Source organism: Sander lucioperca, chromosome 23 (assembly GCF_008315115.2).
Source record: "Sander lucioperca isolate FBNREF2018 chromosome 23, SLUC_FBN_1.2, whole genome shotgun sequence".
In the NCBI taxonomy this organism is placed as follows: domain Eukaryota; kingdom Metazoa; phylum Chordata; class Actinopteri; order Perciformes; family Percidae; genus Sander; species Sander lucioperca.
This window is the reverse complement of record NC_050195.1, coordinates 14,852,296-14,924,384: the sequence shown is the minus strand read 5'-3', so window position 1 is coordinate 14,924,384 and position 72,089 is coordinate 14,852,296. Positions and strand designations below refer to the sequence as shown.

The 72,089-nt window shown below is 41.0% G+C and overlaps 2 protein-coding genes across 4 annotated transcripts in view; both read left to right on the top strand.

The window, feature by feature from the left end:
• Positions 1–29,342, top strand: part of LOC116055780 (glycogen debranching enzyme-like) — a 75,101-nt gene extending 45,759 nt beyond the window's left edge. For both annotated transcript variants that reach the window (XM_031307801.2, XM_031307800.2), the window contains exons 19-33: positions 76–210; positions 3,612–3,742; positions 3,861–3,997; positions 5,293–5,426; positions 5,778–5,953; positions 18,898–19,000; positions 22,531–22,756; positions 24,160–24,271; positions 26,149–26,284; positions 26,568–26,680; positions 26,995–27,206; positions 27,900–27,997; positions 28,449–28,536; positions 28,623–28,756; positions 28,956–29,342. In XM_031307801.2, the coding sequence (XP_031163661.1) occupies positions 76–210; positions 3,612–3,742; positions 3,861–3,997; positions 5,293–5,426; positions 5,778–5,953; positions 18,898–19,000; positions 22,531–22,756; positions 24,160–24,271; positions 26,149–26,284; positions 26,568–26,680; positions 26,995–27,206; positions 27,900–27,997; positions 28,449–28,536; positions 28,623–28,756; positions 28,956–29,073 (2,053 nt within the window). In that variant the 3' untranslated portion in view covers positions 29,074–29,342. The remainder of the gene's footprint in view (positions 1–75; positions 211–3,611; positions 3,743–3,860; positions 3,998–5,292; positions 5,427–5,777; positions 5,954–18,897; positions 19,001–22,530; positions 22,757–24,159; positions 24,272–26,148; positions 26,285–26,567; positions 26,681–26,994; positions 27,207–27,899; positions 27,998–28,448; positions 28,537–28,622; positions 28,757–28,955) is intronic.
• Positions 29,343–43,673: 14,331 nt separating this feature from the next.
• Positions 43,674–70,582, top strand: LOC116055783 (putative ferric-chelate reductase 1). Of its 2 annotated transcripts, none has more exons than XM_031307806.2 (15): positions 43,674–44,000; positions 51,397–51,530; positions 54,057–54,151; positions 54,274–54,409; positions 55,486–55,671; positions 56,740–56,841; positions 57,003–57,147; positions 59,563–59,670; positions 63,612–63,727; positions 64,577–64,663; positions 66,528–66,619; positions 67,560–67,618; positions 67,749–67,892; positions 70,333–70,352; positions 70,433–70,582. In XM_031307806.2, the coding sequence occupies exons 1-15, from the start codon at positions 43,805–43,807 to the stop codon at positions 70,520–70,522; spliced, it is 1,710 nt and encodes a 569-aa protein (XP_031163666.1). In that variant the 5' UTR covers positions 43,674–43,804; the 3' UTR covers positions 70,523–70,582. The 2 variants fall into 2 exon arrangements, with proteins under 2 accessions (XP_031163666.1, XP_031163664.1); XM_031307804.2 differs by having other exon boundaries at positions 55,468–55,671.
• The last annotated feature ends 1,507 nt before the right edge of the window (positions 70,583–72,089 follow it).

Below are 72,089 nucleotides of genomic sequence, written 5' to 3'. Positions count from 1 at the left end.
ATCAGAATCATTTGATCCGCTTTATGTCATGAAATGCCTGGCTTGGATCTACTTGTGTTCTGTGTTCTTCTACAGGGTGACTCCGGAGCCCAGGTGCCAGGAGCAGCTGGGGGCTCTGAGACACCACCTGATCCAGTTTAGTCCTCAGTACCAGACTGGCTCACTGGCTGAACACAGTACACCATCCATTCTCACCGAGCCGCTGAGGATGTTCGTATGCCTCAACAACTAACATCTAAGTAGTAGTCATCATAATAATAATAATAATACTAATAATAATAATAATAATAATAACTTGGATTTATATAGCACCTTTCAAGGTACCCAAGGTCGCTTAACAAATAGGGGGGAGGGGGGGTTAGGAGTCAAAGGACTTAATGAAAATAAATGTTTTGAGGTGCTTTTTGAACATGGGCAGGGATGGGGCATAGCGGACGTGGAGTGGTAGACTGTTACAGAGTGTGGGAGCATTGGCAGAGAAAGCCCTGTCCCCAAAAGTCTGCAACCTGGTATCCAGCAGGTCCTTGTCAGAGGACCGCAGGGAACGTGACTGAGTGTAGGGGTGGAGGAGATCTGTGAGGTATAGTGGTGAGAGTCCATGGAGAGATTTGTAGGTGAGCAGGAGGATCTTGTAGGTGATGCGTGACTTGACTGGCAACCAGTGGAGCTGTTGGACGATGGGAGTGATATGCTGCCAGGGCTTGGTGTGGGTTAGAATCTGGGCAGCAGAGTTCTGGACATACTGGAGTCTGCTAAGGGTCTTGGTGGGCAGTCTGGACAGGACACCATTGCAGTAGTCCAGACAGGAGGTGATGAAGGCATGGATGAGTATCTCATCATGACTGTGCAACAAGTAGTCATCATCATGACTGTGCAGTATTGATGATGATGCATGACTTGGCAGTTGACGAAACATGCAGGCACCCTTCACAATAGGAAAAATGTTTAGCGTACCGTTGATGACAATGACATTTTTGTGGATGACTGCAGAATGCAAAACACGTAGTCTCAACAAAGTTCCTTATGTGTGTTAGCAACAGGGTAAATGCAGCTGTGCAACAGTGTTGATTCCTACACGACTATTGTCATGAATCAAACTCTTAACTAGTGCCAATAATCGATTAGTTGTCGGTTTGAGTTGTTTTTATGAAAAAACTAAAAAAAAGTCTTTGAGCTTCTAAAGTGTGAATATGTTCTAGTTTCTTCTCTCCTCTGTGACAGTAAACTGAAGATCTTTGAGTTGTGGACAAAACAAGACATTTGAGGCCGTAATCTTGGGCTTTGGGAAACACTGATCCACATGTTTCACCATTTTCTGACATTTATAGACCAAACAACTAATCGATTACTTGGAAAATAATCAACAGTGAAAATAATTGTTAATTGCAGCCCTACTCTAGGAACAGATTCATTAATATCCCCATCAGTTAAGGCAAGGTCATTGAAAAACAAGCTGCAAAAGGTGTTTATTCTGTTGCTGTGTTTACCAATGTATCAAGATGCAGCACTTTTATATATTTGTGGCTGAGAGTGTTGTATACCAGCAACATCTCACTGTCTCCCAAGAGTCCTGCTGTAATAGTGCTTTCAATAATCATTTGTCATTCCCGCATTCACTTCATCAGGTGATCGGAGGATAAATATGAAAACACAATCATGTGTTTCAATGATGTCAATGGACTTGTTGCACAACTGAAACACACACACCATCAGTGTTTCCTTGAAGGGATTCTAAGAAATATGTTAAATACGGAGCCTGATTAATACTTCTGTTGTTGACAGAATGTGACATTTTCTGAGCTAGAGGACATAGGCTTTCCGACAGTCTGAGTCACTAGTGTAACAATAAGCTACCGCTAACCCGTGCTTGTTGATAACAAAACACAGCCACTGAAAGTTAGCCTCAACAAAAACATCATACAATTTTAGAAATATGTATTCAACAATAACACCAGTAAATAAAATGTAGCCTACATACGGTCATAAATATGTAAACAGTCTACACAAGACGCAGTATGTGCAAAATGTGTCGTGTTCCAGGAAAAAACTAAATAGCCAACAGACTAAAGAAGACATGAACAGGTGTTTTTAACTTTGTTTTGAGTAAAGTGGCAAACTTTTTGAAGTCAATCGAGTCACACAGTTGTGTAGACATCCTAGTATTAATCCACATATTAACCCACGCTTCCTCCCGCTTCTGGTGTTCCTGCGTTATGTACTAACCAGCAGCTGTCAGGTCGCCGGTGAAAGCCCTCCTGTAGTGTTCTCTGTCCTGCTGTTGTCTCTGTCATACTGCCGGGCCCTGTATCCATACATCCATGCCTGTAACGTTACCGGGATTAGCTTCTGTTTCGGGGAAAGGGAGCTTTGCGTTCTTCTGTACCTTGTTAAGGTAAGCTAGGTTAGCATCCTAGCTTGTGTGTGCTTCTCAAATGTACTTTCAAATTCGTGGGATTTTTCCCTGTAATAAATTGACAACATATTTTACCACCTTCCACTGCAAGGCACTTTTATCTGACACAGTCATAATCAAATAGGGCTGCCGCTTTCTTCCGACTCTCGGTACCGCTATGATGCCAGGTGAGAGGCACGGAGCCACGGACATGTTGTGTTCAATTTGACGTGGAATGTCGGAATTTCTGGGTTCCCAGTCGGAAACTATACATGTCTACGGGAAATGTCATGGTCGGAAAGATATAACGTTTTTTGCTCTATGAAAGATCGACAAAGACGAAAACTAAGGACATTTACTCGATAATTTTATTTTATTTTAGTTAGTTTTGCAAACAGACATTACAGTTTTAGTTTAGTTATCATTTTTTTGTAATGCCTCATTTTTATTTTTATTTCAGTTAACGACAATGTTTTTTCCCACCTAGTTTTCGTTATTTCGTTCTTTTTCGTTAACGATTATAACCTTGTGCTCTGGATGAGTGTATATCTTTTCTAACTCTAGAGGGGTTTGTGTTATGTTGTTGCCCCCCGCCCCCCTCAGAATTGGTATGGTTTGGCGATGGAAGACGACCGCTAACCCGACCCTCCGGTGCTTTGGCCCTGCTCCCCTGGGTAGCCTTGTCGGGCCAGCCCCGTTCTTCCTTGTTGTTATAGTTCTGATTTTAAAAGTTGGGTAGCTCATTCTGTCAGGTGGGAAATATCTATCAGAATGGACTACCTCCTCTATAAATGTAGTTAAAAAGGTGTATATACAAAAGTTTGTGTTGTGGGAAACGCTATTGTTCAGTCATCGTGCTCAGTCGTGTGCTCTGTCATGAGTCCTGGCATTAATCTTTTTACAAGTTATCAATTAGTTGTTTGCTCTATAAAATGTGAGAAAATGGTGAAAAAGGTTTTCAAAGACCGAGATGACATCCTCAAATGTCTTGTTTTGTCCATAACTCAAAGATATTCAGTTTACTGTCACAGAGAAATGATGAAACTAGACACATTTAAGAAGCTGGAATCAGAGAACATAAAACAATGACTCAAACCGATCAGCCGATTTTCAAAATAGTTTGCGATTAATTCAATAGTTGACAACTAAGGGATATAGCTTTGCATCTCTACTGTCTACCTGTCAGTTTGTCACCACTGACATGCTCTTACTTCCTCAGCATCATGTCAAAGCTGACTCTGGCTGACATGAACATACTGCTGTACCGCTGTGATGCAGAGGAGAGAGAGGATGGGGGAGGATGCTACAACATCCCTTCATGGTTACCTCTCAACTATGGAGGCTTGCAAGGTATTTAAAAACACTAAACAAAAGCCACACAAGTTCAAGTTATGCACCAATATAATAATCATCATTTATCCCAGAATGTATGTAGTGTGAATATTCATGCAGAGGTTGTGGTTCTTAGGGCTGATGTCAGTGATGGCAGAGATTCGTCCCAAGAATTATCTTGGTCATCCGCTCTGTGATAACCTGAGGCAGGGAGACTGGTTGATGGACTATGTCTCCGAAAGACTGTTGGCCAAAGGTGGAGCCGTGGGAGAGGTGAGCAACAGTCAGCTTACCAATCAGGGTCAGACTTTATCTTGATAATGTTATGTCAAGTGTATCCTATGAAGGAAACTCCTGCACTTAAGTTACATGGAGATTCCGCTCTTCAACTCTCCAACAGGGATATCCAATGAAATCAGCCAAACCAGTAAACCCTTGAGCATGGAGCTTTATTCTTGATCTTGGAAACAGTAATGTGGCAAAATAACTTCAACAACAAAGGGGTTAGGATATTAGCTTATCCTTACTTGTACACTAATCTGACAACAAGCAAAATGTCAGTCTGTCACCAGTCCCCCAAGGATGTGCGCCGGGCTTTAAAGAAAATTGAACATAGCGGCTAAACAGTGGAATTGCAACTCCCGGCCCGTCACGTGATGCCTTTTGGCCAGAAAGACTATATACACTTACAAAAAAGAAAGACACGTCTGTAAATCAGTGGATTTTTTTTTTTTTTGGAGCGCCACAACCCCCGGGAAATGACTCTAAGGAATTTGATCCATTCGGTCCGATAACATTTGGAAAGTCTAGAAGAGCTGCACGAAAAAAATCATTTTATCCCCATTCAAGTTAGCGGCGCGCTAAACTGGAAGAAGCCGGCTCTACTGTACCTGCTCTATGGGCCACACAGTGCGGAAGCAATGCCGATCATCCAGGTCATATTTGGCTCCATGAAGGCTTATGGCGCCACTGACCCTAACTCTCATAGGAATGAATGGGGCTCAGACTTGAACACTGTATCCAGGTCTTATTATACATCCATTGGCTAAGCCCTACTTACCTACGTAAAGTGTTCTGACAAACATGTCACTGACAACACCTGTATCATATGATCAATTGCACTGAAATACAAAAAGAGGTGATCAACGTCAAAGGTGACAGGACGGAGCTTTACTTACAGATCAAACCCTGAGTCTGACTACCAATGACTTCTTTGTGATATAGGAATATCTGATTTGACAATGCAAATTGAAAGGATATAAAACAGAAGACAGGGCTGACAGAGCAATGAGTCACGCTTGTCAAACTGCTTTGTTGATCCAACCAGATTTCACAATATACATCGATGCAATACTTCACAGTTAAGCTGTTTTACCGGGTACAACTGAACTATTGAGATTTATAGTCATTTCATTGTGAAGAGCATTAATTTAAAAAAAAAAAAGTCTAAGAACTTGTTTGCATTAGTGTGGGTTTGGGCCTTGGAGCTGCTAAGTCATTTGTGGTCTTTATGCAGTGGAATGCAGAAGAGAATCTGTGCACTGTTGATGTTGACCTTTGACCTACAGGTGGGCCAATGGTTCCAGGCCATGTTTGGCTACCTGAAGAACATCCCCCGCTACCTGGTGCCTTGCTACTTTGACTCCATCATCCAGGGAGCCTACACCAGCGCTCTAGAAGCCGTTTTCAAATACATGTCAAGGTGTTTTTTTTCATTTCTCTTTCCTTTCTCTAATGCTTTTTGATGCAGGGCTTACTAAGGCTACATCTACAGTACTCTACTATACGTTTTGGTTTAAAAAACGAATATCTATTGCTACGTCTAGGCTTCTAGTGGAATGGTCATACGATATACAACACGGACAGAGATTAGTTCTGCTACTGGAGCTAAAACTCTTGTGTGGACGGAGATCGTTTTTGTCTCAAAATGCCATCCGCCATTCCCTCAGCCACTTATCTATTCATTAATTTGACTTTAAAATGAAAAATAATACTCATGACACACTGTGACAACTCTGTGTCCCTTTCTATTGTGTCCCTCTGGCTACATTAGCTTTGTGCAGAATGGTTCCAGCCTGGTCAAACAGCTGGCGCTGGGTTCAGTGCAGATGTGTGGTGCGGGTCACAGTTGGGCTTTTCCCACACTCTCTCCTCACCTTAAAGATGTCCCATACCACCTCAGTGACGTCACTAACCAGGTGGAGCAGTGCTGTGTGACACTGGCAGCAGGTATGACCTTTCCTTTTCTCTTTCTCATTTCATTAGATAAGATGAGGTGAGATAGGTGCGTTTTAATCCTGAAACATTCTTGTAACCCATGCCACCCAAATAACATAGTGAAATAAATACATACATTACATTGTATACTAAATACATATGGTATTAAATTACTATACTTTATGAATTTTCATAGTCAAATCAGAATTGTTAGTCGAATCACATGGGTGGAGACGGGGGCAACCGTCGGTCATGGATCATAGAAAGTGAAACTTTAATCTGTCGTGGGGCAGTTGGATTTATTTACCCACTTTAAAAAACATATATTAAAAGCTTCAAAATTTCTCGACGAGACGAAACTGATTTAGAACGTTGCAGGGAAAAGTTGCAGCGGTCTGAACTGGTATATACTGCTATATGGTCTTGCAACCTAGAGAGCAACCAAAGAGAGTGAGCGTCGTTAAAACAAAGCCGTGAATCAGAGAAATAAAACATTTTCGCCATTTCATCACTAGAACTGTAACTGTAGCAAGCATCTGACTATCACTAACGTTATCCACATTCATATTTAGACGCAACACATGTTATCCAGCTACAATAAAAGCCTGAAAGTCGGAAGTTAGGACAGAAGTACAAAGAGTCGTTGTGCTGCAAGTGGGTGCAAGTTTACACTTGTCTTGTCCAGAATCTCTGGTCTGAACTGGACTTGATGGCACTGAGAAGATTCGACTGTGAGGCTGGCAGTCCAATCATTCCTTCGAGGCATCGAATATTCGACTATTCGGGGTCACCCCTAATACACATACTAAAATAAAATAGAGAAAAGCCTTCAGTGCTCTTCTTTCAATGAAGCAATCCTCTCCAGTTCTGATATAATGGATGCTATTACAACATCTACGCTAGCAGCCATTGTTGTTTTGAACAAACATTCTCTCTGTGTCTTTACACACACCTAAACCACACCCAGAGCTGCTAGTAGCTCCTCACAGGATGCTGATTGGTCAGTCAAAGTCGCTAAAACACTAACCGTGGATTTCCACAGGATGCAGTACGTCTGCGGACCGGCTCCGCTGCGGAACGGCTGCGTGCTCTGCCGTCCATCAATACCCACCAGGTCCGGATTTGTTGCGTAACGGCTGCGGCCAGCTGACCACGAGATCTCGCGAGTTCACGTATGTTCGCGCGATATAACAGGATGTAGTTTCTATAAACAGAACCACAAAACCACCAACAGTTAGTTTCCATCCAGAGGAGTAGAGGGGAAACAACTCTGTGCTGTGTTTTCAAGGTGTAGTGCAGGGAAATATGACCTGCCGTGAGCACGGTGGATTTTATTTTGAAAAGTAACCGGATGTTTTATTTTGTTTCTGTGCTTGACTTCCTGTCCCGCACAATCTGAATTGTGCTGAATTGCTGCGGAGCTCTCCGGCGTCCGTCAAAAATAGAAGCTCTGCGTATCTGCTCCGGAGGGCTGCGGACTGACGGAACTGGGACGGCGTAGGGACGCAGACGTTCTGCAGTCAGTGGAAATACACACACTGACTTTAATGGAAACCTAATGACTCCGTCGACGTTCCGGAGACGTTCCGCATCCAGTGGAAATTGCCGGTTACACATTACAAAGCCTGACATGATGGATTCTCGTGTAATCTCGTGATAGTGCAAGAATCCAGCTGCTGTGTAATTTTAACAGTGTACACCAGTCTATTATTTTTATGTTATTTTATTTAACCCTTCATTTAACCAGGTAGGCCGATTGATAACAAATTCTAATTTGCAACGACGACCTGGCCAAGACAGAGCATAAACATGCGAGACACATAAAGTTTAACATTAAATACGCGAAATATAAACATACATTATAAGTAGTATATACTGCACAGGTTTGGGGGGCAGGGGGGTAGGGGGTGTGCGTGCATCTCTTTCTAGCGTTCTGATTGGTCGAAAAAAACAACAACAACAAAAAAAAAAAAAACATAATAAATGAAATCGATGGTTTGTTGTACCCGCTGAGGGGAAGGGAAGCCCGTGAGAACCAGAACCATGACTGCCCGGAGTGGCCTGTTACAGTGTGGTGAAGTTTTAAAATCATGTATTCCTAAAAGGGAGTCTGGCGTGGGTTAGCTTGTTAGTTCATTAGCTTCTGAGTGGTCTTATTTAGATTTTTGTAGTTAAAACGTATGTTTATACCAATGGTTAACGGTTAAAAAGTTAGGGGGGTAGGGAAAGGGTGTCCAACTGTCATACATGGTGTGGTTTGTAGTGTTTTAAAAAGCAGTGTCTCAGCCTGTCTGTCTGCTTTTCCCTGCTATTTTTAGCTAGCATTGCTAGCTATCTTGTTAGCTCGTTTTTTCGCTATTTTTCCTCCACAACACTGCTCTTCTCAACAATCAACGGTGCTTTTTCTTTAATTCTTTTGGGGAAAGCAAGAGGAAAACGTCTTCCAGCCATGCCTACACAGGGTAAGTAAATTAAAAAGCAAAATGTAATGTTTAAGCCTATTCTAAGATATTTCATTCATTCATTCATGAATTAAAACGTTTTTGTGGCATATATGTTTATCTAGATAGTCTGCATCATTAGGTCCTTATCCATGTGTTTTTAGCTAACTTAATATATAGACTGATGTGTGTGTGTGTGTGTGTGTGTGTGTGTGTGTGTGTGTGTGTGTGTGTGTAACAATAAGTTACGGGAGTGAGAGATACAAGGCATTGTGGCCGTTTAACTAATTTATATCAGTTTTAAGACTAAAAGATCATGTTGTAGGGGCATTTATTGGTTTCAATAGGTAATGTACAGTAGATTTAAGACGAAGCTACAGCTATAACATTATCTAAATGGTTGGTTTGTGACTAAACCTTTATCACAAGCTGCTTTAACACATAAGCTCTCGCCATATGATCCATTTCTATCATGATCAGGTTTAACAAAATCTTAATGTAGCTTAATGTAAAATTTTCACTTTCTTTAGTGTTAACCTTATAAACTAATATAGGAGATAGTTTTACTGTTAGCTGACATAGTCTGTCCATGTTATAGCATCGACTGCCTATATTACCTTTCAACAGATGTATTCTCAGTAATCTGGCAATCTACTAGAAACAGGGTGCTTTTAAATCACCAAAATACTGGGGACAACCCCGTTTGGTGTGCTCCTCAATGCTTTTAGCATTGGGGGCTAACACTAATGTTACTTTTACTTTATGACAAGTGTGTTCTGACTGACCTGTCACCTAACGTTCTCTGTCAGTCATTTCTAACTAGCATGTTATATGGCTAGCTAACTAGCTTGTTAGCTGTCCATTGTCCTTCTATTTACTTCACTAAAACAATAAGATTGACATCCACTGAACCAGAGTGCCAATGTTATCAGTAGTTAGCTTGTACTGGTTTCCTATCTGCGTCGCAAGTTATAGCAGCTTAGCTGGGAGCTTCACCCACCTACAGTTAATGTTAGCGCCCATAAGGCTGTCCTTTTTATAGTGTCAACTTCCTATATTACCATCTAACAGATGTATTCACAGTAACGGGCCAATATGCTAGAAACAGGGTGCTTTTAAATCACTAAATTAGTCGTGACAGCCCCGTTTGGCCTACTTCTCAATTCTGTTAGCATCATTGCTGTTAACTGTAAACATCTTAGGTTAGCTAATGTTGTATTTTGGTTTCTCCCTTGTAACTAGGGCTGAACGATTTTTGAAAATAATCTAATTGCGATTTTTTCAAAAATATTGCGATTCAATATGCGATTATTTTTTAAGCTCTTTGTCTTCTGTATTATTCAACAAAGACAAACAATAAATCATTGTATAGTATGAACCATACAAGATTCTTGTTCTTTCCTGGAGGCCTGTATGTGATGATGATGAAATTAGGTGATGCAGGAATTTATATGAATGACATCTTTTATTTAACTACTTCAGTCCCAGTAGTATACTGAGCACTGACCAAGCCTGGTGTAAACATTCATTTGAAAGTCAGAAACAAATCACACAAACTAAAGGGCAGATTGCAGAAATATAAAAACAAATATGTGGCTTTACCACACTTAGTAGTATTCACATTCAATTATCATTTACTGTAATAAACATAAGTAAATATGTGGATTGCACTTTTTAAACACTGTCTTTGAACTCTACTAGACAGTTAAATAAGTAAAAATATAGTATATACAGTATATACAATGGTATAGCTATTATTTACAGAGCACACAGAGGAGCTGCCTCCAGCCCCTCTCTCCCCTCATGAAGTGGCGTGCCGCGTGCATGACAGCGTCAACATTGCACTCACACTCAAAGACAGAGAGGCTATCGTTACGTTAGCAGTAGCATGCTGCTGCTGGTCTTGCCGTGGGATTAACTGTACTAATAAAACCGTTGAAACAACGCAGCCACGCTGCTGTGAAAGCTCCCCGAACGGCATTTATCAGTCTGGTTGTTACCCCTCGTTAACGACAATGTTTTTTCCCACCTAGTTTTCGTTATTTCGATCGTTTGATAAAAGAGAGAACAAACTATTGTGTTCTCTGCTTGCATGAATAGGTGCCTGTAATGTCTGCCCACATATACAATCAATTCAATAAATATTTATAAGCATCACTGATATTTCTTAAATCATTGTAGTTTTTCAGAGCAATAAGAGATTATTAAAGCCATGGTCATATTTGCAACAAATTAAAAACCCTTATCAAGGCATTTAGGTTTTTCATGTTCTGTAATCTTTATAAAAAACAGTCCAATTAAATTTACCAGAGTGGACACTTGCAGGTTGTTTAACAGATTTAATTTACCTTGTCAAAACCAATGACTAATTCATAACAAACTGCACAATATTTGAGACAAAACCTAAAAAGCATATGGTTCATACTCCTGTGAAGCAGTACACTTTGCCTGTAGGATTTACTGTAGCAGGAACATTGATATTGGCAAACAGATGACCCATGTACATGTGAGTTTGTGAGCAGGGTTATGATATGAACTAAAATAAAAGATAAGTTTAGGGTTCACAATAGGGATAATTCAGGTATTGCAACACAAGTTAAGAATAATTGAATTAAATGAGGTAGTAGCAAAGCTAAAGTGACGTGTAATCAATAGCCATGAGTCAAGTCAACAGTGTACACCAGAAATAATATATACTGTGATTAAGTAATGATTTTTAGTGTTGTCTGTAGCCTACTAATATAACAAAACAGAAAAATAATATAGCACCTGATGCAGTATGGAAGAGCAACAGCGTGACTTCTAGCTTTCATGGGTTGGTGATAAGACACTGTGCTGCTATGTTGTAGCATTGGTCGAGCCCTTCAGCCACAACTGAAAGAAAAGAAAATACTTGTTTTTTTCTGTTCAGTTTGCTTTGTATTCATTAAAAAAAACAAAAAAACAAAAAAAAACAACTACTATTTAAGGATCATATCATTTCTAGATCTGTTTTTATTATAGGAGTGAAATTGTACTTACGTTTTATACAGACTGATATGATTCCATCATTTTTAGACTTATGTTATATGGAAGAATGAAGACTAAATTCTGATGAACAACACATAACATGACGCCTAAACTGACACAAACAATCCAGTTTCTTGTGTTCTTTCAGTTATATTACAGTTTTAGGTTTTACTATTGCCCCATACACCTAGCAAATCAGCAATGAAGGTAAAGAGCTGATTATCTGCAGTCATGATACATTACTAAATAGACCGTGTTGATGTTTTCACACGAGTTATCAAGATCTTACAATAAAAGTCCCTGGTAGGTGTAATTTCAAGAAGAACTACTATAAACATAGCAGTCACCTCTAGATAGTTAAACACATGTTAGAACAGTGATCTGTTTTAGTAAGGATTCAGTTCCAATATTACTTTTAACTAGCTAGAAGTAAACAACCAAGTAGTGAATTTGCGAAATAGCATCCGCTTACGATCAGAAGTAATCTATTTGTCAAAAACAAACTAGTTAAACTATCTTAACACAATCAATAATAATAATAATAATAATAATAATAATAATAATAATAAAAAAATTAAATTGAACCCCCCCCCCCCAGATATTGGTTACCTCAGAGTACAACTACTTTTATTTTTATGCGTTGGTAACTTTCAAACTATTCATGCCATTAGCAGCTCATCAGCTAATGCCTTGTTTAAACAGCGACAGTGCTTGTATAAACATACCTGAGGTGAAGGAATGACAAACTTTACAGGTGACCTAAAAACATAAATGGGTACAGTTTAAAAAAACAAACAAAAAAAACCATGAACGTCACCGTCTAAAATACAACATCCTAACACACAACAAAACCGATAACCAAATGTCTTATTTTATAAACAGTCCTACAACCCTTTACACATGTAATGGTTGGGATTTTCCTCTGTGAAGTGCTAATATACCATACAGGTATCAATTCCTTATAAGCACTAAAATGTACATGTACTTGACTTCATCTGTTACTGTTTTTGGCATATGTTACACGGGTAGAGAACTAATACAATATTAGTTAACCTAGGATGTTTACACGTAACTATCTACCGTATTGGTTTATAAGGCTAGAATAAAAAGAAAATATAATTAATTTCTCTCCATATACCCAAATCAGTCAACATGTCAACATGGAGAATCACATCAAAACATGCCCATTACTGAGAATACAGAAGGTAATAGATAATAGAAGGTAATATAGGAAGTCAACACTGTAGCAGTGACAGACGATGGCATCTAATAATAAAAACTATCCCCCTATTGGTTTATAAGGTTAGCACAAAAGAAAGTAATCATGTGCTATCATAAAATACTGAAGAATGTGCCCTGGAAAAGGGGTACTGCTCTGAGTTTAAACTGGTCTATACCAGACTTAGATTAGGTCACACACGATTGAATGCTACTTTACTGTTCACACACCCTTGTGCTTGTGATCACCCATACCCAGTCACCCCCACAAAAAAAATAAAAAAATAAATAAAAAAATAAGTTATTTCATAGAAAAAGCTAAAACCAATAGTCTTATACAGTCGCTCTGCAATACACCCTATACCTACATGAAGGTTTTAATGTCCAGGTCTTGTTCAAACCCCTTTAAAGATGTGTTAATTCAAACTTTATTTAACTTTAAGTTGGATTAATGTTAATACATAAATATGTGTACTAGAAGAAGAAAAAATAGCACATCACAAACATGATTTGTACAATGTAGAACACAGGATAAATAGTGCAAATCATGCGTTGTGAGATTACGGTGCTCTGTGAGAAACATCTAGATAAAGAGCAAGGGGAAAAGAAGAGCATTGATTTACCTCCACATGTTGGAAAGGAGTCACTCCATTGACCGCCTGCTAAACAGTCATCCACTGCTTTCACGCTTAGTCTGCAGGCCGGGGGGCAATTAAATGTCAACTTTTCTCCTCTTGTAAGTTGATCACCTGGTTCAGAGGTGGCAAGTTGTAAGCCATCTGATAGCCTTGGGACTTTACATTTTCTGTTTTTAAGAAGAGAATCTGTTTAATCCAGAGGTTTAAACAGTATAAACAGAAGTAAATTACAATTGCAGTTTTTTGGGGTTTTTTTTTTTCTTCTTCTTCTTTTTTTCGATTGCTTAAGTACTATTTTAAAAACAAGGACCAGTTCTTTCAAAATGCTACATATCATTAGCACAAACACACACCCAATTATCAGAAAACATATGTCTTAATTCTGTTTGAACCAGTTATCCACTGCTGTTGCTATCTAAAACACTTTTAGCAATTCTACTTCTCGTGATTATAGTACTGTAAATGAAGTACACAGAGAAAGTGCAAATATACAATAAGTTCCCTACACTATACAAGCACAATGCTGCAGACTGAGGAAAATAGAATTAATTTCTCTCCATATAGCCAAATCAGTCAACATGTCAACATGGAGAATCGCCACAAAACATGACCCAGTTTTCATACAGCTACAGTAGTGTGTATAACACTGTTAGCTCAGCAAACAGACAAACATAAAATACTGTATCCAGTACAGGTTACAATTACAGTACACTATATGTACATGTACTTGACTTCATGTTACTTCATCTGTTACTGTTTTTGGCATATGTTACAAGTAGGGCTGAACGATTAATTGCATTTGCAATAATATTGCGATATGTTAAGGCTGCGATTTGGTCACGTGACTCGCAAGAGCAAATCAGTCTGTACCCACAGAGAAAGCACCAACTTAGCACACTAACGCTACGCCGTACCTTAAGCAGATTTCTGTCATTCAAACAACTCTGAGTTGTAGTTTAAAACTTTTACAGCCATTTTAATAAAATGAAGGGTTTTATTCAGGCTCGAGTCCATACATGCAGTTAATGGATACAGGCACTCAGAACTGAAGGCTCGGTTAGCAATGATTAGCTCCGATTAGCGGTTAGATCCAGTTAGCTAGCTCCGTTATAAAGATATGGAGTGGTTGAGACTACCACGGTGAGGGGTAACAACCAGACTGATAAATGCCGTTCGGGGAGCTTTCACAGCAGCGTGGCTGCGTTGTTTCAACGGTTTTATTAGTACAGTTAATCCCACGGCAAGACCAGCAGCAGCATGCTACTGCTAACGTAACGATAGCCTCTCTGTCTTTGAGTGTGAGTGCAATGTTGACGCTGTCATGCACGCGGCACGCCACTTCATGAGGGGAGAGAGGGGCTGGAGGCAGCTCCTCTGTGTGCTCTGTAAATAATAGCTATACCATTGTATATACTGTATATACTATATTTTTACTTATTTAACTGTCTAGTAGAGTTCAAAGACAGTGTTTAAAAAGTGCAATCCACATATTTACTTATGTTTATTACAGTAAATGATAATTGAATGTGAATACTACTAAGTGTGGTAAAGCCACATATTTGTTTTTATATTTCTGCAATCTGCCCTTTAGTTTGTGTGATTTGTTTCTGACTTTCAAATGAATGTTTACACCAGGCTTGGTCAGTGCTCAGTATACTACTGGGACTGAAGTAGTTAAATAAAAGATGTCATTCATATAAATTCCTGCATCACCTAATTTCATCATCATCACATACAGGCCTCCAGGAAAGAACAAGAATCTTGTATGGTTCATACTATACAATGATTTATTGTTTGTCTTTGTTGAATAATACAGAAGACAAAGAGCTTAAAAAATAATCGCATATTGAATCGCAATATTTTTGAAAGAATCGCAATTAGATTATTTTCAAAAATCGTTCAGCCCTAGTTACAAGGGAGAAACCAAAATACAACATTAGCTAACCTAAGATGTTTACAGTTAACAGCAATGATGCTAACAGAATTGAGAAGTAGGCCAAACGGGGCTGTCACGACTAATTTAGTGATTTAAAAGCACCCTGTTTCTAGCATATTGGCCCGTTACTGTGAATACATCTGTTAGATGGTAATATAGGAAGTTGACACTATAAAAAGGACAGCCTTATGGGCGCTAACATTAACTGTAGGTGGGTGAAGCTCCCAGCTAAGCTGCTATAACTTGCGACGCAGATAGGAAACCAGTACAAGCTAACTACTGATAACATTGGCACTCTGGTTCAGTGGATGTCAATCTTATTGTTTTAGTGAAGTAAATAGAAGGACAATGGACAGCTAACAAGCTAGTTAGCTAGCCATATAACATGCTAGTTAGAAATGACTGACAGAGAACGTTAGGTGACAGGTCAGTCAGAACACACTTGTCATAAAGTAAAAGTAACATTAGTGTTAGCCCCCAATGCTAAAAGCATTGAGGAGCACACCAAACGGGGTTGTCCCCAGTATTTTGGTGATTTAAAAGCACCCTGTTTCTAGTAGATTGCCAGATTACTGAGAATACATCTGTTGAAAGGTAATATAGGCAGTCGATGCTATAACATGGACAGACTATGTCAGCTAACAGTAAAACTATCTCCTATATTAGTTTATAAGGTTAACACTAAAGAAAGTGAAAATTTTACATTAAGCTACATTAAGATTTTGTTAAACCTGATCATGATAGAAATGGATCATATGGCGAGAGCTTATGTGTTAAAGCAGCTTGTGATAAAGGTTTAGTCACAAACCAACCATTTAGATAATGTTATAGCTGTAGCTTCGTCTTAAATCTACTGTACATTACCTATTGAAACCAATAAATGCCCCTACAACATGATCTTTTAGTCTTAAAACTGATATAAATTAGTTAAACGGCCACAATGCCTTGCATCTCTCACTCCCGTAACTTATTGTTACACACACACACACACATACACACACACACACACACACACACACACACACACACACACACACACACACACATCAGTCTATATATTAAGTTAGCTAAAAACACATGGATAAGGACCTAATGATGCAGACTATCTAGATAAACATATATGCCACAAAAACGTTTTAATTCATGAATGAATGAATGAAATATCTTAGAATAGGCTTAAACATTACATTTTGCTTTTTAATTTACTTACCCTGTGTAGGCATGGCTGGAAGACGTTTTCCTCTTGCTTTCCCCAAAAGAATTAAAGAAAAAGCACCGTTGATTGTTGAGAAGAGCAGTGTTGTGGAGGAAAAATAGCGAAAAAACGAGCTAACAAGATAGTTAGCAATGCTAGCTAAAAATAGCAGGGAAAAGCAGACAGACAGGCTGAGACACTGCTTTTTAAAACACTACAAACCACACCATGTATGACAGTTGGACACCCTTTCCCTACCCCCCTAACTTTTTAACCGTTAACCATTGGTATAAACATACGTTTTAACTACAAAAATCTAAATAAGACCACTCAGAAGCTAATGAACTAACAAGCTAACCCACGCCAGACTCCCTTTTAGGAATACATGATTTTAAAACTTCACCACACTGTAACAGGCCACTCCGGGCAGTCATGGTTCTGGTTCTCACGGGCTTCCCTTCCCCTCAGCGGGTACAACAAACCATCGATTTCATTTATTATGGTTTTTTTTTTTTTGTTGTTGTTGTTTTTTTTCGACCAATCAGAACGCCAGAAAGAGATGCACGCACACCCCCTACCCCCCTGCCCCCCAAACAGTATATACTACTATTACACAGTAAAGAATCTACCAAAAATGCAGGTCTAATATAGAGTCAATAAACAGTTTTTGCAATGTAATGTCTAAGTAGTATGGCAGTAACGCAATACAATACAATAGTCCTAGTAAAAATGCTGAGTGTAGTACAGATATATGGTATGATTTAGTTATGGCACTTAGTGTTGCATCTATGTTACATTACTATGTAAATCTCATGTCAGTGTTTATATAGTATATATAGTATATAGTAACTTGGAAGTGCTTACTTCCAAACCACTGTGAGACCTCATAGTGACAAATATTAACTTCAAATACAAATTCAAGTTTATATGTCCCACACTCAACATATGGGCAGTGAAATACAATACAGAACAGGACCAAGTGAAGCACACGTTCCTTTTGATCCCCTTGCATCTCTAAACTGAGCATTTAAAGGATTCTAGTGTGTTCTATTTGTACTCGGAAGACAGACTTTCCGAGGTCTAAGTCTAAAACACACCACCTGTGCATCAACAGTAGTGAAAGCTGTAGTAACATACAGTTATTAGCACTTCTGTCTTATTTGTGTCTCACTAAATCAGTTGTACACACAGTCCTGTCCATATTCTATAAGTGGACATGTTGTTACGCTGTTTGTATGCACAAAAAACAGCGTCATGGATTGTTATCAACTGGTATTGCTAACAACAGCTAACCTGGCTAGAGCTAGAGACCCCATAAGGAAAAATCTGACTTGTAAATGGTACGCATTCAACTCGGGTGTGACGTCATTCCCAGCTCCGGCCTCCGAGTTCCGAGGTAAATGGAACGCATTAGTCTGGTGATATGCTATAGTTGTGTTAGAGTCAACCAATCCCATGAACAGACTCAAATCAACAATACATGTCCTCTAAAAGGTATTGTGTGTATCAAAAGCCCGACATATCTTATTCCTCTGTGCCTTAGAGCTCCATTGTTGTTAAATGCCACACCTTTGACCTGAGTGACATGTCCATTCATTACCATGAACACACATATAGTTTAGACTGAATCCCACACACACTGTCCTGCTACCACAAATACTCACTACAGCACCAAATGTGGATAAATCTGCCAATGCAAATAATCCCCAACAAATGCATCATGTTCTCCTCTTTGAGTCCCAATTGCTAGAAATGTCAGCCGTTTTAGAATATCACTGAGCCTTTTACTATACAAATTAAACCATGTATTTGTAAACTGTATTTAAAGATCTAAGTCTTCAGTAGACAGAGTAGAGAAGTCAGAAAGTATTAAGAGATGGACTTACACGTAAGAAACAAATCTAAACACCAGCATTATATTTTAATAGTATTGATATAAACTTTGCAAGGCACAGCATGTAGGTTCTATTTAACATTTGGTTTGTAAAATAAATATTACATAGGCCATACATACACTCCAAGAAATAAGTCTGTAAAATAACAGAAAAAGTTCTGGCAGCTATTACTCAGACTTTGCACTTTGTGTGTAGCTACAGTAAATATAAATTATTATTAAGTTATTCAAAATTATTATTAAGTTATTCAAAATTCTCTCATACAAAGCTGCCCAGTTAGTAAACTTCTGAAAACTTCCGTAATGCCAAAAAAGGGACAAACGTCGAAAAAAGCAACAAAAAAACACCAGGAAAAGCTTTGAAAAAACGACAAAAACATCATTAAAGTCATCACAAAAGTCATCAAATCTCACTAAAATGTCAGTAACTTCTTTATTCTCCCAAAACCAGCCACCGTAGCAAGACAAAAGCTATCGGAGCACAAATTATGCAAAAACTGTGAATCACGTTCTACGGACAATTCCTGTTAAAATATAAAGTCATGCAACCGTTAATACACAGATATTTCTTAGATTGTACCCAGACCGACTTTTTCCCTCAGGTGGTTGTTTGTCTTTCCTTCAGGTCTACCTCACTTTTGTGCTGGGGTGTTACGTTGTTGGGGGCGTGACACCTTCATTTCCCTGAGAGGCCTGCTGTTGCTGACTGGCAGACACCTGGAGGCTCGGTGAGTCCACCACACAGCTCCACCAGAGAGGAGAATATGGGCTTCATGATCTTTAGGGCTTCGAGGCCTTTAGGGCTTCGAGGCCTTCAGGGCTTCGAGGCCTTCAGGGCTTCGAGGCCTTCAGGGCTCCGAGGCCTTCAGGGCTCCGAGACCTTCAGGGCTTCGGCTTTGAGACCTTCAGGGCTTCGAGACCTTTAGGGCTTCGGCTTCGAGACCTTTAGGGCTTCAAGACCTTTAGCGCTACCAGACCTTTGGGGCTTCAAGACCTTAAGCGCTTCGAGACATTTAGCGCTTCGAGACCTTTAGGGCTTTGAGTCTTTTTAGACTGAAGCTACTGTGGTCTTTATTTTCATAGCAAATCAAAGTAATTCAAATAGATCAATTCAAAGTAAACTTTGGGTTCAACATGGGGGAGGGGGGGGGGGGGGGATCTCCACCTATTTTGTGAGTCTGTTTGCTTCATCAATGACAAATTATAAATGGGGGTTCTTGGGGTAACGCCCAGGAAATCTTGAGCATCAACCACTTCACTTCCTGCATTGCGGTGAATCTTTCTGTAACAATTTGGGCATTTTCTGCATCAAGTTATGGTGCAAATGTAAATAGTATTATTATGAATTAATTAATCTCCTTTATTGTTCAAAACTTTCTGCATATTAAAAAAAATCACACGTTTTGGGATGTTTTTTAAACAGTTAATATTTTATTATTATTATTATGATAAGATATTTGGGGTTCACTGGCCAGTTTTGATTATTGGGGGGTGGGGGGGTTGTAACCCCCTGTTCCCCCCGTAAAAAATGGATAATTTACGTAATTAGGTGCCATTTTAGGAATTGTTTAATTCTGATGGTCAACCTGCTCTCACGTGACCAGACTGTATTATTGACTGTACTGGCTCCCAAAGAGTCTACTGGATTGGTGATAGAATCACTTCAAAAATTCTATAACTACAAATGTGATTTTTTTTGTTGAACTTTACATCACCTGATTGCTGAGTATCAATACTGGAGCATCCACAACGTGTTATCTACATATGCACGTCACACAATAAATCATGTGAGGCCCTGTTGTCACCTGGTTTTAACACCTGTCCGGTGTTATCTGATCACAAAGGGGACAGCTCTAAGTCTAAATGTCTCAGTGTTTATGTTCCAGTGCTCTGCAGACATCTGAAACCTGTCTGCCTGCTCTTTTCTCGGGCTCTTTGGAGCTCTGTTTCCCACGGTAGCCTGGAAAATATTTTGCAACGTCTGTTGTTGCTATTTAGAAGCCGACAAGCCCTGAGTGACCGGCCAAAGCAGCTGATCTCATTTACATTCGTCAGTGTCTTTGTAAATAACCCTCTGAAATTTAAAACTTGCAACAAGTCCCCTTTTTTCTACTGGACTCTTTTTTAAAAGCCGTTTTAATTTAGCATTGCCCCTTTCATATGCTATTCATACTAAAATGGACTTTGCCTAAACACATACAATATTATGTGTTGTAAGCACTGTTGATAAAAGGTCAATAGCAGATATCAACAAACCAGTGTTATGTGATAACAGCAGATACTAAAGCTTGAACTGATGGATGTTTCTACTATGGTCCAGCACTGGTATCTTTAGATTAGATTAGATTGGATAGATTTTATTGATCCCAAACTGGTAAATGTCAGTGCTACAGCAGCAAAATAACATGCACACACAGCACACAAACAAAAAATAAAAATACAAAATGCAAAGGAAAGAATGTACAAACGTATATACAAATTGGGAATAAAAAGTGTACAACTACTTCAATATTATTTATAAAGATGTAAGTAAAACCTATGTTTGTGCAAGTTGCACTTAGTGCAACGTTGTGATGTATATGAGTTGTATGTAACACTCAGTGAAAAAGTGTTAAAACTAGGGCTGTCAAAATAACGTGTTCATTTTGATTAATTAATCTGAGAAAAAATAACGCGTTTAAAAAAATAACGCAGATTAATCTATTCCATATTGAGGTTTGACCCGGAGCCGTTCTAGCCACCATTGGACTGTAAAATGAAGGAGGGAGACGAGAATGTGCTGCCTGGATCATTGATTGGAACATTTACTTGTAAAAATCTTCTTCCTGCCAACCCTGGCTACCGAAATCTGGAGCCACTGATATGTCTGCTCTTCTCTCTGATGTTCTGAAACAGATACAGGAAACACAAACACCGCTGCATGTGACGCTAGTTAACACTATACTCAACAGCAGCTAACGTTAGCCTACCGCTAGCTAGTTAACACTATACTCAACAGCAGCTAACGTTAGCCTACCGCTAGCTAGTTAACACTATACTCGACAGCAGCTAACGTTAGCCTACCGCTAGCTAATTAACACTATACTCGACAGCAGCTAACGTTAGCCTACCGCTAGCTAGTTAACACTATACTCGACAGCAGCTAACGTTAGCCTACCGCTAGCTACTTAACACTATACTCGACAGCAGCTAACGTTAGCCTACCGCTAGCTAGTTAACACTATACTCGACAGCAGCTAACGTTAGCCTACCGCTAGCTAGTTAACACTATACTCGACAGCAGCTAACGTTAGCCTACCGCTAGCTAGTAGCTGGATTAAACACGGTTACAATGCTGACAGCTAACGCTAAACGTTGTAAAGTTTGACTGTGTTTTACTGTAGAGGATTCAACACCGGGATGTAACAACAGAAAAACTACAGCCTCGTGGTGCATTTTAAGTTATTGTAAATGTCCTTTTCCCATCTGGTGGTTGTTTTTGTCGTTCAACACCAATTTACTAGTGAAATAAGTTATTGTTATTGTTATTGTAATACATTATTATTAAATCATTTAATTTTGACCATATGGCCTTAGCAATAAACAAGCCGTTCTTTAATGTCACCGACTGTTGTTTAGTACCCTTTTTTTTTTCTTTTCTTTTTTTACTTTCTTAAAAAGTATCGGTTCAGGCACCGTAAATTATGTATGCAATTAATTTTGATTAATTAATCACAGAGTATGTAATTAATTAGATTACATTTTTTAATCGATTGACAGCCCTAGTTAAAAGGTTTTATTGCCTGTGGTAGGAATGATTTCTTGTAGAGGTCAGTGCAACATTATTTATTTAATGTTTATTTGTATAGGGACAAGTTTGTAGCATAATCTGTTACCTTCCTCTTTCTTTGTGTTGGCATTTTAAACTGGATATATGAGGACTATGGTTAACTGCTCCTCAGATCTCTGCAGGGTAAATCCAGACAGCTAGCTAGACTATCTGTCCAATCAGAGTTTTCTGTTGTTGTGCAACTAAAAGAATGAGAAAGACCCTCCTCCACAGCGCTGTGGAGGAGGGTCTGCCAAAGACAATTTATAGCCTGAACTAATTTGTAATGCCCGTCCCTGGATGGGTCTTTAAAATACATAAAACTCAACAACAAACACATAAAAGACAGTATAAAACACAAACTCAACAATAGATGCATACATTAAAATTCAAAACTCAGAACTCATCAATAAAATACCGATTATTAAACCACTGTCCTGATTGTCACAGGAGCATCATCCTGGCCTTTGCGGGCACACTGCATCACGGCCTGATCCCCAGCCTGCTGGGCCAGGGCAGCATTGTGCGCTACAACTGCAGGGATGCTGTGTGGTGGTGGCTGCAGTCTATCCAGGAATACTGCACACTAGTACCAAACGGTGTCTCCATCCTCAAGTGTCCTGTCCGAAGGATGTACCCCACCGACGTGTCTGGGCCTCAGCCTACTGAAGCCTGGGTAGGACTGTGTGCTGTGTTCTAATTGGTTCTTGACGTGAGCAAGAGCCACTGCTAATCAAATCCATACGAGCCTAAGCACTGAAATTACTCTTTTCTAATATATTAGCATCTCTCCTGACTCTGTGCATATTTCAAATAGGGCTGAACGATTTGGGGAAAAAAATCGTTGATAGTTGTGATTTTCCTTTTTTGATTTTTTTGCGATAATATTTGGGCTACATATTGCTCCTTCAACGATCATGTTATAAGTAATAAAATTAAAAAATAAAACAATCTGTGATATATAGCATTATTCCAGCATTTATCTTGTGAAAAAAAACTATAATAATATAATAATAAATCAAATCTTACACCAAAACATTCAATTACATTTGCATTCTTTTAAATCGCCATTTCAGTTTGAAAACGATTAATCGTTCAGCCCTAATTTATACTATGAATATCAGCTTTTGCCTTCTAACAGGTAACTTACAGTCCCTTTGTTTTAGACACAACAGCCTCAATAGCTCTTTTATCCATTAGTCTATCCTGTTGCTAAACCAAAATCACTGTGCTGGCAATAACAATCTGGATCCGAGGACATCATGACACATGTTTCCCTTTCATGGCTGTTGCTGTGTTTTCATCTTTTGTATTGTATGTGTAATTGTCTAACCTTGTGTGTACTTTTCCTTTTTTTGCGCAGGAACGCAAAATTAATTTCAGTCTAAACTGATAATCAGAGGGGAGCGAATGAAGCTTGAAAGTCACGCCCCGAAACACACACAGACTAGACAGAACATGACAAACAATGACAGACAGAAACAGCAGGGAGGGGATCCAGAGGAAACAAGAGGGATGAGAGAGAAACACAGCCAGACCATGACATGTGTGTTAACATGGACATGAAGATTGCGGTTATGAGCTTATACCGTTTTGAATCAAATTTGAGATATGATGTTGACATGGCACACAGAGGAATCATGTTCATATCTCCGTACAGGCTCGCTGACAGCTGTCTATTCGGAGCGCCTCCACCCCTCTCTCTCTCTCTCTCTCTCTCTCTCTCTCTCTCTCTCTCTCTCTCTCTCTCTCTCTCTCTCTCTCTCTCGCTCAGTCTCTCTCGCTCGCTCAGTCTCTGTCTCTGTCTCTGTGTCTCTCTCTCTCTGTCTCTCTCTCTCTCTCTCTCTCTCTCTCTCTCTCGCTCAGTCTCTCTCTCTCTGTCTCTCTCTATCTCTCTCTCTCTCTGTCTCTCTCTCTCTCTCTAATTTTCAGTTGCCATTATGTCTCATAACAAACATAAATAGTCAATAAAATCCCTACGCAGTATTGTAAGTCCTTTGGATCCTGCCCACACACAGATGTTTTTGTTTGTAATAATCATATCACACAGCCAATTTGAACTGTGTGTTTTTTCTTCAGGATCAGCCGCTGTATGATGTGATCCAGGAGGCCATGCAGAGTCACATGCAGGGTATCTCGTTCAGAGAGACCAACGCTGGGCCACAGTTGGATAACAGTATGAATGATGAAGGTATTTCCATGCACTCATTAACAATACTGATTACTGATTCTTACAAGAAGATCTAGCTAACTCACGTCAGAACAGGCTTTGTCCAGGAACTTTAGTATTTGCGCAGTCAGCGGAATGAGGGATTTGTACACACTTCTTTCCACACATAATACAATCTGCAGGGTCTGCATACACAGATGCGCACCAGACTCATAATGCCAGCTAACTTCCAGGATGGCGCTATCAACACATTCTCACTCTCCCATTGCATAAAATATGGACACTTTTGGCGTTAGTTATTCCAACACAGTCTCACGGCAGTTTGTGTAATTGTCACTTTATTTTTAATCTATTGATTCGTGTACAACAACACGTTTATCTCGTTTTTTTCGTGGTGGCCAGCATGAAATGGGAACCATCTATACGGAGGTTGGGTTTAGGAAAAGATGAACGGGGAAAGCAAACGTCACGCCCCGGGACATGATCTGCAGTCTCTGGGGGACGGGCGACAACAACAACGGGACGGGGGAGGTTGGGTTTAGGAAAAGAAGAACGGGGAAATGACACCTCACATGGCGGGAGACGGCCGCGACAATAACGGGACGGTTGTGATTAGGAAAACAACAACGGGGAAACAAAATGCCACACGTGGGACGTGATCCCCGGTCTCCTGGGTGAAAGTCCTGTATTGTTTGACACATCCACCACCCCAATCAACCTCCTTTCGCGGATTTTCGGCATTCCATACTACTTGCTACCATAGTTGTGCTGTGATCACCACATACGCTTCCCATTGAAATACATTAGTTTACATTTTCGTTCTGGCCACCACAAAAAAAAGGAGACAGACGTCCCTGTGAACACGAATCAATAGATTAAATAACGTGACCATTTCACGCTAAAAGTCTCCTTTAGTGTCAGGGCTCTTAACATCGTATCTGACGCTGAGTCTGAGAGCCACTGACCAAGTGTCAGTATTTTACAAGTTGGGAGCGAGAACAGGTTGGCCCTATTAGGGCTGTCACAATATCAGATTTTCACTACACAATTATAATAGCCAAAAGAATTCACAACAGAAATATCGTTTTCATATCTATAGAAGATTTGTAAAAAAAATAAAAAGGATTCTGAAGGATTCCCCTGCTAAGAAAGAGGAGGGTGAAGCCAGAACAGAATCAACAAAAACCATAGGCGTAGATTTTGGGGAGGATGCAAATATTAAGAAGCGGTAGATTTGTCCCCCCTTTGAAAGACAACACACTCCCCAAAAGAGGTAAACATAACTGTTCAGGGGCTCAAACTTGTAGAGAAAACAGGAACTATGTCTACTTTGTTGTATTCTTTAACCCCATGAACATCATGGGGTTAAAGAATACAACAGGAAGTGAAAAATAAAGATAGATTGATGTAGATTTAAACTTTGGAGTTTCCGGCTTTAACAATGTCTCATTCTCTAACAGATCTGCTGTTGAGATGTACATGATTCCTAAAAAAAAACAAAAAAGACATCCCCAAACACTTTTTGAATATGCAGAAAGTTTTTAAGTAAACAGGAGAATAATTATTTCCTTTATATAAATAAAGACCTTTGCACCATACATTGATGCAGAAAAGGCCAAAATTGTTGCATAAAAATCAGCAGAATGCAATGAAGTATTTGATGCACAACATTTTCTAGGGGAGGACCCCCCCCCAATTTTGAACAAAAAAACCTACACCCTTGAAAACCATACCTTTACAGCCAAGCTGATGGAGGCAGAAAGACCAGACCATACATAGTGTGAGTGGCTGTCTTAGATAGTCCAGACACAGTTTGTATGTTTCATTTGTGAGTAAATGTCCCCTGACATGCTGCTGACTGTGACTCTGCTAATAGCAGCCCATCTCACTCCCACCAGGATTCAACGTAGAGGCCGGAGTGGACCAGACCACTGGCTTCACCTACGGAGGAAATCGCTTCAACTGTGGAACTTGGATGAACAAGATGGGTGAGAGTGAGAAGGCGCACAACAAGGGAATACCTGCTACACCCAGGTACAGTTTCTCCATCTTTGTTTGTTTAGCAAACATCCATCATTATGTATGCAAGCAGCATCGGTACAATGAGTAAAACCTACAACTTGCATGTTACAGTAGGTTCATGATATCAGTAAGATGGCCGGTAGAGGAACAACCACAGCACAGCTCAATATTTTTACTTAGTTACAACTTTTTCAGCCTTGTTACTGCTAGCTTGTACCAACTCTTTGTATCCCTGTTTGTGTGTGTGTGTGTGTGTGTGTGTGTGTGTGTGTGTGTGTGTGTGTGTGTGATCCAGGGATGGCTCTGCAGTGGAGATAGTGGGCCTCTGTAAATCTACTGTACGCTGGATTGTGAAGCTCCACAACGATGGGCACTTCCCCTATGCAGCAGTCAACATTCCCAGAGAAGGTACAGTCACATATCACATGCACTCCGTTGTGCAGAAAAAAGACTGGCTATAGTTTTTGTAGTATTTACCATAGCAGTTCCAAATGGGCTTTCAGTGGTTGAAAGAAGCTTCAAATGATCCCCTCCTGCTTAAACTATTGGTAATGACACTAAATCACATCTCAGTAAGTAAGCAGTTGAAGGAAGCATCTCCAGTTTACAGCCTTTCTTCCTACTAGTGTTTGTGGCAATTTAACTTTACAGATGAAGGGATTTTACAGTCTCTACAACCATCTTTAAACCACGCCTTGTTCATCCTAAATGTTTAATTTCAGGACAGACATATTCTGTGTCGTATGTGGAGTGGGATCTTAAGATCCAAGAGAACTTTGAGAAGAAGTTCTACATTTCCCGTGATCCCCAGGACCCTGAGGAGAAACAACCCGAGCTGGTCCACAAAAGAGGCATCTACAAGGACAGTTTAGGGGCTTCCAGCCCCTGGTGTGACTACCAGCTCCGGCCTAACTTCCTCATTGCCATGATGGTGGTAAGTAGCTACAGTCACTGTGCCAGAGTTTACATTTATCATTTCATATCTCATTTTCAACTTGGGTTATATATATATATATATATATATATATATATATATATATATCAACATTTATATATATATATAATATAAAAATATAAATATATATAAATGTTGAATCTTAATGAATGTGATAATGGCTTCAAAAGAATTTGGATTAGATAAGCAGATTTGAAACTGGATTCACATTTGATAAAATCATAATAGGCACCAGCGCAAGTCTTTCAGCCTGAGCTGGGATTTGGTGAATGTGTTGCACTCACGTGTCACACTAATTAATGGGAGCAAATGATACATTAATACCATGAGACTTATTGTTAAATGTTACACCTTTGATTCCAAATGTAGTTTCCAATGCATATACTGTACCTGTGCCAAAAACAATAATAAAGTATAGTATAGTAATAAAGTCTAGTTAATCCAGTCAATGCTATTTGAAGTTACAGTAATAGTGTAGTTTTAGGTGAAAATGTGTCATATTTTTCATGAATAAATATAAATATTTTATAATTATACATCAATAAAAATATTCAGTTTAGTTTGTGTAATGTTATATTATGAGTATGTACATGATTTGTGTGTGTGTGTGTGTGTGTGTGTGTGTGTGTGTGTGTGTGTGTGTATATGTGTGTGTTTGTGTGTGTGTTGCAGGCTCCTGAGCTGTTTACTGTGGAAAAAGCCTGGGAGGCTCTGGCTGTGGCTGAGAAGAAGCTGCTGGGGCCCTTGGGGATGAAGACCTTGGACCCTGAGTTAGTTTTAGCTCCAGCCTCTTGTTGACTCCTGCGAGTCCGCGCTCTATCTAGTAGTTCAGGTTTTAAAAGATGTACTTACACAAGTTTGTGTGATGGGAAAACAAGAAAGGCAAAGTCTTTTCTGTCAGAAAGATAAGATAAGAAAAACTTTATTGTCTGTTACATGAGATGGACATTCCTCTGAGCTGAAGGTGCAAAAACACCCATCGTCAGAGAATCCAGTCCAGTCATCCTACAGAACAGTGTTAATGCGTCAAAAACAGGAGTGGTGTTAAAACGAATTTGGATTCACGTTAACACTTTCTGCTCATGTTCAAAATCAGCGTTTAAGAGCAAGATCATTGTCAAAGAACATGCTGTGCGCTTCAATACAAGATGCGATTGTAGGCGATTGATCTATGACCTATGATCTATGGTGATGTTCTCCTTCTACCTTGTTTTTCTGCAGTGACATGGTGTACTGTGGAGTCTACGACAATAACCTGGATAATGATAACTTCAACCGAGCCAAGGGCTTTAACTATCATCAAGGGCCAGTAAGCAAGTGTACAGTAACCCCCTCCACAACAGCAGTAAGTCAAGCTGCCATTTAGTAGCACTGACACTTTTTTCCCTCTTCCAGGAATGGTTGTGGCCCGTCGGCTACTTCCTGCGAGCCAAACTGTACTTTGCCAAGAAAATGGGAAAGCAGACGTATGACAAAACTGTTAACCTGGTGAAAAACATTCTGTCTCGTCACGCTGTGCACTTGGAGAGGTATTCACACTCAACATGTTATTGCTGTGACTGATCTTCTAACCTGGCAGTAGCATGTTTAACTTAGTGTATCGTGAAGAACCACTGGTAGGACCCAGAAAGGTAGAAAATCAATGAAAAGTATTGATTCCCCTTAATGAATCTGTTTCAACCATGTTTGTGATAAATGGCCACTTTGCTCTTCACCGTCTTCCTCTAGGTCACTTTGGAAGGGTCTTCCTGAGCTGACCAATGAGAATGGCCAGCACTGCCTGTTCAGCTGTGAGTGCCAAGCCTCATCCATGGCTACCATCCTGGAGGTTCTGTATGACCTTTGACCCCAACAACCTTAACAGCACCATCAAAAGTGACCTCCACCAGCCGACACCAACACAACGCCTACTCTAAATCCTAAACGAGCCGCAAAGTGTATGAAAAGCTCACTGACAACCAATCATATGCTATTTGTCATTTCCTACTGCATAACTATGCACCATGTTTCCCTGAGAGCAGGGTGTAGAGTTGGGTATCAAACACCACTTATGCATCTGAAATTAACACTTTCATAAGAATTCAAGGATTCCTGAATAAACAGCATTTTCACTTGTGCATATTGATTCCTGAAAGTAATTCTAGACCGACTTTGCCTCCTTTTACTGTATCAGTAATTAATGTGCTTAACTACTCTGCATAATTTGTGTGTACCCAGAGGATTAAAAGGTTTATCATCTCAGGGTTAGAGGAGTGCTGAAGCATTCCTGGAAAACGTGGGAAATTCATCTATGAGAACTCAGTCTCCTGCTGACCTTACACACTGACGTATTGCCCCAACGTTCATGGACTTCCTTGCATCTTAATACGCTAAGAATCAGAACCTAAAATCAACAAGAACTGGAATCAATAAGCAGAATCAAAGTTACTAAATTATAACTTATATCCAACAAAAAAAAAAAAAAAATGTGGTACCTGCATAGCCATTGTGTTTTACCATGGCATTAATTCAATTCAATTCAATTTTATTTATAGTATCAAATCATAACAAGAGTTATCTCGAGACACTTTACAGATAGAGTAGGTCTAGACCACACTCTGTAGTTTACGAAGCCCCAACTATTACAGTGGTTGCCTCAAGAACAAGCATTAGCAGTAGCTATTGCGACAGTGGCAAGGAAAAACTCCCTTTTTTGTTAGGAAGAAACCTCGGACAGACCCAGACTCTTGGTAGGCGGTGTCTGACGGCACCGGTTGGGGGAGTGGTGAATGGTGGCAATAATAGTCAAAGATAGTGAAACAGTGATCACAATGGTAGTCATAGTAGTTCATGTCATAGTAGGGTGCAGCAGGGCGTTACGGGGTGTAGTGTGGCACTGCAGCCTGGGTGGACGCGGTTGGACGCGGCAGGACGCAGTCGGACACTGCGGGGAAACGCAGAGCATAGCAGAGTGTAGTAAGTCCATAGCGTCAGCTGCACCCAGGACCCCGGTGTAGGTGCCACCCAATTCCAAGGCGATGTTCTGGGTGAAGAAGAAGCAAAGGGACTCCGGGGAGAAAACTCCCCAGAGCTAGGTTAGTAACAGGCATTTCTGGGACTAAGATGCACACAAAAGGAGACAAGTGAAAAGAGAGAAGAGGGAGCGGCTCATTGTGTCCTTGGAAGGAGCTTCCCACAGCAGTCTAGAGTTATAATAGCATAACTAAGAGAGGCAGGCTAAAGAGAGGGGCCCTGGACTGGGCTCGTACTCTCTCCTGCCGGAACGGGCTTGTACTTCCTGCCTCCCTCTACTCTACTCTACTATGCTGCAACTCCTCACTCCCTAACTATAAGCTTTATCAAAGATGATGGTTTTCAGTTTATTCTTAAATGTGGCGATGGTGTCAGCCCCCCGAACCCAAGTTGGGAGCTGGTTCCACAGGAGAGGAGCCTGGTAGCTGAAGGCTCTGGCTCCCATTCTACTTTTAGAGACTCTAGGAACCACAAATAGCTCTGAGTTCTGGGAGCGCAGTGCTCTAGTGGGACAATAAGGTACTAAGAGCTCTTCTAGATATGATGGTGCTTGACCATTTAGTGCTTTGTAGGTCAGGAGAAGGATTTTAAATTCAATCCTGGATTTTACAGGAAGCCAATGCAGAGAAGCTAATACAGGAGAAATGTGATCTCTTTTGTTAGTTCTTGTCAGAACACGTGCTGCAGCATTCTGGATCAGCTGGAGGGTCTTGAGGGACTTATTTGAGCAGCCTGATAGTAAAGAATTACAGTAGTCCAGCCGGGAAGTTACGAATGCATGGACTAGTTTTTCAGCATCGTTTTGAGACAGGATGTTCCTGATTTTGGCAATGTTACGAAGATGGAAAAAGGCTGTTCTTGAGGTTTGTTTTAAGTGGGCGTTAAAGGATAGATCCTGGTCAAAAATGACTCCTAGATTTCTGACAGTAGTGCTGGAGGCCAGGGCAATACCATCTAGGGTAGCTATATATTTAGATAATGAAGTTCGGTGGTGCTTGGGTCCCAGCACAATAACTTCCATTTTGTTTGAGTTTAACATCAGAAAATTGTGGGTCATCCAGGATTTTATATCTTTAATGCACGCTTGAAGTTTAGCTAACTGACCGCTTTCGTCTGGCTTGATTGACAGATATAATTGGGTGTCGTCTGCGTAACAGTGAAAGTTAATTGAGTGTTTCCTAATAATATTGCCTAGAGGAAGCATATATAAAGAGAATAGAATTGGTCCAAGCACTGAGCCTTGAGGAACGCCATGGCTAACTTTAGCGTATTTGGATGGTTTATCGTTAATATTAACAAATTGGGATCGCTCAGAAAAATAGGACTTAAACCAGCTTAGTGCGATTCCTTTAATGCCAACTAAATGTTCCAGTCTCTGTAAGAGGATGGTATGGTCAATAGTGTCGAATGCAGCACTAAGATCTAATAAGACAAGTACGGAGACAAGTCCTTTGTCAGCAGCAGTTAGAAGGTCGTTAGTGATTTTCACCAGTGCCGTCTCTGTGCTATGATGCATTCTAAATCCTGACTGAAAGTCTTCAAATAGACTATTTCTATGCAGAAAGTCACACAATTGATTAGCGACTACCTTCTCAAGGATTTTGGAGAGAAACGGGAGGTTAGATATAGGTCTATAGTTGGCTAAGACCTCAGGGTCGAGGGTGGGTTTTTTCAGAATAGGTTTTATCACAGCTACTTTAAAAGACTGCGGTACGTGACCCGTTAATAAGGACATATTGATCGTATCTAGTAATGTGGTATTGACCACGGGTAGTGCTTCTTTAAGTAGCCTCGTTGGAATGGGGTCTAAGAGACAGGTAGTTGGCTTAGCTGAAGAGACCCTTAACATTAGTTGTTGGAGGTCTAAAGGATAAAAGCCGTCTAAATAAGTATCAGGTCTTATTGTTCTCTCTAGCCCTCCTGCGCCCAATGGTGAGCCGTTAGAAGCTGTGGGCAGAAGGTGATGAATTTTTTCTCTAATTGTTATAATTTTATCATTAAAAAAGGTCATGAAGTCATCACTGCTCAGAGCTATAGGAATAGATGGCTCAACAGAGCTATGACTCTTTGTCAGCCTGGCTACAGTGCTGAAAAGAAACCTTGGGTTGTTCTATTTTCTTCTATTAGTGTTGAGTAATAGTCTGATCTGGCATTTCTGAGGGCCCTCCTATAATTTTTTAGACTATCTTGCCAATCCACACGAGATTCTTCCAGTTTGGTGGAACGCCATTTACTTTCAAGTTTTCGTGAGATTTGTTTTAATTTGCGAGTTTGGGAGTTATACCAAGGTGCTAGTTTCCTTTCCTTCATCATCTTCTTTTTGAGAGGAGCAACAGAGTCTAAAGTAGTCCGTAGGCAGGCCGAGGCACCGTCTATAAAGTTATCAAGTTGGGAGGGACTAAAGTTAACATAACGGTCCTCTGTTATATTAAGGCATGACATTGAGTTAAGTGCTGTTGGAATATCTTCCTTAAATTTAGCTATAGCACTGTCAGATAAGCATCTAGTGTAGAAACTTTTATTTAATTTCGTATAGTCTGGTAGTAGGAATTCGAAAGTTATTAAAAAATGGTCTGATAATAAAGGATTCTGCAGAAATACTATTAAATCGTCAATTTTGATGCCATATTCTAGCACAAGGTCGAGGGTGTGGTTAAAACAGTGCGTGGCCTTATGCACCCTCTGACTGAAACCAATAGAATCTAGCAGTGAATTGAAAGCAGTACTAAGGCTATTGCTGTCAATGTCCACATGGATATTAAAATCACCTACAATAAGTACTTTGTCTGATTGAAGGACTACGCATGATAAAAACTCTGAGAATTCAGATAAAAACTCAGAATATGGACCTGGTGCTTGGTAAACAACAACAAATATAATTGGCTGTACTGTTTTCCATGTTGGGTGTTGAAGATTAAGAACAAGGCTTTCAAACGAGTTATAATTTAGTTTAGGTTTAGGATTAATTAACAGGCTCGAGTCAAATATGGCTGCAACTCCCCCTCCTCGGCCTGAGCCTCGTGGAATTTGGGGTATTAGGGGGTATTATTATGACTGGGAGGAGTGGCTTCATTTAAACTAACATATTCGTCCAGCCAGGTTTCGGTGAGGCAGAATAAATCAATGTGGTTATCTGATATCAATTCGTTTACCAATAATGCTTTCGATGACAGAGATCTAATATTTAATAGTCCACATTTGATTTTCCTATTCTGTTCTATCGTTGCAGTGGTTGTTTTAATTCCAATTAGGTTGTTTAGTATAGCACCTCTTTTGTTAGCGTTTGGTTTAAACGGTCTCAGTCGGGGGACAGACACGGTGGTTATGGGATTATGAATGGGTGATTGCTCTGAAGGGAGCACAGAGGGGCGTGTAGCGCTGTATCTCTGATTATTGACTTTGGGAGAGTGTGTCTGGTCAGTGTGCTTGTGGGATTGTTTACGGGATGTAAACAGTCAATCAGAGGTCTGGGTATGCAGGGCGTGGTGCAAATTTCCACGTAGCATCTGGCTTCCGCGTGTATTGGGATGAATCCCATCCCTGCTGAACAGGGAGCCACGTTCTCAAAACAGATTGAAGTTGTCAATAAAACCTATCCTGTGAATACTGCATGTGAGCTGCAGCCAGGTGTTAAGGGAGAGTAGTCTACTAAAGAGGCATGATCCGCGACCTAGAGATGGAAGTGGGCCCGAAATAAAAACCGACTTCCCAGTGCTTTTTAAAGCCTCAATGAGAGTGGTAAAGTCTCGCCTTGTGCGCTCACACTCCTGAATCCGAGTGGACATGTCGTTATGTCCACAATGGACTACGATGCGTTTGATAGAGGTCGGAAATGAGGGTATCAGGTCCATAACTTTAGCCAGGATGTCTGCAACTTTGGCTCCGGGAAAACAGTGTGTGACAGCATTATGAAACCGTAGGTCTCTAGTGATGGAGTCCCCAATAATTACTGTGGTTAGGGGGAAGAGCGGACGAGGAGTGGGGGGGTGTGGATAGCCGGTGACGGGAGCAAAACAGTCAGTGTCGGTTTCAGATGGGCAGGGAAAGGAAGAGGAAGATTGCTTACCGTTTGGTTGTGGGGATTGTTTTTGAGGAACGTTGTCATTTGGCCGATCCAGGCAGTGTAGGCCACCGGACCATCTGACTACCGCATCCCTCAGAAGCTTTCGCCGCGCGGTAGCAATCGTCTTCCGTGACGACGGCTGGTCAGTCTGCTTTGAAGCGGGGCGAGCCCGGTGAGCCGCATTGGCCGCTACCGGCTCCGACTCCGACAAGGCATTGAAGCGGTTGGAGAGGCTGAGGGCAGGAGGCGATGGAGCCCTACCCGAGGCTCTCTTTCGGCCGCAAACCACCTCAGTCCAGGGTGGCTTGATAACCGGTGTCGAGCAGGACGATGGGCGTGGGCAGGCAGCTGGGTCCCATGGCGCGGTATCCTGGAAGGCCGCCGAGAGAGATGAGATCCGGAGCGACTGATTATGAGCCACGTCCAAGCAGGCGGTTAACAAAGCATCTTTGGTTTTTAAGTCCTCGGAAAGCCGACGAACATCTTCCCTGAGGTCAGCAATTTCTTTGTTTGTATTATTAAACAACGAGGAAATCCTGAGGGGGAGTGGGGACTCGCCAGGTGTAGAGTTTGCCATGAAGCTAGCGTTAGTTTAGCCGGTAGGCCTAGTCTTGATAAATTAGCGTGAGGCTAATACTTACTTACAGGTAAAAATGTATCTTTGGTTTTAAAAACACTTTATTAGTATAATAAAAATTAGGCGTTAGAGCCGACTGTTAGGTAGGAGGTTGAAGGCAGCCCCGGCTACCATATGATTTTATTCCATGATTTAAAAAAAGAACCACATACAACACTGCACAAAAGTAATTACATAAGCCAACATTAAAAATCACAGAGGATAAAAACATAATCAAATTGAAGGATTGTTTCCATCGTGGTCCTCTGTGTTTCTCACTGTGGTACCATTATGTTTTTTTGGCATTGATAGCATTGATAGGAGAGAGAGGGTATGAGGGGTATGACACGCCACAAAGGTACCTGTCCAGAATTAAACCTGCTACATGGTTCTGCTACTGTACATGGTTATGCCACATGGCTATTACCACAGTAGGTATCCATCTTAACCACTAGGCCACCAGGAAAGCCCCTTCCTGTACCAATTTTCAAAATGTGTTTGCTGTAAATATATCAACAAAGTTGAGACATTTTTGTTCTACAATCCCAAATATGCTTAGCAGTATGGAAAGCCGTTTGAGCAATAAATAAATATCCACGATATCAAGCAACAATTTCCTCTATTAGCTAACTAGTTGGCGTCCAACTAGTAAACTAGTAGAGGAAATTGTCATTTTATACTGTATTGTGGATATGTATTTAAGGGCCCTGACACACCAACCAGACAGGCCGACCGTCGGCAGAGAAGCCAGTCGGACTGATCAGTCGGGTCCCGAGGTCCAAAAAATGCCTCAGAACACACTGAGGCGACGCCGACTTGAGCGTACGCTCTGCACGTGCGTGAAACGTAATACGTCTCCATACCAGCAGGCGGCGCTGCTCTGTATTGTTTCCATTAACAGTCTGATTATTTCCCAGAAAATGAGAACCGGCAGCTGATTGGACGAACGCGTCACGTGGTTCTTTTTTCTCCGGAAATTCACAGCCAGACTGTCATGGCGGCTTGTTCAGAATACGATCTCATATTGGACTAAAATAGTTCACCGAAACGTGTTTCTGAAAACATTTTAAGAGAGAAATAGGCCGTGCAGTTGCTGAATCTGTCTTCATTTCAGATCAACAAAGGTCAGTTTAAAAGATTTTCGTCAGATTTTGAGCAGCTCATCCACTCCCCATTTCCAGGTGAGTCCCGACTGCCCTGTCCCCGACTGAACATGTCGGGTCGGCCCAAATGAATGTCGACGGCTCCTCGGATGGCCGACGGCACGGGACACACTGAACAGACTCGAGTCACGGACCTCGCCAGACGGCCCGACGTCCGATTATCGGGCTGGTGTGTCTTCTCTCTAAGGCTCAAACAGCTTTCCATAAAGCCTCAGAACATAAAGATGGGTGACGAATGAAAGTAAAAAGCAATATTACGTGTCTAAGTTAAGCATGGTTCCACCACGAGCCAGAACTGCTTCAGAGCTCCTTGTCATAGATTCTCCAAGTGCGTGGAATTCTACATGAGTGATGAACAACCTTCTTCCAAAAGGTTTTCCCAACGGTGATGGTGGTGGAAAGTGCTGTCTAACACGTTGCTCCATGATGTCCCATAGGTGCTCAGCTGGTTTGAGATCTGGAAGTGTGGAAGCATGTGCATTTGTTACATTTTTCCACTTATTTATTCAGGTTTTGCATTTAATTTGTCACTTAGCCTCTATGTATCTCTGGGTTGCAACGTTAGATAAATGCTTAAAATGTAAATGCTAAAGAACAGTGTGCCGAGCACCTCTACAAATCTGGCCAGGGTATTATCAGAGGTTTCAGTGGTTAGAACTTTACAGTTCTGTTGAGTGGTTCTCAAACATGTGTCATGGAGGCTCATTAGTGTACTTCTTTTACTGAACATGGAGTCACACTCAGATTGTCTGGTGTAGTAAGTGATTGAAATAAAAATGTACAAACTACTTCATGGCTGGTTAAAGCTCCAGCGGGTAGAATGCAAAAAACGCCAGAATTTGAAATAGAGTGAGACCTCTTCCTGCAGCTCTCCTTCTCACCTCTTTGTCGTACGGGCAATGCATGCACAGAACAGCCAATAAGAACACGTTCTCTCTCTCTGAAATTACCTGTTATTGGCTACACTCTCCCGTGACTAGATTATCTGAAGCCTGAATACAGAGCCAAGAGGAGGTGCAGAAGTCTTGTTTTCTCTCAGATGACTTGAATTACAATATGTTGATAGATTATTATGGAATTTATTTTTTTTCCCTGACAATAAAGACTTTTGATGCCTGAAAGTTGAGCCTCTCACCGGAAGAGAGGAAGCACTTGTCTAAACATGCTGTTAGAAATGAACTATGGAAATGAACATATTCAACATTTTATTTCATGTAATAAATTAAAAATTAAAAATAGCAAAGCACAGGTGTCTCTTACTATAATCAATAATCCGGTAAAGGTGATTTTACCCACAGCGTACTGTAGCCTCAAGTTCAATTAACATGGTTTGGATATTTCAAACTTATAAACTAGGACAAACAAGTTCCGACATGTTTTATTTACCACTAGTACCAACAGTGTTTTGATTTTGCCTAGACCTTCATCAAGTCAAAATGACTAAATGATGACTGTACCCGACAGCCGCTTGTCTGTACGCCCAAGGCGAATCACATCGCGAGTTCAATCATTTAATAACCAGTGGCGTGGCGTGTTTTTCTATCTATCATCCATCATTTGATAATCCACGACGTTCCACTTCTGTGATTGCTCTCGTTCTGCCGGAAATTCTGCCGGATGTCACTGTTTTCGAATGTCCGATTTCGGATGTCCCGTTATCTTACGCTTTTTTCTGCAGGGTAAATCCAGACAGCTAGCTAGTTCTAGTTCCTTTCAGAGACTATTTTGTAGCGGCACTGTGGAGCTTAGCACCACCCAAGACAGTTGTGATTGGTTTAAAGAAATGGCAATAAACCAGAGCACGTTTTTCTCCCATCCCAGACGGACATTTGACAACCAACTACGCTGTCAATCTTTCTAAAAGCCAATCAAATGGCCTCACATTTACAAGCAGTCGCCTATTTTTCTTCCGTGGTTTTCCAGAGGTAAGGTAAAACCTATATGTTCTTGTCTGAATTGAATGGAATTTTATTCTAATGAAACATCATTTTGATCGGTGCCTTTCACGTGAATGTCACCACCTCATGTAATATGCAAAGTTTTTTTTTTGTCATTAGATGCAAATATTAAAGCTACAATGTGTAGTTTATCCCCCAGAGGCATCGTTAGGCCTGGGCTACAGCCCCGAATATTTTATGAATAGCCCCGGATCTCTCTCTGTCTTTTTTTTTTTTTTTTTTTTTTTTTACAAAAGCAAGTATAGAGGGTTTTCACGACGCGTCATCAGACCCGAAGTCGCCATGTTGGAGGTACTCCGCATCACAACAAAGCACAGGCACTGAAGTAGATCCCGAACGGCGTCAAGGAAAATGGTTAATTATTGCCGTGTTTTAGGTTGTACCAATAGGTCAGACCGAGAAAAACATTTGGAATATTATCGACTTCCAAAAGTTATTAAAAACCAGGGAGAGGAATGCCAGAAGTTATGAGAGGAAAGGAGGCGCTTGTGGTTGGCAAAGCTCAACCAGGATCAGGAGGGAAAAATCTGTCTTGTTCGGTCTTTGAAATGAAAAAAAAAAAAACTATTGAGAGTCACTTGGCTACACCTCGAGTATCACAATGATATCATACAGTTAAGGTTAGGTTGATTAAAGACGTTATTGCATTACTTACTTTGGCTTCACAACACATTGGTCGTTAATGACTTGGTACTGCGTCTCCCTCACCCAGCTACACACCATCTGGTTATAGGCCTCCAAACTTTTGTAGGATTTAAGGTCTTCCGCTGTGTATGGGCTCGGCGAAAAAAAACAGGTAGTTGACTATATCGGGATATGCAACTGAAGGAAGAATCACCGGGTCGCCATGGGTCCAAGAAGAGGGAGCCAACTTGTAGGGATCTGCACCGCCAGTAAACTGTAATTTCTCAATATATCGCGCCTTTTTTGTGGTCCAAGTCCTTCCCTATATGCCTTTGCATCTTGGACGCGTTTTGATGAGCTTTTCTGTTGTTTAGATATAAAGTATTAAAGCATCCAAAGTGCACAATACTCCATTACTCCATTCAGTTGTTTACACCGAGTGCCTCCAACATGGCCGCGCATCCAGGTTACCGCCCAGAACGTGACGTCGGTGAAATGGCAAGTATTTTCCAAGGCACTCGCTGTTCTTACATTGTTGCTGTAGAACTCACGGTAGAACTGTACCTTTGTCCAGTTTATTTTTCCGAGGCGAATAAAACCGGCTACGTGCGGGGTCTGACCAGTATGACGTATTTGTTGCTATCACCTAGCAACCGTCTCTAAGTGAGGAAAGTTGTGAAAGGTGAAATTTTTGGAGGAATCATAGCCAAATCAGTGTAATACATTGATGCCATCAACACAAAGTTTAGCAGCGTAATACTAATGATTTAGTGTGAAGTTCCTGTGCCGTGACGTTTCCAGTCTACGGTTCAGACTCAAACACACAGAGCTGTGAAGCAGACCTGTGCGTCACTTAGTGTCCACTCTCTCTGTTAAAATACAGACTTCCATGGTCTGTGCAGCTTCAGGTTTATAAAGGACGCGCTCTGCTGTCGACATGCTGCGGCAGATGTATCCCGTTTGAGCTCTGTGTATTTCTGCCGTAGTTTTGGTTTTCCACCTCCGATGTAGAGCAGTGTACAGCCACTTCCCTAAACTTTGTCTCATTCAGAGACCAGAGTCTCAAACGGGGCTCTGTGCCTGTCAGGAGGTCTGAAATCTACCGCATCAGCAGAGCAATCACGTAATGCACAGCAGACTATGGTGCAGGTAGATTGTTTTCTGAAATATAGTGACTTTATTCTTGTAATAGCCTATTATAACTTTATTTTTCTCAGAATATCACGACTCATGACTCCAAATCTCAGAGAACACAGAAATATTTTGAATGTGCACAAAGTTTTGAACATGAACAGAAATTACGCAAAAGAGGGAGGAGTAAATGATGCTATGCTACATGTGTGCTGACTCATATACTGTAATTAGAAAAGTCGATCTACCGGAGAATAAATAGTTGAAAGCAATACAGAATGCCTAAGAGACTTACTGCAAACTATTCCATTATGTTTTTGTTTTTTTTAATTGTCCCCTATGTTTCCCTTTACATAAAAATATAATATATAAAAATATTTCCAGCATAAATTGATTCAACAAAAAGGTAGAAATAGGTCCCATAAAAATTCACCTGAATGCAGGAAATTAAGTGTTTAATGCTCCAAAAAAAATCACGGTAACTGACTCATCGTCATCATCATGATACAGGCACAGCCAGCAAACTGATCATAATATTTTTGTTATTTGTAAATAAATTTCAACACACACACGGAAACAAACACCCACTCATTCGCTCACTTACTCACTCAATTTATTAACCCAAACCCGCCGGCGGGTTAGAAAAAGCATGTTTTGTTTAGAAAGATTGCCAAAGAAAAAACACTTACCCTAGAAAGAAGCTGGAAAAAATGAATTGTTCGTCGGATTCTCAAAATTCAGTCGGTCCCTGAATGCGCCTCGTTAGACCACGCTGCCATTATGTAAAAAAGCTCCAAAGTGGGCAAAAAAACCCAAGCCCCCAGGAACAGCGCCATGTCTTAAAGCAACCATGGGCTTAGCCCAGAAACACTTTTCCCCTAGACTTTACATAGCGAAAGAAACTATTATATTTCAGTGGATCATTTTTTGGGGGGTATATCAGCTTACCAGTCCGAACACTTAAAGGGTCCTTGTTTAAACCGTCATATTTAAAAACATTTAACATGCACTAATAGCCAAATCCAGAATTATTTAACTAGGCATGATGAACACACATAATGAACGCCCTGCACTGCAGGCTCAGTTCCTGTAGCTGTAAAAGTGGATATAATGGCTGTAGTTCATCATGTGTAATGTTATTAATTTATGATACATCCGAGCTCTGTATGCTGTAAAGCCTGTAACATAGATGTTATGTTATTAAAGACCTTATGGGGCCATCAGCTAGTAGCTAACGTTATCGCTAGCTAGTAGCATGACATAATCAATGCACGCAAGCCAACCTGCGGGACTGCGCCCAGCAGAGCCACCCTGCACTGCAGGCTCATACGGTTCTCCTAAATTCATGTAGCTGTAATAATGGCTATGTGGTTGTAATTCATCATGTGTTATATCTTATAATACTTTTAAGGGGTGTATGCTGTAAAGCCTGTAACGTTATTAACGTCTCTGATTTCAAAAAGCTTTTAAAAATCAACCATCAGGGAGCTGTTTAAATGCATAAAATGTTACAGCTGTTCAGCTATGCTTGGGTTTGTTTACTGCCATGCACAACCATGTGATGAAAATTAATCCAAACTGACTGAGACCAGCACCGAAACACAGACCAGCCTGGTGGTGAACAGTGGTAGAAGAAGTATTCAGATCCTTTACTTAAATAAAAGTGCTAATACTACACTGCAATAATATCCTGTTATAGTACAAGTCCTGCCTTGAAAATGTTACTTCATTAAAAGTAAACTTAGCACAAAAAGTAAGGAAATTTGTGTTTGGTAGATTATTTCTCTGTGGTAACAATGCTTTTTGGCAATAAATCTTATACCGTTGGAAAGCCTGTTTAGTTCCCTTTCAAATGGTGCCCCATTTGTAAGGAACATGCATTTGTGGGATGAGCAGCAGGGCTGAGTATGTGGGTTGCGCCCATGAAAAATTTGCCAAATCTTCTCTGCCATTGCCCTTCACCGTCATGCAAGTTTGCGCTGGTGTCGGCAACACGTGCACTGGAACATGTGGAGGAACGTTATGTTCAGTGATGAGTCCAGATTCTGCCTATGGCAGTTGGATCATAGGGTCAAAGTGTGGAGAAGACGCGGAGAACGCTATGCTGATTGCTGCAGAGATAGAGTAACACCTTTTGGTGGAGGCAGTGTGATGGTGTGGGGCGGCATCTCCCTCACTGGAAAAACATTGCAGGCAATCTCAATGCAGAGTGATATAGAAATGAGATTCTGCAACCAGTGGCAATCCCATATCTCCACAGTCTGGGACCGAACTCTATCCTCCAAGATGACAACGCTCGCCCCCACAGGGCGGGGTTTATCAGAGACTACCTCCAGAATGTGGGAGTGGAGAGGATGGAATGGCCTGCCAGCAGTCCTGACCTCAACCCCATTGAACACTTGTGGGATCAGCTTGGGCGTGCTGTTCATGCCAGAGTGACCAACACAACCACGTTGGCTGACTTGCGACAAATGCTGGGTGAAGAATGGGATGCCATCCCACAGCAGTGTGTAACCAGGCTGGTGACCAGCATGAGGAGGAGGAGCCAGGTTGTTGTGGCTGTGTATGGTTCTTCCACACGCTACTGAGGCTCCTGTTTGTGAAATGAATAAATTGTTAAATTGCCAATATGTCTTGTTTCTTCTAACTTCAATGATCCAATCCACCAAACACCAAACGAGTTAATGGCAGAATAAGCTGTTTGGCATTGACAGAGAAGATTTGGCAATTTTTTCATGGGCGCGACCCACATACTCAGCCCTGCTGCTCATCCCACAAATGCATGTTCCTTACAAGTGGGGCACCATTTGAAAGGGAACTAAACAGGCTTTTCAATGTTATAAGATTTATTGCCAAAAAGCATTGTTACCACAGAGAAATAATCTACCAAACACAAATTTCCTTACTTTTTGTGCTAAGTTATAAGCATGGGATGCATGGGAATGAACCGCACCCTTCATATCAGGTGCAATCAATCCACTTAATTAGAGGCTCTATTTACAGCCTTCCTCCCATTGTTCCTGCTTCTTTCACCTAACCATGCTGTGTGTATCCTGTAAGCTGATTTACTTAAATATTGTTTTTCATTGTCATTAATGGAGTTTATGTTCATGTTTAATTTAGTGTTAATGAGTTGTGTTATCTCGCTGGTAAAAACCACACACATTGAATCCGTCTTCTGTTCTGCTGACTGTGTCTCATTCCACGCTGACAGTGACTGAGTCAACTCTCCAGTGTTTTAGTTCAATAACAAAACACCTTAAGCACAATATATTTAATGTTACAATAATGCATGCAGCACTAGCTGCCACATTTAGCTCAGTTGGTAGAGCGCACACCCATATGTTAAGGTTTATTCCTTGACGCAGAGGCCCAGGGTACGTATTTAACCTGTGGCAATTTCCTTAATATTGACAGTTTAATTGTATGAACACTTAACAATATCCACTTTATATAATAAATAGTATTATACATTTGGAACATACATTCGAACATACATTATCATCATGAGGCTATAATACTACATGTGTAACTGTTGGGTGTAGTTAATAAGAAATGAGGTAAGGGAGCTGCAACACAGCAAGGCATTATACCTGCTCTTTAAATGTGGATTTGTGGTCTCATCTTGGGAATCATCTTCCAACAAACAGCCGTTGTCTAGCAACAGCAGTGACTCACACAGCTCTCTCTCTCTCTCTCCCTCTCTCTCTCTCTCTCTCTTTTTCATTCTTTCTCTCTCACGCACACATACGAAACACAGGGATAGATTTTCAAACCTCTAAACATCCCGTCTCATGTGTCACTTTACGGGGAACTACTTGTGACACAGTGAACATAACTACCTACCTGTGGCAATGCCCCTTACGTCACTCCTCCCTCCCCTCAGTCATTCTTACCTACACAGACTCCACCTATAGTCTCAGCTGAATAAAAGCACCATACTACTCACGGTCTCTGTTTTCCACCAGCTATATTCATGGAATAGAGTGTTAACTGATCATTTCCTCGCAATGGACCGTGTTGTGTTGCTGCTGCTGCTGCTGCTGTGTGTTGCTCCTCTGGTTCGAGGCTACCCTTCAGGTCTAGTTATGGACAGTTGTGTTGACCTGCTACCCCATCACTCTGGGCAGAGCCCGCAGACAAAACCAGCACCCTTCACCGTTACGATGGACCGCAGCAGCTACAAACTCGGAGATCCAGTGAAAGGTAACCCAGTATGGCAAGCCGTTTTAACATTTAATAGCTAGACTGGATATTATTCCTAGTCAAATGGAACATTTAAGATATTCGCAGCATCATTCTTACTAGGACAAATTACGTTTTTTTTTGGGGTCTGGTGTTCATGTTGGGAGCTGTGTATTTTGTTTCAAAATAAAATTACAAAAATGTTTTCATAAAAAGTAATTTAAGAACAGAATCTGGTAGGGCTTTATCTTATCTTATTTTATCTTATTTTATTTACCATAATATTCAAGACAATACAATAAAATAACAAAAAAATGAAACCCCTTGCCTTAACAGGTCAAGTTGTATTAACACAGAGCGGTAAGGTGAAGCAGTGAACAAATCTAGTTTACATTAGTAGTCATTAGTAAAAATCATTAGTAAACAAATTATTTTTCTCTGGAGTCATGTTAAGGTAAATGTGCAAAAAAACTAAAATAAAAACAGTGTTCTTATCACTACTAAAGAAATTATTTGTACATATAAATATTGTTTCTTTTCCTTTACAATATTATAACTTTAAGATGAATACATTTGATACAATTGTTCTAATAATACTAGAAAAGGAACGCAATCAACACATAACATTGACTTTTTCCAATGTATTGTGGTGAGCTGCAAGGGAAGATTCACTCAGGAGACTGAGTTACTGATTTCCAAGCCCCACCAGGGTCTCGGTCATGCTACAACAATAAACGTAGATAACATGAACTAAATCAACCTAAAAACTAAAACCTAGATAACATAAATGCACACCCAAAACATTACACATTTTAACTAGGTCAGAAACTGTTCAAAACACATTTTCCCCCCATGCTCCTTGGGAGTGAATCCATTAGCCTTCATGAACTTCCTTTGTGAATAGGATCACAACAATACAATACAAAAAATACAAAAACTTAACATCCTGAGTTATCTCTGCTTAACATGATCTGTGCACTGCATACTTGAGCTGATTATTACAAACAACTATGTTTTTTAACAAAACATGAAAGAATAAGAAGTGACCACTAAAAAAGTTTAATTACTAACTAAATCTGGGTTTACAGTATTATGTAAAATACATGAGCACTTATGATAAACAATAAACACAAATAGTATACGCCTCTCCACAGTAGGCCTTCCAGAGAGCTCACATACTTGTCTAGTGTAGACATTCAATATTGCAAACCGTTTATATGACATTTTTTCAGACGCTGCTACTCTAGCCACCTCACAAGCCTACTCTTGGATTGAAGCAGCAAATCCTAGCACATTTGGTGCCCTAGGCAAGGTTCACCCCTGGCGCTTTTGGCAGCATCAGCAACCACTAGATTGAGTGTATGAGCCACAAACAAAGCCCTTGGGTTTTTCTGCAGTAGCCTAGCCATTACTCCCTTGTTTTTCCCTCTCGTGTTCACACCGTTGTCATATGACTGCCCGCTGCAGTCATCAAAGGGAATCTGTACAAAACATTGACATTTTCCAATGTATTGTGGTAAACTGCGAGAAAAGATTCACTCAGGAGACTTAGTTATTGATTTCCAAGCTATGTATTTGTCATTGAACATACTCTAACTGCCCAAAGGCTATCAGTCCCCACCAGCGCCTCAGTCACGGTACAACAATAAACATGAACACTAAATCAACCACACAAAACTAAAACCCAGATAATTGAGTGTATGAACCCAACAGGACACAAACAAAGCCCTTGGGTTTTTCTGCAGTAGCCTAGCCTGTACTCCCTTGTTTGTCCCTCTCATGTTCACGCCATTGTCATATGACTGCCCTCTGCAGTCATCAGAGGGAATCTGTAAATCCTCAAGCACCTTCAAATCTAGAGTGGACAAATTTTACCCAGTGGACTCCTCTGCCACTGAAGTGCTCTTTTACTAGGGGGTCTTCATTGACTTTCACAATTCTGATTAATAGTGACAACTGTTTATTATGGCTGACATCTGGGGTATAAAATTAAAATGAGGGAAAATTACCTGGATTCCTTTATCTACTGCGCCATTGTTGATACAATCTTGCCACTTATGCATTCAATCAACTCATTCTGAATGTGTTTGCTCAAGTAGCTGAAATGTGATGCTTGACTTTCAACCTTGTGGATGTGGTCTTTCATTACTGGGTCAAATTGTGCCAGAAGCCTAACTTCTTTCAAAAAGTTTCCATTGAAAGAGAGTGGAGTCGTTCTGTGTCCGCAAATTCCTCACTGCCAGAGATTGTACATTGGCTGTCAGCCGTACCAGCACTGGTCTCCATCGCTTCTTCTCAACCTCAAACAGGGCCTGCTCTTGTTTGTCGATGGTTTCCCCTTAGTTTGAGCCGCAACTCAAATTCTTTCCATGATGCCAAATGCTTTTGCCCTGGCAATGTTATTGTGTTTTTTGTGTGGGACACTGAAACTTACTACAGCGCTCAGCGGCAATTCCGAGATGTGCGCAATGCCAAAGGTAGCACCCTGCGTAGTTGGGCGGCACCGCTCTCCTCACCCCATAGAGAATTTTTTTTCCAAATATGTATCATTACTTTTCTAAATCCACATGATTAGATCCAATGTACAGCACTAATTTACTATTAGTTATTTCCTTCTTCCAAACTCAGCACACCAGGGTTACTTTCCATCAAACAATGAGAGCAAAACAGTATTTGTTTTGCCCTCATTGTTCTCTCTAACTCTATGTTTTGCCCTCAATTTTAACTGAAGTTTGCTGAACTGAATATTCTCTGGTCCAGCTTGGCTAAAAGCACAACACCGAATCCATCAGCACGTTAGCGTGTTGTTTACTACTGAGCCTGTTTGCAATCGGTAAGCTACCCACAACATTATCTTCTCTTTGGGGTCAAGTTCAAGAGCCCAGCGTGTACGGCGACTAGTCCTGTCATTGTCTATTGGTATTTTCCTGAGACCCAAGAGAGGTTTGTTGTCTGTGACACTAACAAAGGGCTGCATGAAATAGTTCATAGTCCTCGGTTGGCAATTTCCTTTCTGCTTTTTGTTAGAACATGGTTGGCATATGCAATTACTTTCTCCTGATGTTTCTGTCTATGAGATAGCACAGCACCGATAGCAGAGCTTGAAGCATCAGTGTGGAATGTTATCATGAAATCAGGGAATGCAGCCACTGAAGGGCTTGAGAGGGCATGTTTTAGGTAAATAAATGCATCCTGACATTAAGAATCCATTGGAAGTGTGCATTCTTCTCAGTGAGTGCATGTAGCAGAACACTGATGTGCAAAGTCCTTGATGAACTTGCAGTAGTGTAAACAAAGTCCTAGAAATTTTTCCAGGTGCTGAAGATGTTCGCTGAAAGAGGCATTGTAAATAAGGACATACTTCCAAATAGACTAGGCACGTTTTCCCTGCCACGTGATCGGTCTGTCTCTTCCAGCTCAACTTGCCAACATCCATTCTGAAGGTCCATTGTGGAGAATCAGGCAGAGCCTGCCAGAGCATCCAGCGTGTCGTCAACTCTGGGAAGAGGGTGTGAATCTTTGATTGTGACAGCATTGAGTTTCCTATAGTCTAGGCAGAAACGCCATGTGCCATTTTACACGTGCACCAAAACAACTGGTGCAGCCCATGGACTGTAGCTTTCTTCAACGACATCTCCTTTCAACAGGTTTCAACATGAATTTGTATTTTAGCTCTCTGTTCTGGTGGTACCCTGTAGGCTAGCTGTTTAATTGTGTGCGTGTGTGTGTGTGTGTGTGTGTGTGTGTGTGTGTGTGTGTGTGTGTGTGTGTGTGTGTGTGTGTGTGTGTGTGTGTAATGCTTTGAGGCACCTGTGCAACCTCTGTCCTGAATACTGCAGTAGTAGTAGTAGAGTATTTCTGAAACAGTGATTTCAGAGACTGAACATAAATTGTCAGGTTTGCTTCATCTTTCATTACAGCAGGAGCTGCATCATATGCATGTAAGGTTGTACATGTCTCGTCGAATGGCATAATGTCGGAGTGAAACTCACCAAGGTGTTGGCCAGAATGCAGCTCAATGTCTTCTATGGGTGGATTTAGGACTGGAACAACAGTTGTGCAATTTTGAACTTCACTGAGACAGTGTGTCACAACACCACAGTAGTCAGTTTGTGTGGGAGAAGCAGGTGTGGCTGCTGACACACAACCCTTTTTTACAGTCGTCGCAGTCGACCTGTCGTGCATCAATGTGATGTAAAAATGACGTAGATCTCGCTGGCGCCCCAGGATTTTAAGTGCGCAACCAGAGGTTGGCGCACGACAAAGCGGAAACAGGAAGCATAGACGAGTTTGAGGGCAACCGGATGCCAGGACTCTCAGAGTGACTGCAAGTCTTTCTTGTAAACTTACTGCGTTAAGTTGAGTTCTTTTATGGTGAATGAAAGGCTTGATCCGACGAAGTAGGTCATTGAAACAAATCAAAACATTTGACGTCAATGCTGCTGCCAGTTCTGCCGTTGTTTACCTTTTTCTTCTTCTTCTAGTCCATAGAAAGAGCAACGTCGGTAGCCTTTCCTCATTAGTGCCACCTCTGTTCAGGAGAAGACTGCAGCTAGTGTTGCAAGTATAAACAGTTACGGCGCTCCCGTGACGTCACATTTGCCCGCGACAGGTCGGCTGCGGCGAGTATACCGGACGTGACAGGCTGTGATCATGGTTTCACTCATAGCTGGAATCTTAGTGAGACACATTACACGTTACAGCAAGCCTCTGGGCAATAGGGACATTTTCATGTCCCACATTTGCAGTACTTTGTTTTAATCTCAACCTAATATAACTTGGCTGGAGGAGCACCTCTGGGAACTTCAAATTCCTGAGCTGGCATAGGAGGCTGTCATGGGGCATTTTTTTAAAAGCTGGATTAGAGTTTCGAAAATCTTCACTCACAATGGAGACAAAAGAGCCAGAGTCAATTAAGCACACTTCAATACCTTCAACAATAGTGAATATGTTAGAAAAAACAGAGTAGAGCCTGGATCGGGCCGAATTTTTCCGTCCGAACCCGGCCCGAGCCCGACAGGCATTATGATATTTATGTCCGAGCCCGACCCGAGCCCGACACAGTTAAAATCTCGTTGTTGTTTTTTCTCATACTAATGACACATGTACGTTTGTTTGTGTAGAAAGCTTTTATTAAGCAACTGGAAGGCATTCAGAAATGTCAACAGATGAGGTCATCAGCTCACACGGGGGAACAAGCTCACGTTAATAAGCTGTTTAATTTAAAATGTTCAATGTGTTAACCTCTCCTGATTGCTTCGATTCCGACCGTGATCAGAAAACCAGGGGAGACTCGTTACCTCCAGGGCCGACGTTAACGTCGGGGTTAAAATTCCGTTTCTGGTGAGCAGATGAATGAACTTGGTTTTCAGTCTGGGGTTTATCTCGGACACCGCACACACTGTGTACAAAACTTAAACTTATTCCACCAACTCTGCTCCGGTCACATCTACACGTCTGCTTCCTCTTTCTCTATCTCTCTTCTGCCCACTTTACACATACACTGAGCTCTCTTAAAGGAGCCGCAGCACCATTTTACAACAAATGCCTTATCACGCTGATGTGACCGAGCCCGGCCAGAACCTGACCATCATTTCTAAATATCTGTCCGAACCCGGCCCGGCCCGTCGGGTACCGTCGGGACCCGTCGGGCTTGGGTCGGGTATCCATGCCTTAAAACAGAGTCATCAAGTTGTGAGTCATTGTTATCAGGCATTAATTGTGAGATATCATTCTGGGGCTGTGATGCAGTAGCTGATGTTTGCCCCTCAGCAGCAGCTAATGAAAGTTCCCCTGTCGGTTGGAGCTTGTGTGTGCATGGGAATCAAACACTGCCCCTAGTGTGTGGACTTGCATCTCTTTTTCTCCGTGGCACTGAACTTGGACTGATTCTGTATCTGCTCTGTGTCATCGTCATGGCGACCATACCTGGAGTACTGGTAGGATGGACGCGATGGAGGGTGACCCCTGTCACATTCGTCATTGTTGTTCCACTCATTGTTTCTCTGATAACCATGGAGTGGAGGACAATGTTCATAGTGTGGAGCTAAATCACAACAAACACTACTCAGGTGAGCAGTAGTCTCTGGGGTGTTGCCTGGTATGGTAGGCCAGAGGAGAGGAACTGTGTGCACTGTGTCAAGTATCACAGAACATGGTCGATTTTAGACCCTTTTTAAAATAATAAAATTTCATCTCAGCCCCCCTAAAAATTATAATAATTAAAAAAAAAATGTTCTTTTTTTAGAGCTTAAGTGATAGCTTGTGAACTTGTCTGTAAGTGCCAGAGGACAAAATGCAGGAAAAACTGCCAAAATCCGTCATATCTCCAAAAGTCCTTGCTTTCAGTTCGCCAATTGCTCTCCAAGAGTGAACAAAACATCAGGTGGCAAAAAAGGGACGATATCCACAGTGTATAGGAATGAAACTCACTATATGCAGAAAACCACCCAAATAACACCACGCTGCCACCATATGTAATGTGAGGGTTTGATATGTGGTGGTTGGATCACTCGTAAAGAGAAGGAACAGCCGGATGGAGACTGATAACTTTCTTAAGCAGCACTTTACTGTACTCACTTCATCAGGATTGTGCTAGAAGGGATACAGCTACGGCCGGAAGTCACACTAAATTACGCAAAATCTATGCTAATATAAAAATATGTTTTTAATACTTTCCACCAGGAAACTCATGTGCATTCCTCGGGAGTGTTTTAATCCAAACCACGATCTTTTTCCTAAACTTAACGAGTCATATTGGTGCCTAAACTTAACTGTCGCCGTAGCTGTATCCCATCTAGCCTTGACCCTTTATCAGGGTAGATGGTAGATCGGACCCGCTAGACGTGTCGACATCACAGGACGTGTCTCGTGGCCCGCCTTATTCTGCCTCCGATTGGCTTACCCTGGTATTCTTACCCTCACAATAACAAATCCCCAGTTCCCATGCCTAAACCTAACTACATCGACACGTCTAGCGGATCTCATCTAGCATCTACCCTTCATCAGCCCCACAACAACAACACTTCCTTGTTTTTCACTCACATGTAGCTGAACTAACCAATCAGACGCTAGCAGAACTGAGACTGAGGCAAATGTGTAAATGTGACATGTAAATATGCAAATACTGACTGTGTCAACACAAATATGTTAATAGTTAACTGTCTTTAGTAAATTAACTCAAATATATGAATTAACATGTAAACCTTACATTCATTTCCATGTGTGATGAAGTAACAGTTACACTTAACTGACAAAAAACATCTATTTAAAATAAACGTTAAAATAAAAGATAGATCATTAAAATAATGTGAAGCTGCCCTTATCTAAAGGTGTATAGTGTACTGTAAATAAATGAACGTGCAATTTACTAAATGTTTCGCTAATTGTTATTGCTAATAGTTTTTTTTACCCCCAGTTACGCTCCTGGCTTCAACCTCATCATTCACTGGTTTCCTGTTAGAGGCTAGAGAGGTGGGGGGTCTGTCTCCTGTGGGCTCCTTCTTCGTGATACCAGCAAACGCTCGGCTCCTAACCTGCAGCCTGAAAACTGTGAGTTTTCTCCCATTCAGCAGGCTTTACTGTGAACAAAATGCAGGCCTACAGCAGCCAACACATTATACTATGAGAAAAATCCAGCTCACTGTCTCGCTTACTGCTGAGTATTCATTGTTTAACTTTTTTGTTTTATAGAACACCTTATACAGTACCATATAATAGTACACCAAACACCTGTGCCATTCAGTGTAAACTGAAATACTGAGATATTTCAACTGTCAGTGTTTCTCTATCAACTTGTTCTGGCCCGACCCTTCCCTTCTAATCAAATTCCAAAGCGCTAATCCAAACAATGGGCAAAGAGATGGCGTGTTGATGGAGCTGAGGCGAGCTGAATGAAACCTACAGTCTATGCTTGCCTCCTGTGATGGCACCCACCTGTCACTCCAAGCGGAATGCCTTTAATTATGCATGACTTTAAGCCTGCGTATAATTGGAACGTGTGAGTTTTTGGCACCTCCATGTGGGCTGCAGCCTCTGCCGTGAAAGAGGCAAAGCAGCAGGTGTGGGAGAAGTTCGGAGAAGACATGGAGAAGGACTTTCGGTCGGCACCAAGGTGCTTCTGGAAAACCGTTCGCCACCTCAGGAGGAGGAAGCGGGGAACCATCCAAGCTGTGTACAGTAAGGATGGGACGCTGTTGACCTCAACTGAGGAGGTAATAGGGCAGTGGAAGGAGCACTTTGAGGAACTCCTAAATCCGACTAATACGCCCTCTATGGTAGAGGCAGAGCTGGAGGATGATGGGGGATTGTCGTCAATTTCCCTGGTGGAAGTTGCTGAGGTAGTTAAACAACTCCACAGTGGCAAAGCCCCAGGGATTGATGAGATCCGTCCAGAAATGCTTAAAGCTCTGGGTGTGGAGGGGTTGTCTTGGTTGACACGCCTCTTCAACATTGCGTGGAAGTCGGGGACGGTGCCTAAGCCGTGGCAGACCGGGGTGGTGGTTCCCCTGTTCAAAAAGGGGGACAAGAGGGTGTGTGCCAATTACAGGGGTATCACACTTCTCAGCCTCCCCGGTAAAGTCTACTCCAAGGTGCTGGAAAGGAGGGTTCGGCCAATAGTTGAACCTCGGGTTGAAGAGGAACAATGTGGATTCCGTCCTGGTCGTGGAACAATGGACCAGATCTTCACTCTCGCAAGGATCCTGGAGGGAGCCTGGGAGTATGCCCAACCGGTCTACATGTGCTTTGTGGATCTGGAGAAGGCGTATGACCGGGTCCCCCGGGAGATACTGTGGGAGGTGTTGCGGGAGTATGAGGTGAGGGGGTCTCTTCTCAGGGCCATCCAATCTCTGTACGACCAAAGCGAGAGCTGTGTCCGGGTTCTCGGCAGTAAGTTGGACTCGTTTCAGGTGAGAGTTGGCCTCCGCCAGGGCTGCACTTTGTCACCAATCCTGTTTGTAGTATTTATGGACAGGATATCGAGGCGTAGACGGGGTGGGGAGGGGTTGCAGTTCGGTGGGCTGGGGATCTCATCGCTGCTTTTTGCAGATGATGTGGTCCTGATGGCATCATCAGCCTGTGACCTTCAGCACTCACTGGATCGGTTCGCAGCCGAGTGTGAAGCGGCTGGGATGAGGATCAGCACCTCTAAATCTGAGGCCATGGTTCTCAGCAGGAAACCGATGGAGTGCCTTCTCCAGGTAGGGAATGAGTCCTTACCCCAAGTGAAGAAGTTCAAGTACCTTGGGAATCTTGTTCGCGAGTGAGGGGACAATGGAGCGGGAGATTGGTCGGAGAATCGGCGCAGCGGGTGCGGTATTACATTCAATTTATCGCACCGTTGTGACAAAAAGAGAGCTGAGCCAGAAGGCAAAGCTCTCAATCTACCGGTCAGTTTTCGTTCCTACCCTCACCTATGGTCATGAAGGCTGGGTCATGACCGAAAGAACGAGATCCAGGGTACAAGCGGCCGAAATGGGTTTCCTCAGGAGGTTGGCTGGCATCTCCCTTAGAGATAGGGTGAGAAGCACAGTCATCCGTGTCTTCGCGTCGAAAGGAGCCAGTTGAGGTGGTTTGGGCATCTGGTAAGGATGCCCCCTGGGCGCCTCCCTAGGGAGGTGTTCCAGGCACGTCCAGCTGGGAGGAGGCCTCGGGGAAGACCCAGGACTAGGTGGAGGGAATATATCTCCAACCTGGCCTGGGAATGCCTTGGGATCCCCCAGTCGGAGCTGGTTAATGTGGCTCGGGAAAGGGAAGATTGGGGTCCCCTGCTGGAGCTGCTACCCCCCGCGACCCGACCCCGGATAAGCGGACAAAGATGGAAGGATGGATGGATGTTGGTTTCATTTTTCAGCACCAGGATTGGTGCCGCTTGGTGCCAACACAGGATGCTTTCAGGCACAATAATGTGATAAATCTTTAGATAGAACATGTGACGACATCCTTTTCTCTCTCTCTCTCTCTCTCTCTCTCTCTCTCTCTCTCTCTCTCTCTCTCTCTGTCTGTGTGTGTGTGTGTGTGTGTGTGTGTGTGTGTGTGTGTGTGTGTGTGTGTGTGTGTGTGTGTGTGTGTGTGTAGAACTCAGCTGTAGCCCACAATTCAGGGTCTACTAAGACCTCCATTCAGGTTACATGGACACTAGCATCAGGAAACGCAAAAAACATTCAGTTCCAGTAAGGTTGAATTAAACTATTTTTGTTCTATTCCATTCTGTTCTTTTCTATTGCCATGCTCAAGTGGGTCACCAAAGTGATTCATTACTTTGCATAATTGCTATGTGTTTCAACATCTGCAGCGCATCCTTCGTCCAGAATTTCTACACATTCTGGGTTGATGTTACAAGTCCTACCTTGACCTTCGCTAATGGTGTTGCTGGTGGATCTACAACTCTCCCCACTACAACAACTACAATACAACAATTTGCACCACCTGTTAGTAATTATTTATTCATTTTTTATTTAACCAGGAAGTCCATTGAGATAAAAAGTTCTTGTTGGGGGGAGACCTCTGATGATTAAGAACAAGGTGTGAAAAAACCCACAAAGTAGGCTGACAGAGACACCAGCCAAATATGGCTAAAAAAAACTTCACACTACAATCTTCACAGGGTAGAAAAGATGGAATATACGATATAGTGAAAGTTTAGAAGGATGAGGAGTTGGAAGAACTTTGTGACCAAGACCTCAAACTATTTTGTGCCTGTGCAGTTTGACCTCATACCCTCACTGGGAATCAATCCTGCTTTACACCATTATCTAGAAATTTACTGTTAGCTTCATTAACCTTTGGTCTTTTAGCTCTTGCTATCATGCCTTCAAACTGCTGTTTTTACTAGACATGGCTTTGACAAATTGATATTTATTTTTATTATAGACTACTATCCTTGATTGTTTTAGGAGATTTTCTACTCCTTTTGAGAGCGATTAACAATTGTCTAAAGCCACTAATGCCCTCTTTCTTGTTTAGTGCTATCCTTACTTCCAGGGCTGGGTACTGAATTTTAATATCTTTTGGTGTCCATAGACTGATATACTGTGTCTATTGAATCAAATATCAAAAACTGTCAAGTACCCAAAGTTCCCGATTTAACTGCCAGTTGTGAATGTGTTATTTTTTGTATATATATATATATATATATATATATATATATATATATATATATATATATATATATATATATATATACCAAGCCCCAGAGAAGAACTTTGGTATTGGATGATTTTGCAAAGGCCCATATTACATCGAATTAAATGTTCTCATGTCCAATGTCCAGATTATTTGTGTATGAACACTCCAGTGTGGTTAAGGTTAGGGAAAGACCGTAGTTATGGTTAAAAAAGAAAACATTAATTGCAGGTCTTTGAAAGTCAATACTATAAACTAGATTTGACAGGATGCAAAGTCAATGCCTATTGTATACTGTCAATCATGAGGACCAGCTTGAGTTGTGTTCCTCTGGTTATATTAACATGATTACGTTTTCTTTTAGTCTTTAGTCCAGCAGAAGAGTATCTCCAGTGCAAATTGCAGCGTCAGCAAGGTGTGTTTCAGTCAGCCTTCAAACTGTGACCCAGCCAATGCTGACTGTTATTTCATGTCAGCCCTGATGGTGTCAGGTGAAGCCATCCGCTATGAGATGAAAGGTCCTTCTAATGGATACATCGCTTTTGGATTCTCAGATGACCAGAATATGGTAATTTGAAGGCCAACAGCTTGATTCTATGAAATGTTTCCTGCTTTGTATCAATACAGCTCTTGGGCAGCATTGTTCACATACTTGCCTTCGTACTTTCTGTATGCCTGGAGGATTAAAAAGTATATCCATCAGAGGGCAGAGTAGGCAGATCACCAACATCTGAATATGTTCCTTGAGAATCTCAGACTTTGCACAATAATTCATTGCAACTCTCAAGCAGACTACTATACAGTTATACATTTTTAGCAATGTTCAGAGACATCCTGGTAAATACCGCCCCCACAGTTCATGTTCCTAATTTCATCTCGTGAATACATAGCGGCACATTCTGAGGACACACAACCATCGCTCTGAAGTAACACATGATAAACAAGGGAAGCCATCATGCTTATGCAAACACATGGTTAAAAGCAGGTATATCATGATCCTAACATGGTCAGTGAGCTCTGTAATACTGTAAATGGCCTATGTCGTAATGCCAAGACCCATATTTTTCAAAAATGGCACACTGAAAATCAAGAGTCAGCACGTTTTTGCCTTGCAAACAAAAGGGACAATAGATGGTGATGTTGGATGGTTTGTCAAGTTGGTCAGTGTTTCAGTCTTTCCAACCATGCCATGCCATATCTCAAAAGCTCATGGCAAACTTTAAGTTTCTGTGGATTGTCCTATCAATTAGTCATTCTATGTGATTAGTTTGACTAATTAACTTTTCTTGTAGTACCAACTTCAGGCAACAAAATTTCTAATTTGGACCCAAGCAATCTCAAAATCGAATGCAATGACATTTACTGAGCACATTGAAGAACCATCAGCACTCCAAAGATTACATTTGTCATTCCTAGCCCTGTCTGACAAACAATCATGATTATGTTCTGTTTACTTGTTCTTAAGAGCCGCTAACTGGGCTTTATAGAATATCCAGCTGTATTGTTACTCCAACCAACCATGGCAGCCACTGATTTTCTGTTTTAATAGAATAAACCAGTTACTTGTGGTTTAAAAGAAAAAAGTCACATCTGATGAAAGCGTGGGTTTTTAATTCTTAACTCTATCTCTCCACAGGGAAACGATGACATTTATATTTGTGGCATTGGCAGTAACGGCATGGTGCAGGTGCAGCATGCCTTTTCAACAGGACGAACATATCCAAATATTCTTCCTCTGGTATTTAATTTCTTCTGATACCAATGATTTATAGCTGGACAAGGTGAAAGGCCAGACTGTGAAATATTTAATGCTATGTCTTTGCTCTTAAAATGAGTGAACTGCATACGTAACTGTGTGGATTCCACTTGACGTTGAAATGATTTCTAACTGTCCACCAGGGGAATGTTTCTGATATAACAGCGTCAGTGCAGAACGGGGTGATCAGCTGTTCCTTCACCTCCACGAACATTATTTCTCTTGAGAGGACCACTGGCTTCAGCAATGCCTACTATATCCTGTTTGTCCATGGACCCAGCAGCAATGGTAATAAATAAAATAAAAATAAATGGTATCTGTGTCAGGGATGAAAATTATGTTACAACTAGAACAAGGGCCTTCAAACTTTTCATGCCCCATTAAGAAAAACATATAGAGTGAGCAAGTCCATGAGTCTTTTAATGTAAGAGATTTATCTTAAATCTAATACGAGAGTTTTAAGCACTCTATCATGTGTAGTGCGATAGTTTTTATCACTATTCAATTCACTCAGTAGTAAATATCACTCCTAATAGTGATGCTGGGCCTTGAACTGAAGAAACAGAAGAACTACTGTCAGCTCAAGTCTTGTAATGGAGATTCACAGTACATCACAGAGGTGAATGGGCCATCGGTCTGCTCTTGTAGAGCCTATAAACAAAATATGTAAAGCCAAATAAACTGAGCATCCTTTTTCCTTCAAACTCTTCTTTAAAGAGTATAATTTGGGTGCCCAGGTAGCTCGCCTGGTTGAGCGTGCGCCCCATGTAGGCTCAGTCCTTAGCGTAGTGGCCTGGGCTTGAGTCCGACCCGTGGCCCTTTGCTGCATGTCATTTCCCCCCCTCTGCCCCCCCCCCCTTTCCTGTCTTCAGCTGTCCTATGAAATAAAGGCCAAAAAAATCTTTAAAAACAAATGAAAGTATCATGACGTTGCATAAGCCCCGCTGCGCATCTTCCTGTACTCCTTAGACATCAACACAGAAAGGGGTAAAAAAACATGTTAATGTCATTTAAGTTCATGTTTTTTAGCAATTGTTATTTAAACAGGAATGCATGGTGCATTTATTGGGGAATGTTTTCAGTGGCAGATTAATCCACATTTGGTGCTCTAGTGAGTATTTGAGGTAGGTCAAGGTTTACAGACTCAGGTTCAACTGTGACCTACTGTAGTTGTGTGATTATTGGGCCATCTTTAGGACCTCCAAATAAAGTGATTTAGACAATCTCAACAACATCTTGTCTGAAAGGAACACAAGCGTACTCTAAGACTCTTCTGTTGGACATATTTTTATTTATGTCACCATTTTCCCAAATCTAAGCTAGTACAGCGTACAACCTAACCGATACATAAACTACCGTGTTTTCCCTTGGTTTGTGAAAGACTTAGGGACCGTTCGGTATTTATGAAATGGACCACCAGAGTAAAATAGGGGAGGGTCATGTCTTTTTATTCATGAGAAGAGCAACATTTCAAAGTGGCTTGTTTGGTGCGTATTTATCCATGTAGCTCCATGTAGCTCTCTCAGTCTCGGCCCCTATCACTACCAAATGTTTAGTCAGCCAGACCTGTAGCTTAGAGACCGTGGGATTTCTCAAACTGAATAAATCCCGCTCGCACATATAAACACAAAACTGCTTTGCTAGCTCAATTGTGTTGTAACTAAGACATCTGCTGAAAAAAATAATTTTATTCATTAGCATGATTGCTGTACTGTTTAGTTCAAAAACACCCAAAACACCGTAAGAAAACATAGCTGACCAGATGCAAGCTTTTATTTTGAAAAGCCGAAACCACGGACAGCACCAGCCGGCAGCCGGGAAGGCATGAGACGGGAGGTATATCCTTTCAGTCCCGGTGATTATTTGTGATTATTTCTGAAAATGTGCAAACGACAGCCTTTTCAAGGCATTTGAGAAGGAAGGAGTGGTAGCATGAAAGCTCCCAAATTGACGCTCATCTGAGAAATGGAGTTTTGGATAATGTTCAGCTTCTGCAAGCTTACCTATGCTAAAATATACAATGAGTGAGGAAGCCTAGTGACGAGTCCATAGCAACCAGTGTTGAATTACCCAGTGTGCTTAGCTGAATGGTCTCAATGTTTTATATTTTTATTTCATGTGAATACTAGTTTACTAGATGAGTAACTTAGTATTTGCAGTAATGCAGTAATGCAGGAAGTGTGCATTTAGTTTCCATGCTTATTGTGTTTCCACAACAATGTTAGTGAGTAAATCTACTGAAATGGCCACCACACCATAACAGAGGAGTGGGATGTGTAAGATGAGAATGCAGAGGTTTAGTCACATATCTCATGGCTGTACAAAAGCAATGGGAGTCTGCACATCTTTGCCAAGCACAAATCAGTACAAGAAATTGTTGGGGAGGGTCATTCCTTTTCTCCTAAACATTTTGGAGGGTCATCCAAAAAATGCTGGAGAAGGGAGGGTCAGGTCTATTTTGACTAAAGATCCCAAAACTCCTCCGGTGGCCCTTTAAATAAATAAACAGTCCCTTAGGTGCACATATTTGGTGGGGGGGGGGGGGGGGTTTAGTGGTTCTCCCTCAAGAAAAATTAGGGTTACATTTTTCAATAAATAGATATGCAGTTTTACATAATTTTGGAACATTATTAGTACCGTACCTGTGTCTAAAATGCTGAACAATAAACATTCAGCTGTCTGTTTTATGCATCTCTTCTGCAGGACAAATCCAGATCCATACAGAAACCTTCATCAGCACTAAAATGATAAACATTTCCAGCCCTGAAGTTGTCCTAGATGCCGGTGTACCTAGTATCTTCAAAGCCCATGGTGAGATCCTGTCCAGAGGGATGTCCACAGTAGCACCAACTGAAACCAGACACTTTTTTTGTCCTGCTAGCGGCAGTATGTAAGCATGGTGATGATTCTCACTAGGTTAGTCCAACATCTTGACAGCTATTGGATTGTGATAACATTTGCTGTGAAGGGTCAAGGTCCTTGTGATTTTGACGCCTCCTGGCCTTGCCTTTAGCACTTGCATCCAGACGGCACTTTAACACATCTCTCAAAGATCTGGAGTTTGACAAGTTTAAAAAAAGAGTGAGCTTCCTTCCTAAAATAAATGGTTCCCCAAAGTCATCACCAACTATTCTGTGGAAACAGGGAAAGCCGTTTTAAGGGCACAGCTTAGCAAAGAAGAAATCAAAACTTAATCAAACAATAACCAAGGACAAACGTTGCACTGCCCATACAGTGATCTTATGCATAATAAGAAAGCACCAGGACCCGATGGCTTCCCTGCAGAGATCCATAAACACTTTTGGTACATTCTAACTCTTTAACAAAAAAAAAAAAACTCAAGATTTCCAGCAAACATGAACATAACCACAATTCCACTCCTTATTTTATTTTTAATTTTATCTATATTTAACCAGGAATATACTCATTGGGCCCTATCTTTTACCCGGCACAGCACAGTGCAAAGCCTGACTCAAGTGTCTTTGCTAGTTTAAGACCGACGCAGTTGTCAGTTTCCCGTCCAGCGCCCACGTCGTTTAAATAGCAAATGCACCTGCGCCCATCTGTGGCCCATGGGAGTGCTGGTCTTACAGGGAGGTGTGTTCAGGTGAATTCTTGGCATATTGCTATCTTGAGGCAGCAGAAGTGATCATGCCATTGACCAACAAAAACCTGGTCTAAAGTCAATAACACAGCATTTCATTATTTTGACAGCAAATTAGTAAAATGCTCCTAGGCTTATGCACAGCGTGCACACTATGCTTGTTACACACAGCACACAAACATGCAAAAGATTAAAAATATGTAATAGTATATGATCTGCTCGCGTGCTTCCCTCACGCACAAGCAGATCAGTTTCTTCTCCTGAACATCTCTCCTTCCTGGTCAGCAAATCCTCCATCATAACAGCAATGCTCCAAGGTCCAAACACACCTGGCTTTTAAAGGGAATGGGAGATGACACTCTGGTTTATTGCATGTTACGCCCAAAACACACCAATGAAATAATTAAGACATGAAGTACAACCCTTTAGAACCATGCGCCTGGTGTACGGACCCTTTTTTACGCTGTTAAACCAGATTCGTACACGCAATGTGTAACAGATTGGAAGTCTGTTAATTTTAAATAAATCTAGATTTAGATTCCCGGGCCACACCAACACAGCGAGAACGACACAAGAAGTATATAAAAATAGTATTTTATTCTTTTAAAAGTTAAGTTTAAAATGACAAATCTCCTCCTCAAAACCCAGGGAGACAATAAAACACATGGATTGTCCAATGTTCTGTCCCAGGGTGAAACAATGCCCAAGTCCAGTCCAGCCTGGAGTTAGCTCTGTGTTTCCTCTGTCGCCGGCACAGAATGTCTGCTTCGAGTAGCCTATTCCAATCCAGGACCAGGAATTCCGTGGTGCCGTGATGCTGCTCTGCTTCTGTCAGTGGAGAAATCGTAAAATCAATGGACAGCCTGCTCATAGCCCGGCAACTTTAAAACAGTCTCGGGTGACTAGAGTGATAACTTTCCTTTGCTATACTTCAAGTGGGCTCATCAATAATACTGCCGTGTCTGCTGCTCTGCCATCGGCCCCTGGATCTGGCACCTTCACAGAAATGAACAACAACTAAAAAACGGCTCCTTTAGCTCAAATGCTAAAAACACACACACGCATCAGTGTGGGAGAAAAGGACCACTTCCCTTTAGTCGGAGTTTTGTGAGCGTTGACACTGCAGAGTCTGGGATTCGGCTCCACCAGGGCCCAGGAGATCCAGTCAACAGCAACACCACGGGAAAAGAAGACCAGCAAGCCAGTCCGCTGCAGCACACAGCACATCCATCCGTCCAGAGCGTTGTCCCCCCCTAGTAAGAGATCTAGCCTCCTTTTATTGGGAGTGGTCTGATCAGCTGGCAATCAGATCGCTGATGTGAACGGGGTTCTACAGGTGTGTCCATTAGTGTTTGTTGTTGCAGTTCGTGAAAGAGGGAAAACAGTACTATCAATTGTCCAGCAACATCTCAGCAAACAAGGGAAAATCACAGCAACAATATAAAAGTTAATCCACAGCAAACAATATAATACATTAATCCACAGCAAACAAGGAAAAATCACAGCAAACAAATATGAAAGTTTTAAAGCAAAAATCGCTATATCAATCAATAACAATTTCCAAAATAAAGTAAGGTTAACCATCAATCACACTGCTCCACTTGTTTTATATTATATGACACTAATTTTCGCCAGAAGTCAACTAATTCAGGGATCAAACAGATCAATCGGTCCAAAACATTTACAGCCAGATGTGCCTGCCTCCATGTCGGTTAAAATTTCTTTAAAAACATCTAGTGAGACCAACTCACGAAGGTTCAGGCAATTTTGCAAATCATTCCACATAGAGTCATCAGCATATTTTAACACCCTTTTAAACAGCTCAGTGCAGACTTTAGCGACGGATAACAGGAATAAGCCCTGGGAACACAATGACTGAAAGACAATGACTTCCTGTTTTTTTCTCATGGATATAGCACTGTAGGTAAGACGGAAGCAGACCGAGAATAGCTTTATAAATAAAAGAATATGACAATGATTAAGTCTACGAGTGGACAATGCAGACCAGCCAACCCGAGCATACAAGGAGCAGTGGTGAGTAAGGGTTTTAAGAGAAGTAACCTAACCTAACAAAGACCCAATCAATCATCAGTAAGACGCTTGTTCACGGAATAGAAAAAGCCACTCCATGCATAATTCACCCAGCTCAAACTGCCTTGATCAAAGGTAGACATTCATCCAGTAACACACGCTGACTCTTTCATTTATTGCGTTACTCATCATTACAACCATCACAGCCACCTTATATGCAGAAACAGCCTTTGTCAAAGTAAACTGGACATTTCTCTGTGCCAAATTACAATGGTTTGGCTTTGAGGAATCATTTATTACCTGGGTCAAGATTCTGTACACCTCACCTTCAGCCACTGTTATCACCAATGGACAAGCCTCACAAAGCTTCACACTGCACGGGGGACAAGGCAAGGTTGCCCCCCCTCTCTCTATTTACCATGGTATTGAACCTTCAGCTACAACAATTTGCCAGAATGTCTGTTACCGTTTGACTAGGAGACATATCAACAATCAACTTGACCAAAGCAACAACAAATTGCTCCTCATAGCTGTAGTTATTGCCAAGAAAACTATCCTCATAAACTGAAACCCAAGGAAAAACCTACTGAGTACATCTCAACAACAACTAATATCTCCTGTCCTGTATTCACTGTTTTTGCTTGTTTTGTTATTGTTGGTCTGCTAAAACTATAGTGCATAGTTTCTGTCTCCCCCATGAGGAATTCTAAGTAATGACAACAACACTGTCGGTGATTCCACATGATACAAGCCTTCCGTGATCATGTAAAGCTACTAGCTACTAGCTACTAGCAACTGCGTGGAGGAGGGGATGGCGGCACAGGAGCGGTCACGTAAGGCATGTAGATGCACCGACAGTGTTGTTGTCATTACTTAGAATTCCTCATGTGGGAGACAGAAACTACGTACTATAGCTTTAATGTTTTGTCTTTTGTCTTGCAGTAAAAAAAAAAAACAACTAATAAACTATTAAATAAACTATCCATAGTCACCTCACAGAGAGATGTTTTGTGTTGGGACAACGAGAAGAAATGAATGTTGAGTTATAAAACTATTTATGTGGTGGCAGCTGGGCAGCATTCCAACATTACATTTCCAACATTAAATTGTGTTTCAGGAGCACTGATGCTGATATCCTGGATGACCCTGGGATCACTGGGAATGATGGTAGCTCGATATCTGAAAAAAACAGCCAAAGGAGAGAAACTGATAGGCAAAGATGTCTGGTTTGTGGTAAGACTTCATACATACAAAAATGCACCACAAAATATCTTTTTTAAATATCCCACTTTTCATCAGGTTGTCTTTTTCAGTAAGATGCAAGAACAAAAACATTTGAAAAAAGAGAAACACTTCAGATACATTGTAGATGTGTCCAAATTATCACAGTAGGGTTCGTGCATCCATTCAGGAAAAAGGAAATAAAAAATGCAACATTTAACATTTCACATTTAAAGGAAATACACTAATTTTATACATATGAGAATATATCAGAAAGGTCCAGGGTGTGTTTTGTCTCACTGACTTGTTATGTCTGACAATATTAGACTGTTCCTGTTAAATGGGTTACTGCCATAACACTCTTCAGAGAGGGAGTGATTGATTATCGTCCCTTTGCAGATGATCTGTATCAGCGTTTTATTTTCCTGATAACTGATAACGTGAATTAATTAAAAAGTGTTGTACTTTGGCTCTGCTACAGCTCTGTGTCTGTCCCTCTGCTTCAGTTTATCTCACCACTGAGTCTGACTTCATGTCCCCCCCCACAACACTATCTGACTCTCTGTTACTGGGGATTATGGTGAAAGTTTCTCATTTATTAAATAATTGCTTAAAGCATTTAAACTAAGTGTTGTGTTGGAGTTTGTAACATTCAAAAGAAATTATTTTGACTTAAAGATTTTCATTTTCACTGTAAATACATATCGGTTCCAAATCTCTGTTATCTGTTTTATTAACCACTAATAATTGGTATCGATCCCTAGCCCAAGCCTGTCCTGTCTCAGGTGCAGTTGATCCTGCACGTCTCCTGAGCTCTGCATGTCTTCTCTGTGTCATGTTGCACTGTTTGTGTTTCCCAAGGTCCACGTTGGCGTGATGATTCTGACGGTAGCAGCCACAATCATCGCCTTCATCCTCATCTTCTCATATGAACAACAATGGTCTGGGGTCAGTACACCAGCACTGAGTGGGACTCTTTTTTTTTTTTTTTTTTTTTAGCCTCTGGTGTATTGTTGAGGCATTATCTTTGGAAGCAGTCTGCTTCTCATTAGTCTCGCATTGCCAGACGTATCTCCACAGCGCTGCAAAGGAAGGTCTGGCCTCTTAGCCTCTTCTGGGATAAGAGAAAAAAACGCTCTGGGTTGTTTGCATTTCTTTCAATAAATCACAATGGTCTTGGGTGGCACTAAATTCTGGATGCAGCTGTCACCAGAATACACAAAGGAATTGGTATTTTAATGCACTGTATTATAGTTTCAAGTTATTTATTCATTGTCATATGCACAATGCACTACAGAGAAGCAATGAACATCAAAGATCTCAGGCTCCCTTCAACGATGCTCATTAAATATGTTATAGTTTTGTTGACATTGAGATGGAGGTTGTTGTCCTGGCGTAGATGTCAGGGCTCTGACCTCTTCTCTGTAGGCCGTCTAGTTGTAGTCCAGAAGTCTTAAATGATGCACTTTAGTGTTACCCTTGTTTTGTCCTGACATTCCTTAAATACTCTCCTCTGGGTACCTGTGTAGCTCAGTTGGTAGAGCTCACATGAAGAGTTTTATTCCTTGAAGCAGCGAGTGTTACCTGCATGTCTTCCTCTCTCTCCCCTTTCATGTCTAAACTGTAATAAAGGCGGAAATGCCCCAAAAATAAGCTTAAAAAAATACTGTCCTCTTAAGCTTGATTCATGGTTCTGCATGGAGCCTCCACCGTGGCCTACGTAAGTTGCCTGTTGTTTATACTGGTGCGTTGGCGTGTGCGTCGAGCCGGCATGTGTGTGTGTGTGGGGAAAGGGTGATAGAGCAAGGGAGAAAGTGAGAGAGTGACGGCAATTAGTTTCGGAGCGAGTACCAACTCTAGAGTCATAGTGAGAGAAACAAAGTGTCTCCTCTGTTCTTTCTGACCACGGTGGGAACGTCGGCGCGACGTGTAGTTACATTTTTCGAGAGCCGCATGTCAGGCTACGGCGTAGGGTCCGTGTCTCCACGTACCTACGTACATAGCCACGGCGTAGATTTTATGCAGAAGTATAAATCACGCTTAAGTGTCACTTTTGATCAGGCTATGAACCTTGACAAGCATGTCAAGTCCTTGACCCGCGCTTGTTTTTTTTGCCACCTCAGAAACATTGCGAAACTCAGGTGTGTTGTATCCTAAGCTGAATTAGAAATGATTATATATAGCTTTGTTTCCCTGTGTTTGAATTGTAGTTATTCTCTTTTTACTTTGCGCTCAGCAAATCATATGTAGATCGCTTTCAATTGGTGCAGAATTCTGCTTCTAGGCTGTTGACAAGGTCTAGGAGGTCATGTCACATTACCCCCATCCTGGCCTCTTTGCACTGGCTCCCAATTCAGGATGCAGTTCCAGATTCTTGTCATTACATACGGAAACATTCATGGTCAGACACCGGCTTACATTAGTGATCTGCTGCACCCTGATGTCATCAGATCTTTGAGGTCCTTAAATCAGGGCTCACTGGCTGTTCCCCGTACAAAGCTGAGAACTAAAGGTGACAGAGCCTTCAAAACAGTGGAAGGCTTTGCCTGAGATTTGAGAAAGGCCTCAGTTTATTTTTATTTTTTTAAAGCAGCTAAGGACGCATCTTTATCAGGCGTTTGATTAGCCCCATTGCTGATTGTATTACTATGTGATGTTATGTTCCTTGCCTTTGTAATGTATTGTGATTTTTATTGGGTATCGATATATAATATATATATATAATATAATGTATTCATTTATTTGACTTGTGAAGCACTTTGGGACTGACTGTGATATGTGCTGTATAAATAAACATTATACTTACTTTCAGGGAGTCCATCCCGTGTTAGGCTGCCTGGTTATGATCCTTTCGTTCCTCCAGCCCATTATGGCTCTGCTGCGCTGTGCACCACAACATCCACGGTAGGTATCCAACTGTGTGTGTGTGTGTGTGTGTGTGTGTGTGTGTGTGTGTGTGTGTGTGTGTGTGTGTGTGCAGAACTCAGCTGTAGCCCACAAGTCAGGGTCTGTTAAGCGCGTGCACCCACCTGACATGGTGGATTTAGCCAAGGAAATGGTTGTGTCTGTGGCTGGAAAAACATTTTGACAAGAGGTTTGTAAGCAGCACAACACCAGACTAATAAAAAAAAAAGGTTTGCTCTGTTACACTCCGCTTCTCATCAGTGGGGGCGCGTGCCAGCTGCTCCGCTTGATTGCCGTGCAAGCTCCTGCTCCGCTCAATGTTGTTTTAAGCCCCCAACGTCTCCTTCCAGGCAGCACTGTAACCGTTGACTTTAAGGTACCTAACCCTAACCCTAACGCTAACCATAACCATAACCATAACCATAGCCATTGCCTAATCCTAGAAGACGTTGGGGGATTAAAACACCGATAAAATCTTGCTCCAAACCCCTTTCAATTAATGTTCTACACCCCTGCATTACTTATGCAATAGGACTCTTTTTATGTCTGTCTTAATCAGTTGCAAATTGGAGGTTTACCTTAGCTTAATATTTGATGTCCGTAGTGTTGTTCATTTTATGTAGTCTTGATTTGGGTGTTTAGTGTGGTCATTTACATTTAAAGGGTTGCAAATCTAGTTCTTTAAGTAAATTGTAGCACACCACAATCGACTTTAATAAAATGAAACGTAATTTCCCGCAAAACTGTGGCTAGTGAAAAAGCTGAGTGGCTAGTGACTTTGGAAAACCACTAGCCACAGTGGCTGGTGAGCAAAAGAAGTTACTGTCAAGCCCTGCTTCTAAACACAACAATGCAACAAACAACCAGTGATGCTGTCCTTCTACTGAGGACAATCTGGTTTCAGCAGCTGATCATTTGATTCTTCTTCTTTCTTTGACAGGAGGTTTCTGTTCAACTGGTCACATGCTTTGAATGCCCTGGTTATAAAAGTGTTAGCCGGTAAGCTCTCGTCTAACATTATGAACTGCCCTAAAAGTTGCCCACTTTTGTACACTCTTTAATAAAAATGAATATTCTACTTCTGCTACCGTCTTGAAAAGATTGTTTTTTTTTTGGTGACATCACACAGTGGCAGCCATATTCACAGGCCTGCAGTACCTTGACAGCACCGCGGACCAATGGCTGGTGAAAGTGATGGGTGGTATGGTTGGCTGGGAGGCTCTGTTCTTCATTCTGCTGGATGTCCAATCAAGATGCATGGCTAACAGAACAGGTAAATCAACTTGTGTATCCTGTTGTTTAGTAATATTATCATCATTGTGGCTCTTGATAAGGGGTCATTTGCAGCTGAGATAAAAGTTGATCTTAAACATATTATAACCTTTGTGAGCCTCATTTAAAATGGTTGAAGCTTCATATTGTTTCATTTGAGGACCATAACAATCTGTGTGAAGGTAGGAACAAAGATCCTGTTATAATAATGTTATTCTCAATCTGTGTGAAGGTAGGAACAAAGATCCTGTTATAATAATGTTATTCTCAATCTGTGTGAAGGTAGGAACAAAGATCCTGTTATAATAATGTTATTCTCAATCTGTGTGAAGGTAGGAACAAAGATCCTGTTATAATAATGTTATTCCTGTTTTCTTTGCTTTTTTCTCACACAAATGCTGTATGTTTTACTGGCATTGCATGCAGATTTTATGGTGTTAGCTTTTTAGCTACAACAAGCAAAGTGACTAATAACCAGTGGTGGAATGTAACTAAGTACATTTACTCCAGCACTGTACTTAAGTCAAAATGTTGAGGTACTTGTACTTTACTTTTCATGCCACTTTCTACTTCTACTCCGCTACATTTCAGAGAGAAATATTGTCCTTTTTACTCCACTACATTACTCTGACAGCTTTAGTTACTAGTTACTTTACACATTAAGATTACTGCACACAAAACACATGTAATTTATAAAGTCTGATGTTTTATTCTAAAGTAAACTAGCCAACAATATAACGGCTACAAGTCCAGCTGAGATGATTAGACCATTGATTAGACCATGATTAGACAACTGGTTGGATCCTTTACACTTTCTACAATTGGAGGAGAGTTCTGCATCGGGTAATTTTACTTTTACTACTTTAAGTACATTTTCCTGATGATTCTCACATACTTTTACTTAAGTAACATTTTCAATGTAGGACTTTTACTTGTAACAGAGTATTTTTACAGTGTGGTATTAGTACTTCTACTTAAGTAAGGGATCTGAATACTCTATTTCTTCAGATAGATGACGTAAATCTTCATTTAGCACTATGTATACCGTCATTGATGATGAAATTGGCTTTGTTCATTTATTTCTATCAAGTTAGCAAGACGCACACCAGGTACAGTAGCTCACAGTAGTGTTGTTTTTGGCGGCCTGTTTTAATTTTAGTTTTAGTCTAGTCTTTGTGTCAAGCTGTCATTTTAGTTTTTATTAGTTTTAGTCACGTTCATACTCTTTTCTTTTTTTTGTCTAGTCAAGTTTCAGTCGACTAAAAGTCTGAGCATTTTAGTCTTATTTTAGTCAGAATTATCCAGGACTATTTTAGTCTAGTTTTAGTCGACGAAAACTGATGACATTTAGTCTAGTTTTAGTCAATGAAAATTGTACTTTAGTCTCTTTTTAGTAATGCAATTCTATTTAATCCAGTCAATATAGTATAAGTACCTAGTAGTAGTAGGTTGGCCAACAAGGGATGCTTAGTACACACGAGTCAGTCAGGTAGGAACTAAGAACCCACACACTCTCTCACACAAACAAATACACACACAAACACACACACACACACACACACACACACGTTTGTCTCCGTCGTTTTCAGCTCTAGTGGCTAACATTAAAATGAGACACAATATGTATATATAATAATAATAATAATAATGTTCCGACTGGACCAATTTGGGGATTATTAAGTTCCTCTGACCGCAGTTCCTGGAATTTTTTCAGTTCCTACTTCAGGGCAGGGTCTTTTCCCTTTTCCCTTTTCTGCATAGTGGTGGCTGTGTTATAATAACAAAAGGTCAGTTCCTATGGCCACTTGGCCAGTGCGAATGCAAATGGAAAAACCGGTTTTGGGGGAGAGTAGTTAGTAGATCTGTTTAGAAGTGGACTGTTCCTAAAACTACGTTCCTGTAACTACTTGGTCGGAAAGAGGCTAACAACCACAGCCTCATGAGTTGGCATGAGCTTTCTAAAATAGAAAGTAACGTTACGTTAATGTCTTGACTTACCTCCATTTCATTATGGAATTGTTTTGGTCAACGAAAATGAAGAGACATTTTAGCATAGATTTTATTTTGTAAACCACATTTAGTCTTGTTTTTATTCATCAACAATATTGCATTATACATTTAATTATAGTCATCGTCACATAACCAGCATTTACGCTGCGTCTAGTCTCGTTTTCGTCACATGATAAAGGTTCGTTGACAACGATATTTAGTCATATTATTCGTTGACGAAAGCAACACTAGCTCACAGGCTATCCTGCAAGAAGTTACTACGTCACTAAGCTTCTAGAAACCCTTCTAGATTCGAACCCTGGGCCTCTGCGTCCCCCTTAAGGGTCCTGTTTTGACCACACAAACAAAATATTACCTGTGGATTTTTTTTTCTTGTAATTGTTTAAGTATCCTGCAGCAGCTTTAACTTTTCCCTTTTCTTTGGATTACAGATACTTTGGATTTAACAGCGGTAAGTTAAAAATGCTAAAAGTCAAAAAGGAAACAATAACATGCTGCTGATTTCTAACGTAAAGTGCGTTGTGTTGCCAGATGACAAATGAGGGCCTGCTGGTGGCTCTGTTCTTCCTGGGAAACTTTGCCTTTCTGGTGGCACTGCTGGTTGGAATCGGAAGTTCATAAGAAGAGCAAAAACAGAGCAAAGCAACCTGATAAATCATAAGCATTTCTATTATTATTATGATTATTATTATTATCATTATTATCATTATTATATACCTGAGGGCTATTTCACAAAACCAAGATAAGGGATTAAGCCAGAATATTCCAGTTATCCTGGATGGATTTAGCCTTGACTTGGTTGCACAAAAGCAGAGGCACCTAAATCACCATGGAGATGTATTCTGTGCAGCTAGTCTGGTCCCGACCAGGCTAACAGCCAGGATTAATAATCCTGGAACCTTTTCTGATCACTCAGCAGTGGTTTTACCCTATTGTTATCAGGTGCATGTTGGTGTTCATTTAAGTACTGTTATTATTTAAAGTTGTGACCATTATTTGTTTTATAATTATTCATGTGACAGTCATTGTTACTGTTATATTGCTGTATGAAGACTGCTGTTCATATTGTTGTTAGAAGTTTGATGAATATATTATGGCAGTTGTTGAGATAATTAGAAAAGGCTGATAACATTTCAAATGTGTTTTAAATGAAGTCTGTTACTAAGGGCAATACATGGTGTACATTTCTATAGTCGACCAATGCACCTTGAATTATTTTAGTTGATTCATTTTTTTGTATTCTTTAACAATAAGGATCATGTTTGTTCCTCTTCCATGTGCATTGTATTTGGCATTCTTAGCACACAATGTGTGTTGTCCAGTAAACTGGGACTATAATTTGGGAGGATTGTACAATTTTGAGAACATATCCTAATTGTACAATCCTCCCAAATTATAGTCTTAGTTCACTGGACCAGTAACTATCTAGTGATGTAGACTACTGTACATTCATGTAACAACAGGGAGAGGACACCCCAATGGTTTATGACCTTATATTTAGCTGGGGGGGAAATAACTGATGAATTTACTCTGTTCCATTCATGTTTACAGTGTACATGGAATTTTTACACTTATCTTTATAGTTTCTAGATTTTAGAGTCCAATTTCTTCAGTGTCCTTATTTTCTATGTCCACATATACGAGGGAGCAAGGCATATAATATGTAGAGAAGGAAACTCGTCTTCTATTTAAAAAAAAAAAAAAAAAAAACGCGAGAAAATGCGTGGCAGATAATAGCGGACCGACTGAATGATAGTCTAAAAATATACATTTATGACCTACTGCTCTTAACTGAAACCATTCAATGAGTCACTTGTCATTTGCAAAAACGAACAGTTGTACACTTTGCATTAAAAGCGAGAAGTGGAAGTTAATATGACTTAGGTTATTTATATTTTAGCCCATGAGAGAGAGGGAGGAACAGAGTGAGAGATATTTATGCATCATATTCTAGTGTTATAGAAAATTGATCTTCATGGTAAATTTCCTGAGTAACATTATCTTCTTACTTTTAAGGCAAAGAGTACAACTGTTAATTTGTGCAAATGATTAGTAGCCTAATCCTTGAATGGTATGATTATGACAGTTTCAGTTCAGAGCAGTGGTCAGTTATTTAGGCTGCTTATGCATTCAGTCTGTCCGTGATCGTCTGCTACACTTTCTCTCTCTGTTTCATTACAGCGGCCGG

What these genes read in the sequence shown, in the direction of transcription:
- LOC116055783 (XM_031307804.2), top strand. Translation starts at nt 43,805, where the DNA reads ATGGACCGTGTTGTGTTGCTGCTGCTGCTGCTGCTGTGTGTTGCTCCT. An exon ending in ATCCAAATATTCTTCCTCTG is followed by an intron (nt 56,842 to 57,002) that starts GTATTTAATTTC and finishes ACTGTCCACCAG; the next exon opens with GGGAATGTTTCTGATATAAC. An exon ending in TGTGCACCACAACATCCACG is followed by an intron (nt 66,620 to 67,559) that starts GTAGGTATCCAA and finishes TTTCTTTGACAG; the next exon opens with GAGGTTTCTGTTCAACTGGT.